At 43.8% G+C, this 60,948-nt stretch overlaps 8 protein-coding genes, 1 long non-coding RNA gene and 1 other non-coding gene across 11 annotated transcripts; 3 read left to right on the forward strand and 7 right to left on the reverse strand.

Annotated features, from left to right (window-relative positions):
• Positions 1-6,073: 6,073 nt before the first annotated feature.
• prokr1b (prokineticin receptor 1b) lies at positions 6,074-8,437 on the reverse strand. Its single transcript, XM_061285624.1, has 3 exons — positions 8,391-8,437; positions 7,824-8,330; positions 6,074-6,779 (listed from the first exon to the last, which is right to left on the reverse strand). The coding sequence occupies exons 1-3, from the start codon at positions 8,435-8,437 to the stop codon at positions 6,074-6,076; spliced, it is 1,260 nt and encodes a 419-aa protein (XP_061141608.1).
• Positions 8,438-12,389: 3,952 nt separating this feature from the next.
• Positions 12,390-18,692, forward strand: LOC133158283 (filensin). Its single transcript, XM_061285380.1, has 8 exons — positions 12,390-12,853; positions 14,254-14,314; positions 14,603-14,698; positions 15,194-15,286; positions 16,110-16,223; positions 16,946-17,166; positions 17,260-17,351; positions 17,422-18,692. Exons 1-8 carry the CDS (start codon positions 12,486-12,488, stop codon positions 18,387-18,389), a joined length of 2,013 nt encoding a protein of 670 aa, XP_061141364.1. The 5' UTR covers positions 12,390-12,485; the 3' UTR covers positions 18,390-18,692.
• Positions 18,693-19,091: 399 nt separating this feature from the next.
• pcsk2 (proprotein convertase subtilisin/kexin type 2) lies at positions 19,092-33,258 on the reverse strand. The gene is made up of 12 exons (XM_061286032.1): positions 32,983-33,258; positions 31,275-31,379; positions 29,020-29,133; positions 28,607-28,715; positions 28,170-28,207; positions 25,512-25,588; positions 24,771-24,859; positions 24,487-24,662; positions 23,593-23,808; positions 22,899-22,999; positions 21,504-21,731; positions 19,092-20,005 (listed from the first exon to the last, which is right to left on the reverse strand). The coding sequence occupies exons 1-12, from the start codon at positions 33,190-33,192 to the stop codon at positions 19,516-19,518; spliced, it is 1,953 nt and encodes a 650-aa protein (XP_061142016.1). The 5' UTR covers positions 33,193-33,258; the 3' UTR covers positions 19,092-19,515.
• Positions 33,259-39,930: 6,672 nt separating this feature from the next.
• On the reverse strand, positions 39,931-41,762 carry LOC133158186 (otoraplin-like). The gene is made up of 4 exons (XM_061285184.1): positions 41,532-41,762; positions 41,307-41,446; positions 41,102-41,212; positions 39,931-41,013 (listed from the first exon to the last, which is right to left on the reverse strand). The coding sequence occupies exons 1-4, from the start codon at positions 41,647-41,649 to the stop codon at positions 40,990-40,992; spliced, it is 393 nt and encodes a 130-aa protein (XP_061141168.1). The 5' UTR covers positions 41,650-41,762; the 3' UTR covers positions 39,931-40,989.
• Positions 41,763-43,112: 1,350 nt separating this feature from the next.
• gtpbp2a (GTP binding protein 2a) lies at positions 43,113-49,780 on the forward strand. The gene is made up of 12 exons (XM_061284625.1): positions 43,113-43,569; positions 44,534-44,560; positions 45,166-45,350; positions 45,435-45,543; positions 45,631-45,828; positions 45,911-46,085; positions 46,878-47,097; positions 47,596-47,731; positions 47,859-47,917; positions 47,982-48,153; positions 48,223-48,387; positions 48,569-49,780. Exons 1-12 carry the CDS (start codon positions 43,378-43,380, stop codon positions 48,758-48,760), a joined length of 1,830 nt encoding a protein of 609 aa, XP_061140609.1. The 5' UTR covers positions 43,113-43,377; the 3' UTR covers positions 48,761-49,780.
• LOC133157943 (uncharacterized) lies at positions 44,708-46,352 on the reverse strand. The gene is made up of 2 exons (XR_009715106.1): positions 46,218-46,352; positions 44,708-45,804 (listed from the first exon to the last, which is right to left on the reverse strand). It is a non-coding gene; the product is annotated as an uncharacterized LOC133157943 (long non-coding RNA).
• On the reverse strand, positions 46,698-46,780 carry trnal-cag (transfer RNA leucine (anticodon CAG)). The gene has a single exon. It is a non-coding gene; the product is annotated as a tRNA-Leu (tRNA).
• A 352-nt stretch (positions 49,781-50,132) lies between the features above and the next one.
• On the reverse strand, positions 50,133-53,429 carry polh (polymerase (DNA directed), eta). The gene is made up of 10 exons (XM_061284624.1): positions 53,182-53,429; positions 52,854-52,988; positions 52,546-52,781; positions 52,252-52,415; positions 52,066-52,169; positions 51,868-51,987; positions 51,673-51,796; positions 51,521-51,586; positions 51,286-51,458; positions 50,133-51,144 (listed from the first exon to the last, which is right to left on the reverse strand). Exons 1-10 carry the CDS (start codon positions 53,316-53,318, stop codon positions 50,520-50,522), a joined length of 1,884 nt encoding a protein of 627 aa, XP_061140608.1. The 5' UTR covers positions 53,319-53,429; the 3' UTR covers positions 50,133-50,519.
• Positions 53,430-53,685: 256 nt separating this feature from the next.
• LOC133157940 (voltage-dependent anion-selective channel protein 2) lies at positions 53,686-57,478 on the forward strand. 2 transcript variants are annotated; one of them, XM_061284626.1, is made up of 9 exons: positions 53,686-53,835; positions 55,027-55,098; positions 55,167-55,216; positions 55,386-55,538; positions 55,635-55,687; positions 55,884-56,111; positions 56,192-56,342; positions 56,417-56,474; positions 56,697-57,478. In XM_061284626.1, the coding sequence occupies exons 1-9, from the start codon at positions 53,736-53,738 to the stop codon at positions 56,786-56,788; spliced, it is 957 nt and encodes a 318-aa protein (XP_061140610.1). In that variant the 5' UTR covers positions 53,686-53,735; the 3' UTR covers positions 56,789-57,478. The 2 variants fall into 2 exon arrangements, with proteins under 2 accessions (XP_061140610.1, XP_061140611.1); XM_061284627.1 differs by lacking the exon at positions 53,686-53,835 and adding an exon at positions 54,047-54,208.
• Positions 57,479-57,522: 44 nt separating this feature from the next.
• Positions 57,523-59,022, reverse strand: comtd1 (catechol-O-methyltransferase domain containing 1). Its single transcript, XM_061284628.1, has 7 exons — positions 58,926-59,022; positions 58,740-58,858; positions 58,438-58,543; positions 58,224-58,342; positions 58,078-58,132; positions 57,878-58,011; positions 57,523-57,811 (listed from the first exon to the last, which is right to left on the reverse strand). Exons 1-7 carry the CDS (start codon positions 58,978-58,980, stop codon positions 57,659-57,661), a joined length of 741 nt encoding a protein of 246 aa, XP_061140612.1. The 5' UTR covers positions 58,981-59,022; the 3' UTR covers positions 57,523-57,658.
• Between the last annotated feature and the right edge of the window lie 1,926 nt (positions 59,023-60,948).

Consider the following 60,948-nt stretch of genomic DNA (forward strand, 5'->3'; position numbering starts at 1 on the left):
CCAGAAAAAGACGTCTAAAATAGGTTGATTTTTTAGATCTAAAATAGGTTGATATATAGACCTAAAATAGACGCCTAGATTAGGTTGATTTATAGACCCTTAGGTTGATTTATAGACCTAACGTAGACGTCTAAAATAGGTTGATTTTTAGATCTAAAATAGGTTGATTTATAGACCAGAAATAGACGTCTAAAATAGGTTGATTTTTAGATCTAAAATAGGTTGATATATAGACCTAAAACAGACGCCTAAATTAGGTTGATTTATAGACCCTTAGGTTGATTTATAGACCTAAAGTAGACGTTTAAAATAGGTTTATTTATAGATCTAAAATAGACCAGAAATAGACGTCTAAAATAGGTTGATATATAGACCTAAAATAGACGCCTAAATTAGGTTGATTTATAGACCCTTAGGTTGATTTATAGACCTAAAGTAGACGTTTAAAATAGATCTAAAATAGGTTGATTTATAGACCAGAAATAGACGTCTAAAATAGGTTGATTTTTAGATCTAAAATAGGTTGATATATAGACCTAAAATAGACGCCTAAATTAGGTGGATTTATAGACCCTTAGGTTGATTTATAGACCTAAAGTAGACGTTTAAAATAGGTTTATTTATAGATCTAAAATAGACCAGAAATAGACGTCTAAAATAGGTTGATTTTTATATCTAAAATAAGTTGATATATAGACCTAAAATAGACGCCTAAATTAGGTTGATTTATAGACCCTTAGGTTGATTTATAGACCTAAAGTAGACGTTTAAAATAGGTTTATTTATAGATCTAAAATAGACCAGAAATAGACGTCTAAAATAGGTTGATTTTTAGATCTAAAATAGGTTGATATATAGACCTAAAATAGACGCCTAAATTAGGTTAATTTATAGACCCTTAGGTTGATTTATAGACCTAAAGTTGACGTTTAAAATAGGTTTATTTATAGATCTAAAATAGGTTGATTTATAGACCAGAAATAGACGTCTAAAATAGGTTGATTTTTAGATCTAAAATAGGTTGATATATAGACCTAAATTAGACGCCTAAATTAGGTTAATTTATAGACCCTTAGGTTGATTTATAGACCTAAAGTAGACGTTTAAAATAGATCTAAAATAGGTTGATTTATAGACCAGAAATAGACGTCTAAAATAGGTTGATTTTTAGATCTAAAATCGGTTGATATATAGACCTAAAATAGACGCCTAAATTAGGTTTATTTATAGACCCTTAGGTTGATTTATAGACCTAAAGTAGACGTTTAAAATAGGTTTATTTATAGATCTAAAATAGGTTGATTTATAGACCTAAAATAGGTTGATTTATAGACCTAAAATAGTCAAAACTAAACTGTCGAGGTAGGGTCATTCAACAAAGTTTCCCAACCCTTATTAATTTGCAAAATCTTGATCTTGGCTCAATTTACTAGACGTCTAAATTAAAAACATTAAATATGATCATATTTTGGAATTTTGAAGTCTGAACAAGCCGTAAGTTGTATAAATAATGCACAGAAGTTGTATGGGTTTAACAAGCATATTGATCCGTACATGTGAATTGGTTATTCCTGTACCACTGATAAAGATAAAATTAAGTTGATTTTCAGACCAAAAATAGACGTTTAAAAAAGGTTGATTTTTAAACCAAAAATGGACTAAACAAGGTTGATTTTTAAACCAAAGTTTAAGTTGACGTTTAAAATAGGTTTATTTATAGATCTAAAATAGGTTGATTTATAGACCAGAAATAGACGTCTAAAATAGGTTGATTTTTAGATCTAAAATAGGTTGATATATAGACCTAAAATAGACGCCTAAATTAGGTTGATTTATAGACCCTTAGGTTGATTTATAGACCTAAAGTAGACGTTTAAAATAGGTTTATTTATAGGTCTAAAATAGACCAGAAATAGACGTCTAAAATAGGTTGATATATAGACCTAAAATAGACGCCTAAATTAGGTTGATTTATAGACCCTTAGGTTGATTTATAGACCTAAAGTAGACGTTTAAAATAGATCTAAAATAGGTTGATTTATAGACCAGAAATAGACGTCTAAAATAGGTTGATTTTTAGATCTAAAATAGGTTGATATATAGACCTAAAATAGACGCCTAAATTAGGTTGATTTATAGACCCTTAGGTTGATTTATAGACCTAAAGTAGACGTTTAAAATAGGTTTATTTATAGATCTAAAATAGACCAGAAATAGACGTCTAAAATAGGTTAATATATAGACCTAAAATAGACGCCTAAATTAGGTTGATTTATAGACCCTTAGGTTGATTTATAGACCTAAAGTAGACGTTTAAAATAGATCTAAAATAGGTTGATTTATAGACCAGAAATAGACGTCTAAAATAGGTTGAAAAGCATAAATAATTGCTTTTTTTTTCTACACAATTGAGAATTTTGCTGACAAGGGACAACCTTTAGAAAAGTGCAGAAAGATCATGCACTTATTTCTGCCCTTCAAGCCTTGTGCGTTTCCTCTTCTCAACACAGGTGGGCGCCACTGGTCCACCAAACAATATTGTCGGCAGTGGCATTATACTTTTCCATATCAAACTTATGTTAGGTGCTCCCACGGAACATATTTAAAACAGACAAACACGTACATGAACAAATACGTATATATATATATATATTAAAACAAAAATGCACCTACTTGGTGATCTATCTGGGCCCGTGTTGTACAAAGACTTACAAAGTACTGCACAGCAACTTGGCAAATACAGATTGATTCTGATAATAGCTCACAAATGGCATCATGAGTATAGATTCCAGCCTCAGTTGCGTAGTTCTTCAAGTCTACTACAAGCCTTGCAAAGCCCCATTAGCTCCCTAACCCAAAGGTGTCAGGAGCCATCAATAATACACAGCACAAAAGCAGGCAGTCCAGGGGTTGCCATGGCGATGAGAACAGTATTTTTCTTCAACCCAGCATGGCGTCCAAATAGATTGAAATATGATTTGATGTAGAATGCATACATTTACAATCTGGGTCAATTAAAAGGGGCGTTTGTCTTGTGGACGACATGCCGCTGAATGAATAATTGAGGAGCGGAGTCGAGGGACACGCAAAAATACATACGTGTTGCTTTTAGTGAGGGTCATTTTTCAGCCAAAGGCCATTGACCTTTGTATCGATCCAGCCAGCCCTGAGTATTGGATTGATGAAAACTAGCACGCTAATAGAAAATGTCAGGCAAGAAAGGGTCAAGTGTATCATTTCATCGAGAAGAATATAAAGGAGATCATATGCACTCAGTGTCCCATTATGCTCTTTGAAAACAAGAACGTCCAAGTAGAAAATAAATTCAATTTTAGTGACCATTGTTCGGAGTCTGGAAGCTTGCTGGGTATCAAAGAAAACCAAATGAATCCATTCAAGTCTTTCAATTTGGAGGCATGTTCAGATAATTCCCCTACTGTCATTTGAAAAAAAGGGCACGCCTAGAGCAATAGGGAAGGAAGGAAGGAAGGAAGGAAGGGAGGGAGGGAGGGAGGGAGGGAGGGAGGGAGGGAGGGGGGAAAGAAGGAAGGGAGGGAGGGAGGGAGGGAGGGAGGGAGGGAGGAAGGAAGGGAGAGGAGAAGCCGGTCAATGCAAACAGAAGGAAAGATGAATGAAGACTAACATTTGCCCAGAGGGGGAAAAAAAACCAAGCAAGAACCTCTAATATGAGATTTAGAAGAAATGAACTTCATCTTACCTCAGTCCCATCCTAACTCCTATCATACATTTTTGTCAAATGTTCCTTTTCCTCCCCACGTGGTTTTAAGTAATCCAATCAAGTGGCAAGTCACTGGCAAAAGGAGTGCATTACCCACAATGCAGTGCCGTCTTGAATAGAACCTTACAAATGGCGACTTCAATCATCTTGGAACAGATAAGCTTCAATAGGTTTCTTGTTTAAGTGGTGTGACAGGAAATGAACGAAAAACCGGCACCAACAACTGCAAAATAGTAGGAGTTGAAATCTACAGTCCATATAAAAAGTGTACACACCCCTATTTAAAGGTCACGTTTTTGTGAATTTAAAAAAGGGAAATACTTTCTCCACTCTTAACTTTTCTTTCCTTTCTATTTTCGGGTGTGACAGCAGAACAAATGTACATTTTGTAGTTGCACAAGTGTGCACACCCCCTTCTAACTGCAGATTTGTATCTATTTAAAAGTGAAAGACTCCTCCCGATATTGATCTGCATTAGTCTCGAGCATTGGTTGAGCAACACCTAAAAGATGAAAGCCAAAGCTTTCAGTACTTCTGCTGCTGTTGCTGGGCCAATTGAGTCAAACTAGCATCAACGGCAGGTGTTTACAAACAACATGTTAACATGCTAACACACTATTGTTGCTGACTATCACCATGACAGCACAAAATCCAAATATATTAGAAATTGAAGTTGACATGCTTGTTTCTGATCCTCCTCCTACATGAGGTCATGCACACAGGGACAGTTGACAAATGCTCAGTTGCTCATTCAACCTGTTAAAAGGCACATTGATTCATTGAGTCGAAAATGAGCACAAGGCCAGGCTGCAGTGGGCATCATTATTCATGAGCGCCCAATGATTTGCTGTCAAGCAGGCCATGGGCAATGCGAGCGTGAGGAGCGTGAGGGCGGCCCTCCAATCGTCTAATCACTTGCTGGTTGGACTTTAAAAGAGCGCATCTGATGATGTGAGCAGCAGAAGCACTTTGAATAAATGTAAAGGGAAACGAGAAATGCAACTTTGGCTAGCATTAGACATTGTCATCATTTCAAACTTTTGCTGACAAATGTTTTCACCATTTTAGGGAAAAGAATGGTAAGACGGGAGATACTAGCAGGAGGGGGGGGGGGGGAACATGATTCCTTGTTAATGTCAAAAGCGCTTTCCCTGGGTAAAATCACTCTGCAGTTTATGCACATCAAGTCTACAAGTAGAATGAAGAAATGCAAAGTTGAGACAATTTGGCTTTGCTTTAAATGGGATCATTTTTTAGCTTTGACAGCACACACACACACACACACACACACACACACACACAGCCTTCATTTATTTGCATCATTTCAAGTTATAGCTGGTGCCATTCGAGTAGTAATCACAACATAACATTTTGTAGGGGTACTTTGAAATTCATTCATATGATGGCTGATGAAGGGTGCCACAAAGTATTGCAGCATTTGTCCACAAATATGATTAGATGCAAACGTTTGGATTTAGAAGAAAGGAGCAGACAAATGGGCAATTTCACAGGGATCCTGTGTGAAATAAATTAACAAATCAAGTGCAGTGAAGTAGACCAAAATATCTGCACGAGCGTTGTGACATCGCCCCTCCCGTGTGTTGCGGCAGGACTTACCATCTCTCATAACGTAAGTAGCTTTACATCCAATTGAAGAAGGAAAGTTGCGGAGTTTCCAAACGTTCATTAAGGTCAAATACAATCAGATTGACAAAAAAAAGAAAAACACGCAAAATTGGGTTAGGGTGCAATTCGAATGGCTTACTGGGTGTCATGTGTTTGCCAGAGGAGAGAGACAGACACATCTCTGTTCCGGATCCAAGCAGGGAACATCATCAGGACGTTTGGACTCAAAATAGAATTATAGTCCAAGTAGGGACACGCTGCTCTTTCCTATTGTTTATTTGAGTCATTCGAACACTGTTGCGTTTAATGTCAACAAAAGGCTAAGCAATAAGAAAAAGACAGAATGTCTTTATTGGCTCACAATTTATGGCAAAGCAATTTAACAGCAAACACTCGACTAAATGGCACCACCAAATAATCATACAGAGAGTACAGAGAACAATATCGCATACGTCGTGTGGCTGGACCATAAAGCAATACAGGACGGATCAGCAGTTACATCCGAGTCATCCGGCTTCATTTCACAATGCAGTGTACACTTAAGACCGAGCGACCGACACGATGACATCACGACTATATTTCAAAAGGGTCACTTCTAAAATCAAAACACTGATACGTGCCACTTGTTTATGTTTTACCTGACCCTGATTGAATGATTTCCTCACTTGTGCTTTTGGTTGACAGTCAAACGAGGGCAAATGTTCATCTTTACCTCAGATGAATGCATTCAATTTCTTCTGTGACAGGCAAGGAGGAGGTCCTCAAGTCCAGTTCATCCACAGTCCGAGCCGGGGCGTACGTTGACCTCCATCTCACCAGCACAATCTTCTTCAGGTAGGTGACCGTGTTGTTTTTGACACTGACAAAGCAGAAAGTATTGATCATGCTGTTGCTCATTGCCAGGCATTCGATGATATAGAAGACCACCAGGGAATTCTTCTGGCGGGAGATTAGCGTCGGGTGGAAGTCCCGCAGAATGGCGAAGCCGTAGTACGGGGCCCAGCACAGGATGTAGGCCATCAAGATACCGATGAGGACCATCACGGTTTTGCGGCGGCAGCGCAGTCGCTTTCGGATCTGCTCCGTCTGGAAACCGGGCACGTTCTTGAACCAGAGCTCGCGGGAGATTTGGGTGTAACACAAGGCCATGATTATCACGGGTCCGACAAACTCCACGGCAAATACCAACAAAAAGTAGGAGCGGTAGTAGGCCTGTTGGTCCACGGGCCAGATCTGAGCGCAGAAGACTTTGGGAGCGGTCAACGCGGCGCCGCCCTGAGGGTACTTAGTTGCCGAAGCAAAGTAAGCTGACGGAAAGGAGATGACAATTGGAATCATCCAGACTCCGCTTATCAGGCAGTAGGCCGTTTCGTACTTCATTCGAGGCTTCAGAGGATGAACGATGGCCATGTACCTGAGAACAGAGACAATATCCGATTGATGAGACAGCAGAGAGTAGGACTTAAATGACCAACAATTCACATCATGCGCCCATTCAAAATGGCGCAAACATTTGCTTGGCAGTCTCGCACGGGCCATTGACTCAACACAGCTTCATCCTCAAAGTATGTATTATTTACAAGCGTCTGTTCAAAATTGACATCAGCGTAATCTCCTGTGCGACGGAGCGCAGAAAATGTGCCTCTGCTCATTTGAGATAAATCAGGAGCCCCCAATCCTATACGATCGTCGTTGCCTCGGTCGGAAGGAAAAACACTCTTCTTTCCGAATACCGTTTTTTCCCGTGTATAATGCGCAAAATTTAACTAATTTATTGTCCTAAAATCTGGGGTGCGCATTATACATGGGTACAATTTAATTTTTTTAAGAAAATCATGGTACAACAAGACCAACAACAGAACTGACCGACAAAGTCGTGGAACAAAAAGTCATTACCAAAGACAGGAACAGAAACCAAACAGACATCACGACAGTAACACATGCAATGATCCGACGGTGAGCGAGGGGCAGACAGGACTTAAATACAAAACATGTTACATTGATTGAGGTGATACAGGAAGAGAGGGGCGACAATTTAATTTAAAAAAAATAATAATAAATCGGGTGCGTATTATACATGGGTACAGGCTTTTTTCCAGCATCAACATGCCATTTTTAGGGTGCGTATTATACATGGGGGCGCATTATACACGGAAAAAAACGGTAAATAAAAGTTACAGTGCACTATTGAGTATTCCGCAGGAGCATTAGCTTTACTGAAACCACCAAATGACATGTCAAGTGTAAAAGAAATCATCCATCATCTTCCCTTACAAAGCGCCAAGAGCCATCACCGTATGTCCCAATTATGTTTTAATGGCGGAGCGTGTTTGTCATTAAAAGACAATTGTGCCAAAAGGCAATACAGCGTTTTAACTCCGTTTCAAGACATAAATCCTTGAAGTGTTGGACAATTATGCAGGAAGGGGCCACAAAAATACTCATTCCAAATCCTTACCTGTCCACCGCAATGGCGAGCAAGGCGTTAGTGGAGACGTAGAGCGAGACGGTGCGCAGATAATTGACCGAAGCGCACAACACCAAGCCGTGATCCCACGACAGTTGTTTGACCACATAGTAGTCGAGCAGAAAGGGACAACACACCACCGCCACCAAAAAGTCGGAAACGGCCAAATTGGCGATGAGCAAGTTGGTGAGGTTGCGGAGCTTCTTGTAACGCGTCAACGAAGCGATGAAAATGAAATTGCCCAAGCCGCAGACCAGCATGATGCAGGCCAGGACCACGCCGATGATGACGGTGGCTACGTAGAAGGCCAGACTCTGTGTGGTGTCGGGGATTTCGTCGGGCGGAATGCCGTAGTCCACCTCGTAGTTGTCCACGTAGGGATCCAAATTGCCGGCCGTCGACAGGTGGCTGATGTTCAACGCTGCCATTTTGTTTGGGACCGACGAGAACTGAGAAATTAGGGGTGAAACATAGCAGCGACTTCTTCCAAAGCCCTCGCTTTTTGAATACAAACACTATTTTGAAGAGGGAGAAGCATCTTTGAAGAACCCCCTTGACCTGAAAGAGAAAGTCGATGCATAATTCATCAGCCGGTCACGATTCATATCACCGGAAAAACAAATGAGTCCTTCAGCAGGTTATCAAGGATGGCAGGTGATGCCGTCCGCCCCTTTGAATATATCTGCAAACTTTAGCTGAGGCCACTCCAGCGAGAAACGGCCTTTGTGTCATTTATTGTAACCTTGTCGACTTTATCGCGAGGCTGTGTCGCTAAACTAAGCCTAGCGTGCTCACGAGGCATTTTAATTGATGCCACGACACAGCAAGAGGGAACACGAGGAGCCATGGAATAGAAGTGTTGCTATTTTGTTTTTGTTTTTTTCTCCCCAGATTTGATTCTGTTTTAGAGCAGTCTGTGTTAGTTTTTAATCCTTTTATATTAATATATGGAGTATTTCTCATTATTGTGATTCGGGGTCTGCAACTCACCACAGAAGACGATGAGATACGGTTTTTGATACGTCGGGTGTGAAACAATTCACGGACCTTTGGATTTGAAATTTGAACGCTTCAATTGGGTTGGACCCAGCGGGGTTATGAATCGATTCAATATGGTGCGGCTCAGTTGGGGAGACTACGATGCAATGACTTTTATTGTCGAGAACCACAACTGTCCAGTTGCAATCAATCCAATGCCCTTTATGGAAATGACTTGGATTAATAAGAGGGGCATGTAAACCTTTTAAATATTCATAGTGGCAAATTCTTACGTGCGGTTAACACCAAGGTGGAGCCTTGATTGTGAGAGAAAAGGAAACAATAGCCAATTAGGACGCAACCTGCTGAACAACTTCATGAGCTCACAATTATTCCTGACAGCAGCACAAATCAGGAATAAAAATATATATAATAACTGGATTATTTAGAAATGTAAAACATCTTACCTAAAAATGACGTAGACGTTCAAGCGAATGTTCAATTTAATTCATAAAGCAATTAAAGCGCCCTCTCTGATTGGCCAGCACTGAAGAAAAGCCCGCGAGCATCCATCATCACGTTACGCTCCTCCTCATTCGCCTCCTCGTAGGAGACAACAAAAAGTTGTTCCTCCGCCGCCTTAAATGAGCACCCTGATGATGACGCTGTGTGGAGAAGTAGGTGGGAGGGGGTGGGTCGGAGGGTGGGTGGGTGGAGGAGGAAGAGGGGGGGGCGTATGGAGGATGCGTGGGTGTGAGTGTGCCAAAAGGTTGGAGCAGCAAAGCCTTCAGTATCAGCCAGGGTGGTGATGTATGCACATTAAAAGCGCGCAGCGCCTTCAAATCACCTTCACAGGATAGTACATTTAATCAATATGCATTAGTTGTTTTAATTTACTTGTCGTTATTTTGTACAACAGTGCAAATGCCAGGGAAGCTTCATGATTGCTTTACGAGCCTCTTTGTGCATAATAATTACAAAGCCATAAAAAAAGTTCCAGCTGTCTTCCAAGATTGTTGGTGGTGTTGTTTTGGCACTGAGTTGTGCATCATCTTCTCCGGACAGCGTTTTTATCATGGTTTTGTCGTCAAATCACAAAATGGAGGGATGTGTAATGTATGCTGAATAATTATGAGATGAGATCTAATACAAGAAGCTATGTCAGAATTCTTTTATGATAATAAATGCTACTTTTCCTAATAATGTTCTTTATTGCAATGAATGTCATTCTACAAATTATGTTCACATTGAGTCCGGAGAGACTCGACATACATTTAGACTCTCATCTAGTATATATTTTTGTAAATCCTCATCATAGCCCAAAGTTACTCTGGCATAATTGTTGAAACAATTTTAGATTTCTTTTTTCCACTTCAGCCCTCTAGAGTTTGTTTGTTTGTTTGTTTGTTTGTTTGTTTGTTTTGTTTTGTTTTTTGCCGTTGAATCATATTCAAATATTCAAACGTGCATGATTATGTGCGAGGCCCAAGTCAACAGCCATTCGGTGTCTCTCGGGATGCATCTTAAGAGTTCTCCACACAGCTAGTAATCACTCAAACGGCGTCGCTTATACATATTGGCTAGCGCTGGCGGCGGCGGCATCATCAGATTCTGGAGTATCCAGCTATTTACACTTAATCAGGATTAAATGACCATGTCACTCCTGGCTGTTTTGTTCAGAATGCTCCAAAAGTCTCATCAAGCTGACTGTGAAAGGGAGAGAGAGGGGGAGTGTTGAGATCTTTGTGCTCATCCATCCCGAACGGCAGACAAACAGGGACAGACAACAGCTCTGATGACTTCTCCCAATCGATTATTTTTTTGATGGAAAGCCAGAAGCGCTCTTTTTTGCCGTTTGACAATCTTGTCTCAATTGCCTCCAGATCCCGGTTTACAGCACATGTCGGGCTGCGCTAGACGATGAATGTAAATTACACGAGTATCGCTGACTTTTCAAACTTCAAACCAGATACTTCGGGAGCGGAGGGACAGCAACGACACTTAAAAACAAATTGTACTTATATACTTTGCTATCACCTCATTTCTTTCTTCAATATTTCTCTTTTTTTAATCTTTTATAGTGTTGAAAAAAATTCAATTTTCATGACAAATAAACCTTGTAAATCTCCAAGGTAAAAGTCAAACTAATAAGGCAAAATAGAGTGAAAGTCCCGAAAAAATAAGTATGGAATAGAAGAGAAAGAGTATCAAAACAACCGAGATGCGACAACAGCCTCCACATGTTGCAATTAGATTTTATTAGCCGCTAAACATCAGGGGCTACTTGCTCAGTCTGGCTTTCTAGCCTCTGCCATGACCAGCCACCCGCCCGCCCGCCCGCCCGGAGGGCCTGAGCAACAGCCTACACAACAGGCTTTCATTTTCCTCCGTGCACAGGAGCACTTCACTAATCCAACTTGCACTGGAGATATACAGCGCCTCGTAAATGAACGATATAGATCGACTCAAAGGCGCAGTGGGATGTTATGGCAACTATGTACTGAGTGAATATTGAATGGGAGGGTGGAAGTGGCATTACGTAGAGGCGAGGACAGCGCATCAAAAGGGGATCAGTGAAATCAACAGCATCAAAAGGGGATTTGTCAAATATATATCTGGCTTTAAAGAGTAGCAAAGTTGTTTGGTATCGAGAGATAAGATACTCTTTTATCTGGCCCGCACGGAGAAATTCCGTTTCTGTTCTTCTTATTTTTTGGGTGCGGGGTTAAGGACAAGTGAAAAGTAATAAATATAAAAAGTAGTCAACCAAAACAGACTGGAAGTTGTCTTCTGTCATTCATTGCCATTTGATTGATCGTTAGGAGACTCGAAAGGTAATGTTCATTCTCTTGACAAAAAAAGAAATGGCTACTGATTTGATTGCTAGAAAACCGAGTCCGATTGTCTGGATGATCCTGCCATTCTCAATTCCAGGATAAAGTCTTTGACCTTTGAATGGATATTGACATTAGCCGATAATGTCACTGCACACTGCACTTGCGCCAATGTCATTTCACAGTGGATTGACGTCAAGATTTGATCCGGAATTGTTCACCGACTGCATGGAACGAGATGTTTGAGGTGTTGCCTCGAGTTGAATGGCAAACACCTGGAATGTCAACTCAAAAAGCGAACACGGTAACTAAACCTTTGAAGGAATTCCACGTCATTTATTCCACTCTCGATAGAAATATTATGAAAAGAAACATTCCATCCTAAAAAGTCATAGCAGCGTTGACTGTCAACGCACAAAATCGCCTCCAAACAAGCCGTCATGCCCGAAACGTCCCTTCTGTCCTGCATTTGGGCTGCAATCCAAAGTCCTGCTGCATCAAAGCAGCTGACTAAGAAGCCCGATGATTGTGTGCAACAACCCAGTGCTTTCGCACGTGCGTGTTCTTTTTTTGCTTCTGCTTTGTCATCACCAGCGTGGCTTTTCCAATCCCCGCAACAAAGACAACAATCAACTCTGGAAGGCCCCAGGCTCACAACAAGTTGCGCTCACCGTCAGAGGGGAGGTGCCCGGAGCTATTTCGTCTCCAAGCGCTGATGCGCGGCTTTTAGTCTAGCTTGAGACAGCCAAGGGTGAGCACCCCAGTTTTCACACATTAAAGAGCTGAAGAGCACAAGTCCTCTGAGGGATCCCACCTGAGCGAGTGAGAGAAGGTTAACAACATGTTCAAGACCAGCTACCTGCGCAAGGAGGTGCGCAAGGAAAAGTACGAGCAATCGGATGTCTCCCAGGAGGAACTGGATGACTCGGCGGGCATCTCGGCCATCCAGGGCTGGGAGAACCTCCAGGAGCTCAACGGCCGCTTTGCCCGCTACATCAACCGAGCTCGGGTCCTGGAGCAGCGCAACGCCGTGTTCCGCAAGCAGCTGGAGACTCTTCAGCGCATGGAGGAGGCCAGCGGCTTGGAGGAGACCTTCAAGGAGCAGATCCAAATCAACCAACAGCGAATCCGAGAGCTCACTTCTGACCGCGGCAAGCTGGAGCGAGAGCTGAGGGATGCCTGCCGCATGCTGGATGAGTTCACCAGCAAGTAAGAGAAGGGCCCGCGGCCAGGGTCTCTGCTAATATCCATCCCCTTTACAGATAAAGTCGACTGAAATGTGCTTAGAATTGAAAGGGACCGATAAAAAAATGCTAAGCCTCAAGGGAAAGGTGTTTGTATCCAATCATCCAACAGCAGCCAATTGAGTTTCCATTTCCACGAGTGATATCAGGGCAATTGAAAGAACACAGGCTTTTCCCAAGGCCATACAATCCACATTTGGATCCGCACTAAATTGTGCACTGCACTGTCATAAACAGCCACCTGACTCCATCATTGGCATCGGCATTATTGACTGACAAATGATCTTTTTATGCGGAGCATAAAAAGAACTGTCTGGCAGTGCAAAAAGAGTCCAGAAAATGGCCTGTTGACAAAATTCAAGATAAAAAAAGATCATTTTCAAAATTTGCCATACGGTATCATCTTTTGGAAAACAAACAAAATAAGTAAGGTCGTTTCTCTTGTGGAAGTAAAAACAGCAAAAAAGATGAGAAAAAAAAGGTGGAGCTTACAGGAATTTAGACAGCAGTGACTTTTGCGGTGTTCCAAAATGGCCGCAATTCATTGAGCAACAATGCGACGTTCCGCTCGGTTCCACAGAACATTATCGATGAATACATTGGTAAAGACGGATGGATTTCATCGCATCCACACCTGCTCATCAATGTTGTTCTTAACACACAGTTGTAAAGAAGGAGTATTCCCTTTTGCTTCAAGCCACAAATCATTAATGGAACCCCAAATTGACATTTTGAGATTCTTTTCATTCACCAGGAATTCATTTTGGACTTTGACAGCAAAATAGATATATACATATATAACACAAGGCGATTGGCTGTACACCAATGCAGCTGTTTGGGTCTGAGAATTCCATTGGGTCAGCTGACTTGGCATGTCAAACAACAAAATGCAAGCATGGAAATGCTATATCAACCCTTGCGTCCAGAAAAACAAAACCAGCTACAAAAGTCGTTGACTCATCACTCAATATTGTCACGACTCGTCCCCGCTCGTGTCCATATTGTCATCATTTTTGTTATTGTGCTCGCCCCTCCCTTCCCCTCCTGTGTCACACCTCACAATCAGTGTCGTGATCACCCTCACCTACCTCTCGTTTGCTGTGGTGTATTTAAGTCCTGTCTGCGTGACCCTTCTGTCGGGTTATTTCACGTCTGTCGTTGTTACTGCCGTTGTGTTGTTCCCTCGGTTGTTTTCTGTTTGCCATACCTGCCTGTCGCTCATGTTATGAATTTGCCTGTGCCTGTCTGTTTCCCTTCATGCTCCGTTCCAATTCCCTTTTACCTGGTTCAAGCTGCATTTGGCCGCCCTGCTCCATTCCGATCCTGACAAATGTACTTTATGTTTCTCTTTTCTTTTTTTCCCAGATACAGAAATGAATGTGACTATCAAGAGCAACTACGGTGCTCACTGGAACAGCTAAACAAGGTATTGTGCTAGTTGTCAACAAATTCTATACAATTGTATAAATGCTGATATACGCATGTGACAAATGGTCTGTATAATTTAAATATTGTCTATAATAATATTTCCATACACAGGCACATTTTGCTCAAACTCACTATTAATCAGAATACCATGCTCGGATAGAGCATGGGGTTTGTCAAGAAAATGATTCTCAGTCAATTTCCCCTTGAAAAGAACTGACTGTTCGGATGATGCTACTTACCCATGAGTTTTTATCTCAACTGTGCTCGCCTGTTAATTCCCCTGCAGGAGGCCGACAGTGCTCTGCTGAAAAATTTGGAGTATCAGATCCAGTCGCAGTTTCTACAGGATGACATCAACTCTACCAGAGAGAGACATAGGAAGGTCGGTAATACATGATAGAATATAAATATACAGTAAAGCCCAGAGTTATTCAGATAGGGTCCAAAGTGGCTGATAAAGCGTGCATGCATGCGTCGCCCTTTATGGTAATCACAAGCCAAAACACATCAGCGTTATGGCCTCATAAAATACAATGTTAAAGCGTAGAAGTGGTGATAAAAGTCAGAAAAACAGAATATACGTGCATCCAAATAGCATTTTCATGGACACATTTGAAGGGCCCATTCACCTGATGGGATGTGTGATGCGGATGTGAGATTAAATACGACCATTTCCGATGCGCACTTGAGTAAAGCGTAGAAAGTCAACTTAAATCACTATTTGGCTGTGAATGATTGGAACATATTTGCCAATTTATTATTGTAGACTTTGAATGCATTTGTATGAAGCAGAAATGGGCAATTGGCAAGAGTCATGCATTTGTAGAAACCGTGTTTTGTTCAACCCATTTGTCTTTGTGTGGTTTGCTCTTAACAGAACCTTGCAGAGATCCAGACCTTTGTCAACATTTTGCAGCAAATCAACCAGACTCTTCCGCTTGCTTCCACTGTGTCAGTGGGCATCTCCGAGGTGAGGTCGTGTGTGTGTGTGTGTGTGGCCCCCAGAGGGGACGTTACACCAAATGCTGATGAGGTTAGTGGCCTTTCAGTCCTTGTGTTGCCTATGTGTCCATAATCCTACATGTGAGCAAGGGGAGGTGTAAAGCACAAAGAGTTCAGTGCTTGTCTACCTGCAAATATTTAAAATTCCTAATATCTTAGAGTCCAACTCATCTCAAACCATAAACTGCCAGATAAGCCAACTAAAAGTTCAAATGAATACAATAATATAGCAATTGACCAGAAGGTTGACGTTAGCTTGTGATTTGTGTAACGTTGGAAGAACTAGTGCTTTTGGCAGTTTGATCCCAATTTCAAATTGCACAACATTCAGGGCATTGCAGGCAAATTGACAGCACAAGTCAAAGGTCACAACTTCAACAATAGTACCGTATTTTCCGGACTATAAGGCGCACCATTAATGCATCATGTCAGATTTCTAATCCAAATCAAATCATTCTCCATTTCATCTTTTTTATTTCAACTTCAGATGCAACAAATGACTTTATAATCATAAAATAATGATCCATAGTCTTTTTGAGTCATGATTCATAGTCTTCAGCAGGCCCCTTATGCTTGATTTCATGACACAATGCTTCGGGCCAGTTTGAATTTAGGAATTCAGTCCATATATAAGGCGCACTGGACTAAGGCGCACTGTCGGCTTTTGAGAAGATTTTAGGTTTTTAGGTGCGCGTTATAGTCCGGAAAATAGGGTATTTGTCAAGTTACTGCCTCATGAAAACAACAATGCAAAACATACATGAAAAGTGATTGTTTTTGTCGTGGTGAAGGAGCAAGAGAAGATGCTGGTGCAGAGCAGGTTGCCAGCCCTGCAGAGTCAGCTGGAGGAGTACAAGAGCGCCCTCTGCCAGCTGCACGCCCAAAAACAACGTCTTCAGGCCGAGGTGAGTGACACATGGTCACCATGGCAACTGCGTTTGAAATATTCTTTAAAAAAATTCGTTTGAGCTTATCATTTACGAGCCCATAAATATTTCAGCTGAAATGAGACTGATTCAAAGTCTTTACTTGGAATAACAAGATATTGACATTTTTATTAACGTTATACAAGTGAATAATCAAAATATATGTATTGCACTCTATATAATAATAATAATGTATTTTCAGTTCCATTATTCAAAGTTCAATGGTAAAAAAAAATGACGGAATAAGTACAAGTGCTGTGGTTTGTCATTGACACTGAGACACCACTAGATGCCAGCGTTAGTGCATTGAAATAAAAATATTGGCGTATGAACCTCTCAAGGGTTTAAAAATCGAAATAGTAGAGCCCTTATATTAAGCAACTGACTAAGTTGTGATTTTTTTTTTTTTTTTTTTGGTTAACAACTCATATAGCATTGAATAGGATAGGCTACTGTAGAAGCCAGCAAGAAAACAATAGATGCCACAAAATGTCTAAATATTTGATCATCTGTCATTATGTAGCTAAACTTGGTTTCCAGTTTCCACCATGGTCATATTTCGACTTAATTATGTGCTCAGATTCCTAATGAGCAACACAATATCAAGGACATTCACTGTTGAATCTCCTCAAGGGCATTTGTAGATCTGGCAAATCATTTCATCAGAGCGTCTTGATTAAAAAGGCGTCTGTGTCTCACAGGCGGCAATGTTGGAGCAAACCATCAGGAGCACCCAGGAGGGTTTCGACGACGAGATCCAGCTGTACAACGAGAAAATCGAATCGCTGCGCAAGGACATCGAGGAAGCCGAAAGGGCCCTGGAGAGGCTCACCGGCGAGTGTCGTCACTTGGCCATGTACCAAATTTCTCTGGAGAACGAGCTGGAGAGGTACAAGAGGATCATCGAGAATGAGGACAACAGGTGAGACCAGCGAGGCGCGAGTCCGGAAGTCTGGTTGACGTCTGAATGCTGGCTGACTCGGCCCTTCTTACCGCCCGCTGTATCCCATCACAGGTTAAACTCTGCAATAATCGGCACACCGGTCACCCTGTTCACGACCAATTACCAGTACACCCACACTCCACCTGCCTCAAATCGAGGCAGAGGTAAGTCCATTGTAACCTCGCCTCGACGCTCCCGAGACAACTCCATGACAAAAAAAAATGCCTGTCGCAGATATCACTCTTGCCATCCAAGATATCTCCAACATAAAACCTCGCCAGAAGATCATGGCCAAGAAAGTTCAGAAGAAGAAGGAGCTCACGCCTAAAGATGTGTTTGACACCGGTCCGGAGGATCGAAACGCAGGCGCTGCCGGAGGAGCGGCCCCAGACGGCGAAGCTGAGGTGACGGTAGAAGTTCCGGATGATAATGTGAGGAAGACCGAGGAGAGGCCCGTGTTCTCCGCAGTGTCTCCGCAAGACGTTCCTGACGGAGCTCAGATCAGCAAAGCCTTCGACACACTTTGCAACATTGTCCGAGATCGGATGAGGAAGTACAAGAGACCGGAGCCCATCGCCGACTTCTACACGAAGGGTCGTTACGTCCTCGTCACCGGCGAAGGAAGCTACCCAGATCCTTGCTTCCGCACCACCACACCAACCGCTGGACAAGTTGTAGTCATGATCAAAGATAAGCCTCTTGGACCGCCTCCTCAACCAACTCAACCCATACCTGGTTCCGGACCTGGAATTCCCGCACCTCCTTCCAATATGACTGGAGGAAAGGAAGACAAGGGTGGAAAAGGGAAGGACGACTGCAGTAAAGACAAGGTTAAGAAAGAAGAGCCTGAACCTCGACCCAAAGATCCGGTCCCAGTCCAGCCTTTCTCTGGTCCCAAAGACCCAACTCCGGTCGTGGATCCTGCCCATCCAAAGAAGAACAAGGATGACAATGGACCAAGCGGGACGACTCCTAAATCTCCCAAATCCATGCCCCGCGCCGCCAGCACCAGTTCCAGTTCTAGCAGCAGCACCAGTACCAGCTCCAGCTCCAGTTGCTTCACTCCAGAAGCCGTGAGCTACGAGAAGGTGGTGCTGGAGTCTGTTGAGAAGTTCTCCAACGGCCGCAAGCTTAAAGGTTACGAGGAGACTTCCATGGTGGTGGAAACCACCATTGAGAAATCCAGCAAGAAGAAACATTAGAAGAACGCGCACCAAACAGTCCTGCTCATCTTCCAGGCTCCTCCTTCGACTTGCGGTCTCAGGTTCTGCGTATCTTCCAGGCTCCTCCTTCGACTTGCGGTCTCAGGTTCTGCGTCGAGAGAGTCTTGCTCATGCTTTAGTTCTTTACTGTCTGAAAACTTGGGACAAAAAAAAAAACAAGCGCCGTGCCACCTTCAAGAAAATAAACAAATGAGAAGAAGTATTCCAAAAGTTGTGCTACCCATCGGTCTTCCATCTCCAATTTTCCCCTCTTGAGCTCATTTGTACAATTGGATGCCACTGCCTGCCCTCAGCACCATTTTGCTGTGTCAGAATTTGCTTTGATATCTTCAATAAAGAACCATCAATTATAATTATCTATATTGCTTGGGGATATACCCGATGGGTGGATGCATGACTTAATGACATAAGCAATGGAATGAGTTGTTCCAGTGTCGGATAACCAAGAGTGCGAGTGATATGATGCTAAAAATAAACCGTTAATGTAATGACGCCTCCTCCGAGCCGAGAGTGCTTCAGCTCGCCTGGCTCGTTCTTGCTGAGAGGCAACGTTTGTCTCCTCTTGTGCTTTTTGAGAAGCAACAAAGCAGGAGCAGTGTCCTCTCCATCTGATGCTGCAAGAAGAATAAAACCAACAACCAAGAATTTGGCGGCAGCTCAAGTCGTTTCTTGCTCTGCTTCAAATCACTCGAGGGCTTTAATAAACAGCTGGAGAGATTTATTATAGTGTACATCAAAGGTTATGAAACTCAAACGGAGGAGCACAGGCTTCAAATAAATCACACATTCCTCTCCTCGTTTGGACAAACGGAGCATGTCACAAACATGTCAACCGAAACTTGGAGTACAACCTGTACAACAGTTGGCAGGAGAGACGAGAGAATTAAAGAGTGGAGCCTTTTGGTTTATCTACAACGTGTAAAAGTAGTGATAGTTTCTCGGAGTAGATTACTGAAGGATGCACGGTACTTTTATTGTTAAACATTCATTGGAGGTCGGAACTGAAAGTACAAAAAGCAGAGTGGAAAGGGAGCAAGAACAAAATACACAAGACGGGATGCGATGAGAGAAACACATGCAGGCCGTGGAAGGGGGTGGGGATTTTTCAGTTGCTTTTCCTCAGCAAGCTCTTCAAACTTCTCTCCACGGCCTCGTCAAGCTCCTCCTCCAGCTCCTCCTTCTTGGACATGGCTAGCTTGGACTGGTAGTCGCGCACTTTCTGCTCTATATAAGGGGCACTTTGTGTTCCGTGCAGCATGAGCGTCCATTCCTTGAGGACGCCGCGCTGGAGCTCGTCGCCCTGGAAGCCCACCTCCAGGACCCAGGTCCCGCGCGGGTCCTCACCCCAGGTGTGCGTGGTCATGAAGGGCCACTTATCAAAGCCCACCTTGGAGTCGTTGTCGCGGGGCCGTCGGCTTAGCAGGATGGACTTGGTGCCCATGGGCGAGGTCATGTTGATGTTGAGGTCACCGCGGCGACTGGCGTTGACCGTGATCACCGCCTGGACGTGCTCCAGATAGCGGACAAAGTTGTCCTTGCCCTGGCAGGCTTCGGTGGAGATGGCCAGCACCAGCTTGTTGCCAGACTGGATTTTACTGGAGAAAAATGACAAATGGGTGGTTTCATCTACCTTAAGCGGATTAATATCACGAATGATATAGTTTGCTGACTTTGTCTGTCGGTAAAATTAAATAATCATTTGTCAGATAACGCGATGCAAGCCGAACAGGTTAAGGTGAATCCTGCCTTTGCGGTGCACAAGGAGATCCGTCCCCGCGCTCTCCCATTCCTAGAATGGGCTTGTTTTGAAATTTGTGGAGAACAGGTTGTTGTTCTTTTCCAAGAACAAGAAGAAGCCACTGTTCCCATCAAGGACACAGCGGGGAAGCAGCTTGCAGTGGAGACCTATTAACATTAGAAGCTCCGGCCCACAATGCGGGCAGCTTCAAACGGGAGCGCTCCAAAGACGTCTGAGCTCACCCAAGCGACCGCAGGAGCATCAGAATATACGCTTCTTGGACACTTCATTAGGTACCATTGCACATCGATGCGTCCTCAATTGTAGTCAAAATTTCCCAAAGCGGTCTTATGATTACCAGATGGCGCAAGAGTACAAATGACCTTTCTATCCTCTACTTGTTTGTGTCTGAAGAACACTTGGGCACTGGAGATTCAAAACAAAGTAGTCACAGCATGTCAGCACCTCTGATAATAAGAAGTTCTTTTCCAGCCAAGTAAGTCAGCCAGCGCCGCTATCTGATCAGCGTTCAGAGCGGCGGCGGCGGCGGCGGCGTAGCAAGCTTTGTTGATGTTTATTGCTTTCCCCCACCGAGACGCTCCCATCGGAGGTGGCCTTGTTGTAATTATTTCTCCAGCACAATAGGGGCGGCCGAGCGGCCCCCGTAGTTGAGATGGGGAAAAACGGGATGCATGACAGAGCCTCCATTTGCGCGGCCTAAAATTAGTATGCAAAAGACGGGACATTACCATTAGCGTCTGTTCCTTATGAAGACTCTTTCATGGCTTTTATGGCTTTTTTTCTTCATCTCTACAGCCACTTGTCTTCTATTTTTGTTTTGGAACCATTTCATTAGTGGAGGGTTCCTTAATGAGCAGAGTGTTGGCAGAAGCCCACAATGCTGTGACAAAGCAACCTTCATCGAGGTCTGCATGATTGACAGTTCTTCCAGGCCGGACCATTTAAGGGTCTCTAATGAAGCCAATTAAGAGGCAATAGGCCAGAGGAAAACATTCGCCAGCCCACATGAGGCTCCTCTGAGTCATACTGTCTAATAAAGCTGCGAAGAGGGGAGTCCATGAGAGCAGAGGGGGTGCTGGGGGGGGGGGGGGGCAAAAGGTTAATGCAAAACAGAGGAACAGAGGGAGGCTAGCAGGTAAATGAGATAGAACAAAGCTGCGCTAGCAACAGGTAGAACCAAAGAAACAGACGCATGATTTCAGGGGTGCGCTGCTGTCAAAATTCACGGTCAAAAATGCAATTGCCGTTTTAATAAAAGGGATAGCATTCATTTGAAATGTTTTGAGAGGAGGCCTCAGTCTGTACATTTCATTTTTGGAAGAAACGGGACTTACTGGTTTTCCTGGATGGATCCAGCGACGCAGTGGAAGCGCTCGGGCACAGTCTTCCACTCTTTGGCCATTTTCACCATGCCGCCGGCGTCTAGCACGCCGTAGCCAAACAGGTGGTTGAACTCCAGGCCCACGCCGTTCCTCCTCCACTGGTGGACCTCGTCGTGGAGCTGGTTCCTCTTAGAGGTCAGCACTGAGAGGTGCTGCATGTCTCTCCATGTCAAGTCGGGGCTGGGGGCAGAAAGGGAGAAGAAATGAATCATTACAGCAAAATGTATACGGAGATTGTCGCTTTCAGAAGAAAAAAATCATGGAAGATTATAACATTTACATTCAGAACTGAAATTGAACTTTAAACATCGATTTTTGTTGTTCATGCAGATCCTTTTCAATATTGTGCAGCCGTCATAGGTGCTGCTGTTTTGGTTAGCGTTGATGTCGTTCAAATGAGCACAGCAGTTCCATAGAAACAGTCGCCATAATGAACTGAGATCATTAGTTATAATCCGTTTTGCTTTTGTTTGGTTGAAGTACATGCGTCCAGCAACTTTTGCTTTCCGGCCATCCCATGATTCAAGAGTAAAAACGCTTTGACGGAGCGAGCGCATCCACTCGCTGCCGACAGCGACATCATCATCATGTGTGCCGAGCAAACAATGGTTTCTTTGCACAACTACGCCAAGCGGGTGTCTGTTAATGGCGGGCAGATTCTTGTCAGCGCTTTCACGTGATCAAGGAAGGAAAGACTCTTCGCGCAGAATCCCTTTTTCACTTTTGACATTTCAATGAATTGCGCCATGTTACCGCATACGTGTCATGTACCGACTGTCATTTGTGCGTGCGTAGAAATACTTGCCGTAAACTACACAAGCAAAGGAACAGTATTTCTGTGTATTTTCGATAACTATGAGTCCAAAACATCGTTTCCTGACATTGGCACAGGTACACACACAAACACTGTCTGGCTGTGGCACATTGACCCCCGACCTACCTTTTATTCAGCAGAGACGGACATGAAAAACAGAAAATACTTCCATTCAATCTCATCTGAACCCAAGGACAAGGATGAGACTACATCATATTCAATGAAACAGTTGAAGAGACAATGGAGGATACTTGGGTTCACTGCATCTGCCTGCGACAGATCCAATCATTTCTTTTTGAGCATTTTCTAATTTTCCCGAGAATTGTTTTCAACATTTCCACCTGTTCCCCAAAAAGGAACATGTAAAACTCGGAGCTCCGCCAGTGCTTGAACAATGACAATAAAAACCTTGATAGTCAAAATGGATGATGGAAATATAGAAAACAACTCAGAGCAACAAGAAGAAATAATCCACAACATGCCCTTCTACTAACAAGAAGGTAAAATGAGAAAAGAACAGAGACAGCACATACTTTGCCTCAAGAGCCAGAGCAAAAACTCCAGCTGCTTCTGGAGCTGCTGCTGATGTTCCGGAATGGCGCAGAGTGCAGTTTCCATACAGGTCGGTGGTGGCCTGCATGTAAAGCAAAATTGCTACTGTCTGTGTAGAAGAGCTGAAGAAATGACTCTTAAGAGATTAAAAAAAACAAAGATGGATGTGGAAGTCGTTCTCTGTTCCATTAACCTGCCACTACACAAGTTATGTTCATATTTATTGACTCAACCTTCATTTGCGGTGCTTAATTAGTTGGAATAACAGCCTGACTGCAATTAGAAAGAGAACCCCGGGGAGGACCCTGACTCTGTCAACAGCCCGTGGTCATTTGCATAATGGCAAATACAAACAGGGCTGCCTTTGTACTCCTTTTGTCTATTACGAACCAATTCACACAGTTGTGTTTTTGTAAAATTGTCCCTTTTTATTCATTTGGACTAATTCTTCCCGTATTGATTTGAATTCAGCCAGTTGGCATGTTAACATTTGCAAAAAAAACACTGACTGCAATCGGACGCTTTTAATAAGCATAAGCTTTTCAATAATAGTGTAAAATTCTTAGATTTTTTTTTTTTAAATATTACAATCAAAATGGGTGTCATTATTTGTACTACTGGGTGCATCTGAGCTCATCTTTGCAATGATGCGTCTACTTGAACATATACACTCACAACGCCAGCCTCGGGGTTCCTCTTGCGTCCGTTGCTGAAGGTGGACGCCAGCGTGGATGAGCAGCTCTCGTCGTACAGCGCCGTGCGTCCGTCGTTGATGGCCGAGTTGATGGAGATGGTCCACATGCTCGAGGCGTAACCATCGCAATTGCAGTCGTCATAGCTACCGCCGTCTCCCGATGCCCACACGTAGATGCTGCCTTTGCCTCCTCGACCCTGGATGGAGACGGGTGAATAGAAGAGTTCTGATTTTGATTGGGGAATGTCGTGGATGAGATGTATAATTGGAATTATTAATTACAGGATGCAAGAAGCTCAGGTTGATTTATGTATACGATAAAAATCTATGAGTCGGTTTGTCTCATGGGCAACAACTACGTAAAAGTCTTCATGTCAAATAGAAATAAAAAAAATGACGCAAAGCGCATTTCAGGATATCTTTATTTTTTAGGCCACATTTTGCACTATATCCACCTTCCTCACAAAATTGTAAAATCATTATTATGTGTTGATTCTTGACCTCTCGCTTAGTTGCTTGTACACAAACAGAGTACGCATCCAGCTTTGTCGCTCGGTCATTTTCGAGAAGCCTACACCTGCCTGAGCGCAGTCCACCAAGATGATTAATCAGTCTAGTAATAGGCAGTGGCACTGTTAGCATGGCAACAGTCTGTGCGCCCGTGTGTACGTCTTCCGCACAAGCGGGTGGGGGATCTTTGCCTGGCTACTGTCACGTGGATGGGATCTGCTTCTCATTCACCAGAAAAAAAACACACACCTTGGATAGCGTTGGTAAGGACAATGAAGGTACGGTCGACACAGAAATACCTCAATGGCAACTAAAAACGAAACTACGTCTTGGAAAGCAATGCACGCTTCAAGTTGACGCCTTACTTTGTTGACGCCGTCAGCCATCGCCTGAAGGGTTAACTCTCTGGGTCCATCCACGGTCTTGCCATCATCAGTGGGCCCCCAGCTGGCACTGTAGATGTCGATGACTTGAGGCATATGGCTGATGGACGAGGCCTCGATGATGTCCGTCATGAATGGCTGGTCCAACATTCTAATACCTGGCGTGTGAACAAGAAAGGAAATGAAAGCTGCGGGAGACGCGCGGAGCCATCACAAGTGCCGCTTGCACACATTACGGCGCTCAACCTCGGCATCATGACACATACCCGCCACCTTGGAGTTGTAGGCAACTCCCACGCCGCAGATGTTGTTGTTGGCTGCCGCTGATACTTCCCCGGCACATCGGGTACCGTGACTGGTGACAGGAAGGAGCATCACAAGGGATTAGGAAGAATTTCTAAATTCCAGCAAGGCTAGAAAAAAGGGATGGAGTACTGAATTCTTCAATTCAATGGTATTTTGAGGAAGCCCTGACCGGTTGTTAAGAATCATTTCTACTTTTGTCTGGGTCCAAATCAGTGTGTGCTTGTGTTGCGTCTCTCTCGCCTCCATCCCTCAGCTTCCCACAGGGACCTTGCAGAGAGTCGACCCCATTTCTCCCAGCATCCTTTGCCACTGACAGGAAGCTATTTATAACAGCCGGCTGATTAGCCAAGTTGCGCGCTCGCCGGTCTCAGAGCTGCCGCGCTGACAAACGCATTTCTACACCCCTGAATATATTTCTTCACAAGTCGCAGAGGGACAAGGCAAGCGGGATAAAGCGCTATCAGGGACAAGGTCGCCGAAGCGTGAACGTGGCTTCTTGATCCACCGTATCTTGGCAGCAAAAACAACTATGGTGCTTTCTAGGGTTCAGACAACAATAGCTCTGTTTATACCACACCGTTATGTCCTAATGGAACATAATCACTCGAGAGCTGCTGAACTCTAGGGAAAGCACACAAAAACATTGTGTGCGTGTGTGCGAGTGTATGCTTGGATAAACAGAGGGCGGCTGAGTGAGCTACCTGTTGAACCAGTCATCTGTGTAGCGTGGAAATGGGTAGGGGTCATTGCTGCTGAAGTCATAACTGGCATCTGCATTCTGAAAAGACCAAATTGACGTGTTCACAAAGAGAATACAGAAAGCATTTTGTTCAGCTCTTGGTCTATTTGGCCAAATGTGTGTTGAAGTTATGGTATTCTGTGTTTTTATGGTTAGGGGGGGAGGAGCCACTTTATGACCAACCTCCATGTGTCGAATCAATCTTCATTATAAGATAATAAGCTCTTGACTGTGGCACAACATTTATCATGCAGATAGAACAGTGATGCCAATCCTCTAATCATTACAAATCAACAGGAAGTACGGGGGTTGCACAAATTCGGATCAATCCCGGGCGGGGCCGAATTGCATGAGACCGAAATGTGATAGGAATCCAAAGAACTACAGAATAGAAAAAGAGGACAAATGTCTTTCTTGGAACATTGTGTCATTAAGGGCTGTGCTGCCTGCTGTGAACTCCCGTTTTATTCCTCATATGTGAGTACAGCCAAATGTTCATTAGCAGGGAAAGGCATCAGATCGATTAGCGGCCATGTTGACTGGATTGCACCTCTATCATTATCTCAGCCCAGGCTGTTATTATCTTTGCCCATGCAACTTTTGTTTTCTCAGAACCAGTTACGGTCTATGAAAGGTTAGTTTCAGATCTGCCGTTTTCGAGAAACACAGCTGATAACTGACCAAGGTGAACGGAGGTCTGGAACATATTATGTGCTGAGGGTTAACTTGGGAAGATGTCACTGATTCTAAACTCTACAGTCATTTTTATACTGTTTGTTTGTTTGTTTTATTTCCCAAAATGTATATAGGAACATAAATTGTCAATAATTGAGTTGTTACGAACAATTTTGCCATGACCTATTTTTCAGCAAGTCCTAACATTTCGCCCCAATAGGACATTGTTGCTTCCAAAAGAAGATGACAAATGAAATAAAAAGGTTTTCATTTTCGAGGGAAATGACAAGCAACAGGAGACAGCTCGACTGTAGTTGTAGCGCTCGCATCCATCCACTGCATTGAAGTCAACTCAAATGAATAGAATGCGGGCGGCATTGCTCATAAATCACCGTCTAATACGGGACAAACAAAAAGGTAGAGTTATCGCGACTGATAACATTTAATCATATTATTTTATTTACATAATGAGATAAGAAGCAAATGCTTATGAAACTGGTTGATAACTGCTTGCTTTTCCATTCTGACTTACAGAAAACGGATAGATGGAAGTTGCAATGTTGCCGCGGAATAAAGTTGGAATGTTACGAGAAATTTATAGTGATGTCAACAGACGCATTTTGTCATGAAGTTATAAAGTTGCTTTACTGTCCTTGGTGTACAGTTTCTGAGTCAAGACACCGTGAATAAAAATGAACTCGCTTCTTCAATCTTTTCAAACAGCACAACAATCACAGGCGTGATAACTTGTCGTCATGGCAACATCAGCATCCCCCCGACAACAATGTAAGTCTATTACAAGACTTTGAAAACAAAAGGGGGGGATCTATTTATCATCACTGTGTGGTGTAGACCTATTTTCCAAATGGATAAGTGTGGAAATACACTGAGTCATCCTAAATGATCAAAATGACTCCATTGTTCCGAAAGGCACAGTGTCATTTAGTCCTCGGCTAATACAAGTGTGTCGTTGTGTTGTGTACCATCAAGGTAGCGAGCGCCGCCTGCTCTTCTATCACCCCCGCTTAGGCCCACTGTCATTTTTGGGTCAAGGCCGGTCGCTGTTCACAGGCCAGAATTGAGGAGGGAGGCAAACACTGGAGTAAGGCTCACGGGAGGATGTAATAGGGGCTGGATGAAGCGGCTTGACTTTTATGGGCCAAGAGGGACTCCTTGCTTGGCTTTTTATCACTGCGAGCAGGCTGGCATCGGTGCGTTTGCAGGATTTCAGGTAACAGATGGCGGCACATTTACGCCGTCGCATTTTCCCATGCAAAATGGTGGAAAGCCAGTCGGAGTATTACAATGTTACTTCTTACTTCTGTAATGGCGGCTTCCGTAATATATCTGGACAAAAAATAATAAGAATTGTACCCATGTATAATGCGCACCCCAGATTTTAGGACAATAAAAGTTAAATTTTGCGCATTATACATGGAAAAAAACGGTAGTTGTTTTTATGTGTGTATGGTTCTATTAGTGCGGGTGTTACTTATTCTAAAAATAGTATCGAGCTTTTGTTGCCGCAGCGCCATCTGCCGGTTCAGCTAGGCACATGCCCCAAACACAAAACTGCAGTTTTGGCTGCAAACATTCTGGCCAAATAATATCTCATTTCCTTGTTATGTCATCCTCCCACTTGTCCTTTAAGCTTTTATCAGTATGCTGGAGGCAGAACATCACATTATGCACTACCCTGGCTGGCGTTATCTGCCCTGGTGACAGATCGGCCTTCCAACGTGCCTGCCATCGCCGACATTAACATTATACAGCTCGGTCGGCTGTCCTCCTGCGTCCTCTACCAAGCATGACAAGGAGACCCGGCAGGCATGACAGCGCCTGGGAAAGCACCTGCCATCGGCCAACTGGATCGCCCCCCCCCTCCCCGTTCTGCTCACTAACAGGAGCTTGGGAACTTTTGCAAAAGGAATAACGAGGTACTCACATAATTAGATGCCAGGTCTGGATGGAGATAGTCAATGCCTGAAATATAATTTTGACATGGATATTAGGAACAGCTAATCATGTGACACAGTGATTTAAGAGAGTAACGTCCTCTGTGTTTTGCATCATATATATCAAACAATCCTCATTTTCCTCACCCAGTGTAATAAGATTCAACACAAAGGCAATGAAAATCCTGCCATGACAAAGCTAATCATGCTTTGTTTTGATTGACATTGGCAATCACTGACATCTTCATCTACCAAGGGAACCCTCACAACCGTATGCTACCAATTTCTGTCTGTGTCTGTGTTTATTATATTGGTGTCAAATTGTATTCAAACAAGCTAAGATATCATTATAATACCGTGTGTATTTTATTTGCTATGTCAAGACACGTTAAGCTGTAGCTAATGTATAATGTGAAAAGGAACTTGCCATCATCCATGATTGCGATGGTGACTCCTTGGCCTGTGTAGCCCAGTTGCCAGGCCTCAGCCACATTAAGATCCAGCCCGGGGGTCCCGTCTGCTTGGCCAGTGTTGATCTAATCACGCCAAATAAGAATCCATGACTCATATAGCATTGAAGGTGGAGAGAGAAAAAACAAGATCAAGGAAGACAAATGTGGGTGGGATGCTTTGGTGAAGGTAACGTCTGAGATAACGGCGCATCTCGCAAAAGACGGCCTGGGCTGTGTTCCGCTGATGAAGGAAGAGCAGCGAGCTAGCTTGCAGCAGCCGTAAATGTCACACTTGTCACTCAGGCTTAAACGAGAGGGGCCGTGTATTGGCATGGCTAATTAAAGTGTGACTGGGAAAATGGATGCTTATAATGGTTGGGTGACTCACCAGGTACCACTGTTTGGTGAACAGCGGGTCACTTATGTTCACGTCCATGTCGTCTATACTTCGGTAGCCGCGCTTCTGACGGTCAAAGCCATCTTGGTCCAGAATGTTCTTCACCTGGGAAAAATTGAAATGACCAGAGATTTGTTTTTCGAAACAGCGTCCAGCAGCTGGCCAATTTTACATTATTCAGCCATGGAAACGCACTTGCAGTTCCTTATAAATGTTCTCTTGTGCAGTGGTTTTAAAAGGAATGAGATTTGCCACTTCCATTGGCTAAAAAAGCTAGCCTAAGCTGTGTTCATGCCCACAACGGCGCAAAAGCCCTTTTCTTGCTGCAGTAACTCCAAGTGAGCAAAAACACCAATCCAAAGCCAAGTCCACTCACAATTGGACCACGCTTTGCTCACCCGAGCATAAAAAAAAGTGTGATGTTGACCATTACTTGATCCAGACAGGGATTGTTTACATTTGGAAAAGACAAAAGATACGTTTTTTGTTGTCGCCTGTTCCTCAAGAACACAAAGACATCTAATTCTTGTCAGGGCTTTAAAATGTCCTCCGGCACATACATTCGGGTGACTCAATCCCGTCTGGTGTGAACGGGGAATAAAAACAGGCATTGTGGGTGTTTTTTACTGCCACTGATAGATAAGGCAGTATAGAGCAGCACTCTACATGGCCTTTGAAATCCTATTCATCTTTTTACAATCGGGAAGCGCCCAGCACACGCCGTCAATCAGACCATCCTTCCAATGACAGCGCCAAATACCTATTTGAAAGTACACATGGTGAATGCAATTTTAGTAACTCATTTCACATTGTTTGCCATAAATACAAAAGAATTCGCTCTTCAATTTTCACACAATGACTATAATTATATTCCTGAGCTAAAATAGCCTGCTGACTGCTTGCGTAACTGTTCCAGGAATGCAAGCTCTGGGCATTTTAGGACTCATACAGATGGAAGGTAAAGGTCATGAAAGAAGTGGGTCATTGTTCTCCACTATTTTATTCCTACCAAACCTCTCGGGGAAAGTAGAAAAATCAATATAACCGTCCCCTGCAGTACACTCGGTGCTTCTAGGAAGGCACAAAATACAACCGCGTAAGCCATGGTGACATTTTAAAGATAATGAAAATCTCCTCCGCTAATGGTTTGGTTACTGTCTTTTTTTAATGCACTTTGAAGGCGGTTAAACATTAGCGCTACAGGACTTGAGTATTACAGTGTTCTTGTAGAATGCATATTGTATTGAGTCGAGGAGGACGGCAGGGAAACACTCGACACCGTCATATGCAGGCCACATAAAATCAGTCACGCATCAGAGCCAGTAACTGTGGCCGTACACAAGATGAATATCACAACCCCATCAAAATGGCAGGTAGGCCTCGTGCCTAAAAATAACAATATGGTGACTCTTTATACTTTGAAAGATCTCCCCCCCCCCAGTTAGAGCAATTCATCAAATACCTTGAATCATTTTAATTGGAGAAAAGGTTGGAGGAAAATATCTTACTTGAAGCTTCCAAGTACAAATTTTATTTTCTGCGTATCATCCAAACATACTGCGAATTATTCTTTCTTTTTTACAACAAACGCATATTAGACAACTAACTGCCATTTACTCGGCATACACAGCGTCATCGCTGCACCTACGGTTAACTAAGTAGCACTTATCACATAAAGCTACACGGGAAGGCGTTTGAAAGCAAGAATTTCAAAGGGAACGAAACACATAAACACAACCTTTGCAGAAATCGCTTCTTAAAAGGCACCGAGCTCATAAAAAGATAGTGGATGATAGTAGTTTGTGAGTGACTAAGTGGCATTCAACAGAGGAAAAACAGTTTAGATGAGTCACATAGCAGCAGCAGCTCAGAGGTTTTGACGCTAAAATGATCATAACTTCAATAAATCAAGCTCACGGATTACGAGCGGCAAACATAAATTGTATCTGGATTCATGGAAACTAATTCAATTCATGAATATTTGATTTCTATTTTTGTTCCTATAGTAACATTTAGGAGAGTGATTATTCCAGGCCAATGTTATTGATTTCAATGAGTCTTAGAGTACGTTAATAATGAAAGCCACTTCTTGCATCATTGTGGTTCATTGTTTCTCGTATTGGGGCAATGCAATGCTATGCAATGGAAAGCAATGTGTTTGGATTATCAGCCTTTCCAATTCATTGTTTCTCTTCCTCCATTTTGGTGCAATTATTGAATGTCATGTCATGTCTTCACGTCGTTACCCTGCTGTCTTCCTGGAGCCGCTGTCTGCCTCCAATGCTGCGTTTGCTCCGCCTCTTGGAAGAATCCTGAGGGTAGAAGTGGTAGAGCCCCTTTCCAAAGGCCACCTGAGTAAAAAAGGGGCACAAAGGCGATGAATGAGAGAGGCTTGAAAGCACGGCCCAATCGACATGTAATGACCGCACAGCAATAGGGCGGAATGGAGAAAGGTTGAAGAAAGGAAAGGGCGCTGATTTCCAGGTTTTCATGAAAGAGGGACGGACGGGAGTCTATTTTGAGGCATGGGTGTTCGAATAAAATGAGAGCAAGGGAATGAGATGCATGACTCTTTTTTCCCCCCCTCAGGCACAGTGCCCAGATTAAAGACCCCCTTATGCTAGAAGACGGTCGTCTAAATTGGGGCAGGTCAATCTTTGATTTAAACGCTCTCGGATGAGCCTGCTGCATTGCCTGTGACCATGACGTTGATGATCATTGTTATTTTGCACAAAAATAAAAATGACAGGACCTGCACACAAGTCCATTTGCCCTTATCTTGTTAATTAAGTAACGTTTAAAGAAAGCAGTTATTGTTTAATGGCGCATATCCCATCCAGACAAATATAGCTGCCGATTACATAACCTGTGAAGGGAGGAGGGAGGCAAGATGGGCAGGGGCTTGCTCCATTGTCCAAGAAAATGAGCTAGCAATCACACAAATACCACTCAGCAAATGTTACAATGATGATGTACAGATTGACACATTTTTAATACACAAGATTCAGAGTCAGAGGAGGAAATTTTGTGCTGTACGCATCGCTGGCTGCAACATTCCCCCCATGAGCAATTTCACACACATCCATTTTGACAGGCCCACACACTGTTAAAGGCAGAAGTGTGTGTGTGTCATTTCTTCTGCTCCATCATGGAGGCCTTGTTAGTGTTTTGTTCATATACAGGGCACGTTATCCAGACATTCCATGTCATGTCTTCAGGGTGAGTAAAATGTCACATATAGGGATTGACGCGTGTCTATGTGTGTATGTGTGTCTCATGACTTTTCAAAATGTGTGTAAAGCGGAGGTGGGGAATGTGTAAGGCCGGATCTGTGTTGGTAAAATACTGATTTTATATTATTACTATTATCATTATTATTAACAGGAGACGGGTACTTTGATATTATATTTAACTATGTTTTGCATTTTTTTTATTAAGAGAAAATAGTAAAATAACTAAACTGTGTCAATCACAAAATATTTAGTTTTATAAGTTATTTAAAATCATTTAACGTCCATTTACCTTTATTTTCATGTTTGTATTACTCTAAAAAAAAAATTAAATATAGGCTTGGTTTCATGATCTTTATTTAGATTTATTTTCACACAAAATCATATTTTTATGTATTTTATATGAAGCACAATTTATCCTTCATTGGATGTATTTTCCTTTATCAAATCAATTGGATTTTTGTTATTTATTTCATAACCATCGTTGATTAGTTCATTGTCTGTTTCTTTTTTGATCTTTTTTCACATCGAAAAATGCAATAGAATTGCTTTGAGTCCCATTTATGTCCATCCAGTAGGCACGCTACCTATAACCCAGTCTGCCTTGTAGTGGGATGTGACGTCACCACATTTCACAGAAGTGCATTGGAAAACAAAACAAAATGCTTCGAAGAAAATCATATTTTTAAAAAATCAATGATTCTATGTGAGGCTTTTTTTGTACCTTGCGAGCACTCTGGTAGCCGTGTTGTGCTGCAAGTTGGTGCGCCTCTTCCTCCGGCGCCTCCTCGTGCAACTGGACCACAACATGCTCCGTGGAGTGTCTCTCCGCAGCCTGCGTCGCCGTCGCCAGCAGCAGCAGGACCAGCAGCAGCGCGTTCAGCAGCACCATAAATCCCACGCGTGTCCCCGCACGGTGGGGAGATCCGTGCATCGTGACCGCCTTGTGTCAATACCGTCTGTGCGTGCGTGTTTGTGTGCACGCGCCTTCTTGCCTGGGCTGCCCGTCGGCTTGTGTTTGGATGTTAAGGGGGAAGGATGCTCCTGGTGAGAGAGGAGGGAGGAGAGGGGAGGGGAGGGGAGGAGGAGGAGGTGGAATCAGAGGTTTTGCGCGCGCATCTCCTTCGCAAATTGGTGTTTCCTCTCCTGCTGCCCGGGGGTGGGGGGGCTCGTGTGTGCTGCGTGGGGCAAACGTGCATCCTCAGCTTTGTGTCCCTCCGCCTCCTCCTGTTGGGCTTTCACTTTCAGCACCCTGGAGAGCTCCTACGCTCTCATTAAAAACCACGAGGATTTTGAGCCTTAATAAATAGGATTCCGCTCTATTCGCTTTCTCATGATCCAGATCTTGAGCCCACCAGGGCAGTATTAGGTACACGTGCAGAATGTAATGTGCTGGTCATAAATCAAGGTGCCACTGTACCCATGGGGACAAAAACAAAACAGTTATATACCTTAGCTTTAGCCCAATTAAAATATACCAGTGCTTTTGTAACGTACGGGGATCACGTCTTCGCTATGAGCTCACGACTGGTCTTATAAGGTTTCACAGATCGCAGACATCCGTTCTAAGCAGTTTGACCTTCTCGGTCGGAATGGAGAAAACAGCTGGAATGGCGTATAATTGGATGTGAGCAGCAGGTTGTTGAAAAGAAACAGGAAGAAAAAAAAGAAGCCTTCTCATTAAAATGCTGCTGCTGCTGCTGCTGCTACTAGCTAGACACACTATGGAACTCGACATGGTAGTAGATTCTTTTAGAAATGGAGGAATAGCCCCTTTCTGTGAGGTACATGCAGTTAAGAGAACACCAACCACTTTAACAACTGATGTCATGTTAAATAACATCCCCAAAGTTGTTTGAAACAGTGTAGGCTGTCTACTAATCACCGTTTGCCGCCTCCCCGGAGGTTTCCTCCCACACGACTGCCACTCTGCAACCGAGAGATTATTTGCTTAGCTCGGACAAACGAGCCAGCGTCTCCGTTATGCATTCTATAAGGAGACACCGCACAGGCTCGTATGGAAGAGATGCATCACAAATAATTGATGTTGCGAGAGCAGCGAGTCTGCACGGGATCGGAAAGGCACTCTCAAAGATGATTATGTGTCCGCTCCATGCGCTGAAGGTTGTGAAGTCAGCATGACACAGTGGGAAGGAATAATGATTATCACTGATGGGAAAAAAAAGTGATTTTGCAGGTGAGGTATAACAACACCATCTCATTGATATCAAATGAGAACATCTCTAGATTTTGGTGCAGCTTTATAAATCCTTTTCTGATGAGCTGCCCAGCAACAAGCATAACCCAATGATGAACCAAAGAGCAATCGGAATAAACAGCAGTACTGGCCACTGGAAAGAAAGCTATTTTCATTTTTCCTACATGCTGCAAGAGAGTGCTTTTAATTGCTTCAGCTATCGGCTTCAGTGAGAACACCGAAAAAAAAGATGACACAGCAGCTATGTACATAGACACTGATATTCGATTAAGAATCAATCTTGGTCATGGCTTCAGGGCGCACCCCATCGTTCGGCCCAAAGTCAGCTCGAGTGAGACAGGACCGACTGCTTAGAGATTCTGATTTGGGGGCATTTTGACCCAGAAATGAGACACCTGATAACGGTGATAAGTGATGAGGGAAAAAACGGCTTAACACCGCACGTCCATTTAGAGGAGGTTCAATTCGATACAGTTCCATTAAGTCGCAAGCTCGGAGTGAGAGAGGCATTATGGCTACTTTGCACACTGGACTTGACACGATGGATCAGGCAGGTCGATTCTCTCTCTCTCTCTGTGTACTGAGCTTCTTCAGGTGTCTGCCACTGTGAGATAAGATGGCAGATATGAAAAAATAATAATAAGCACAGAACAGACTTCATTTCGGGGGTGGTGTCATTTCCCTGTCACCGCGTATCTAGCATTCGATCTTTCAAATTTTAGAGTGTGCTCATTTCAAATGGTTCAGTATTGAAGGGAAGGTTCTTCCTTTAGATGACATCACATGGCGATCTAAAATGGTGGCAAACATCGATATACCCATTCTATTGAAGTGAAGTACTATGTATGGCAGTGGTGGTGCTGTTTACATTCTGTGAGCCCACACGGGCCAGAAACTCTCCTGTCATCAACAAAACTGGTCATTTCGGTGAGCACAGCCCATGGCTTTTATTTTCTCAAGTCCACTGCTGTCTAAAGAAGACTGTTGAGTGTATTTTCATTGTCTGCAAGTTTATTTTTCGTGTTTGTGTTCTCATGGATGTGACCTGGATATTTTGGCTAATTCCAGTCATGTATTTGCAGTTGAATATTCACTCATTGAATTCACCTATTTGTTCATGTGCTTCTGGATTGTGCAGGGTTTTGTTGTAGATAAATAGACTTAGAGTAGAAAATTCCGCAATTGTCCATAGGGCGGCCATATTGGCAGTGACCATGTTCCTATCGAGGCTAACAAAATACATTCACTTATCAACGCAGTAAGCACCGCTGTCATTTGTTACTGTATTGGGTGTTTATAGCACACACACACACAGAAAGACATAAAATAATGTTGTTCGTTTGAAATTTTCAACTGATACAGTTTCAAACAAACCTTTTCCAACATTGTCACTGCCACGAATGTATTTGTATGAACAAAATAGATTAGGGCTAGTATGACTAATACAACTAATAGTCTACGCTGAAGCTCAGCAGGTGAAACAAAAACACGATTCCTTTGAAGCATTTGTGTCAGAGCAAGCCACTCACTCACCTGCGCTGAGAGCCGCCCGCCCGCCAAAGCTGCTGCCACCTGCTTTGTTATTCAAAGCCTACTCCACAAGCAAATCCACTTTAATTGGAAGAGAAAAACAAGCGCGCACGATTCCGATTATGCATAATCAAGATGATTAATTCCCTTTGCGTGTTGCTTATTTTCAAGGTGAGCATTCAGCGCTGCCTAATGGATGCGCTACACAGAGGGCGATTAAAAGACACAGCTGAGCTGCACAGTTTGCAGCAGGAGAAAGAAGGTACTTTCAAGCACCATGCTGTCATCATTTGATTTCTCTCTGTGTATTACCTGCAAATTGCTACTTTGCTAAATTTGTTTTGACCTTGTTTGGAAGGAATGAACACATCACAGCGAGTGGGAGCCGCCGGGTTCGTCAGAACGGTAATCAGCCGCACCAGCAGGCAAAGTTGACGTCTTGATGTGATGACTGCAGTGGTCTAATTGTCGCGGGCCACATTGACACACCTGCAAAATCCTCCATTGGAACATTACTTTGTCAAAGTGGTCCAGCAGAGATAATCTACCCCACTTTGTGTTCAAGAGTCCATGAAATTGTACTCAGTGTTACCCACCTTATAATAATATGACTTCATTCACACGATCAAATGAAAAAAACTCAGAGTAGGCCATAAAACCAACACATCCAAAACACCCGTATAATTTGGTTTGTTCAGTTCAAGGGGTGTGTTAGTTTTCCGAATCAAGCCTCCTACGAGACACACTCATCCTTCACCTCAACTGGAGCTGGGGGTAATTACCCGGCTGAAAGTTTGGCGTCGCCTTTCCTGCGAGGAGTCTGACGACAACGCGACCTTTGACGCACGGCGGCCAGTCATCAGCATGAAAATGGGCATCTGCGGTCTGGCCGGCGCGGAAGATCTTGACGAGATGTGATGACGCTCTGTCTGTTGAGGACACAAAAGAGCAGCAGCAGCCTCCTCCCATGTTCTTTCCATGAGGACATTAGCGCTAATGGTAATGCAACCTTGGACGTTACCAAGCTGCTCTCCAGTGCTGGCCCGTACTGTTGTCCATTAAGAAGGGCAACAATAGCCATTTTTGAGTGAGTTGAGCCAGGGCGACCAAATGCAGCTTGTATTGAAGGGAAATGGCACGACTCGTCCCCAGTTGCTGTTACCATGGTTTCTGTTGGCGTCGCCCCTCCCCTTCTGTGTTACCTCAATCAATGTCATCAGTCACCTGCCTCTTGTTACCTGTCTTGTATTTAAGTCCTGTCTGCCCCTCACTCCACTTCCTGTCGGATCCTTGATGTCGTTCTTGTTTCTTTTGGTTCCTGTCTTTGCCAGTTCTGTTTTGGTTAGCCAGTCTGTCGGTCGGTCGGTCCGTTAGGTTATGTCACTTCTGTTAGTTTGTTCCCCTTATTCTCTTTTCCCTTCAATAAACCAAGCTGGTCAAAGCTGCATTTGGTCGCCCTGCTCAATTCCGATCCTGACAGGAAAGGGAGTTGGAAGGGAGGCAGGTGGGTGGGTGGGGAACCCAAGACACAGACGGGCGGGATAGACACTCACGGCCAGCAAACAGACAGACCGACAGACAGAAGTCCACTTGGACAGGGATACAATTCTGACAGGAACACCGGGCGCGGACAGGAACCCAACAGGGGACACCGAAGAGGAGGAACACACGGGCAGGGTTGAAATACACAAGGTAACAAGAGGGAGCAACGGCTTATTAGTCAGAAGCTCTGTGCGTTTAGATCAGAAGATGCTTTAAAATTCAAACTTCATTTTTGTAAGGTAAGAAGATTTTACTCTTCAGTGATCTTGAAATCCAGACAATGCCTTTATTTATTTATTGATGAAATTCAGAAAATGTCATTATTTATTTATTCATTTGTTTTTTTATTGATTTAAAATGAAGTCTGCGTTGATGTAGTGTGATGCATTTCCATCAGAGTCTTAGCATAGTTGTGAGAACGTCACCCGATCCAACCTGGTGCTATTTGGAAAAGGTCACAGTCTCTTCAGGGCTCAAGAGCTACAGTACCTTGACTGGACAGCAGATGAGTGCTAAGCCTGCCATTCTATTCATTTAAAGCTCATGACTATAACGTAGGAAAGTTCATTTGCATCTGCGTCCAATCCGCCGCAAGCTTCTATCGCTCCGTTAGAACCATTCAAGCGAGAATTGAAAAACAGACAATAGTCGCACCATTACAAAGCCATCCCTGCGTTGTAAAAACAAGCTGCGGGCAAAGCGAGTAAATAAAAGCCTGCACGCTCTATTCCCGAAGGGTCAATAAAAAGGAGCTGGAAAGCATTTAGAGGTCCTCATTGGAGGATCTCATTCCTCATTTGGCCCTGGCGGTTTGTGTGGATATCCCGGCCAATCAATACAAGCACCATTAAGCTTAACAAAGCTGCTTTGTCTATAAAACGGGCCAACGATGAAATGAAGCACTCGGGGACATCGGAGCTGCTTTCACGCAACCTGGTACACGTATAGTACATGTGGTCACGGTCACGCAAAATGATGACAACGACAAAGCCTCTGATATATGAATTTGTATGACATGGGAGAAGGGCAAGCTGCATGCTGCATCACCAACCCTAATAAAAAGGGCATTCAAATGACCAACTATGGAAATAAAAAGAGAAAGAAATGAACTGGTTCGAAATTCATACACATTTGTACCTAGTATTACGGATTTGTTTACACAACAGTAACCTGGTGAAAAGTTGCACGGTTATTCCTTTGAATGAATCTCAGGTCTAATTTGCATGTATATTATTGATTTCCTTTCTTCTCTAACCCAGTAAACAGCTCCAATGTAAATGTATGAAAGAGCTATACAGAAACAAATAACAACAATTACAACACGTTTGGATGCAAAGAGAAAAATACAGTGACGCCACTTAATGGCTGTACTTAGCCCGACTGCTTTTGCAATGGCTACTTGGTTGTCATGACAAACAATTGTGGGTCTATTCAGAGGCTGTCACTAAACCCTTCTCCTTAAAAATAAAACAAGACAAGATGTAGGAGGGCTTGTGATGGACGCTTGTCTTGAAGAGCAGTCGCAAGACAAAGGAAGCGATAACTTGTTGCCAACTATCAGAATTGAATCAATTCTTAACTATTTGCATGTTAGCATTCGTACTCAATGCAGATTTATTGATACCTTGCACATTGCATTTGTCAATTTCACGTTTGGTCGGCTTCAACGTCACAAAAGCTTTCATTATTTTGTATAAAGTGCAGCCGCGGCTTTAATTTGACCTATCTGGCGCTCTCTCTTTTCTTCTCTGAAGCGTATTTGTATGTACGTGTGCATGTGTGCGTGCGTCATGTCATTGTGCAGGCTAGTGTATTTCCAGTCCATCTATTTTTTGTGTGGCACAAAGAAGCATTGATTTATTCGTGCTCAACTTCCTCCACTAATATCTGTATTGAAATCTTCACACTATGTTCTGGAATAGGGGGAAAAAAATTTGAATCAGAGACTCGCTTTTTATCTCTACGCCCTTAAATCTGCCGGCTTAAAAATTGGACTGACCCAGGAAGTTGGGTCGATTGGGTCAGTCCAATTTTAAACCCTAAATTGGGTTGTTTTGAACAGTGTACCTTTTACTTTGCTTGCTTGTTACTATGGTTACTGAAATAGGTTTTTTTTAATCCTTGTTAATGCGCAACTTATTGTAATCAGCAGAATTTTGATTGGATTTTGAAGAGGCATCGTCAAACAACATCTTGAATAACCAGGTGCAGCATTAGAATTTTAATTCTGGTTCCTGGTCACTATATGACTCATAGGATGATGAAATAATTGATAAGGAAGTGATTAAATTTCCTACCTGTTTAATGCTGCTAACAAATAAGTACCAGTGATTATGCTGTAAGCAGCCTTTATATAGCTGTTCAATTATCCAGACAATTACAAAAAGTCTCAGAATGTCTTTTTATGACTTTGAATGGTGGTGGACCAAAACACAAACAGTAGTTCTTCTTTAAATTCATTTGATTGTGCTTACAAGCAACCAATAAATCAGCCGCTGAACGATAATTTCCCTCTTCTAAATTGTCAATCTCAGATGCTCCGAGGTGTTTGCTGATTTCCAACACTGCAGGGTGCCAAGGGGCTTCCTGTCTGCAAGAGTGTGGGCTGTGACAAGGCAATGGAAAAAGTAGATGAAATAGAAAAAAAATAGCTTGTGTACTCCGCTCTGTGCGTATGTCTGCTTTTGGCAGCTGCTCCTTGAAGCATCCCCCCCCCCCAAAAAAAAAAACTAATTTTATCCCGTCACCATGGAAACTCTTTAAAGTAACAATTGTATGACTGTACGTACTGCTGTTTGTTTTTAATCACTTGGCTGCTTTTCTGAAGGCTGATCCGGGTTTTTTTTTTTGTTTGTGTGGTAAATGTCAACATGTTTAGCAAATTTGTATTGACTGGAACTAATGCGTGCTAATTCAAAGTGATAAATGAAATAACTGAATTAAAAGTTTGTGTTGTCGCTTCAAATCAATCTGTCAGATAGCAGCTCTGAAGTTAAACCAATCAGTCTTTCTATAGCTTTCCATTCTGCACTGGCAGACATCTGTTTAGTTCCCACGTGGAAAGGATGTGCAATGATCTTAATGACAGCCATCAAAGCAGATCATCCATCCAGCCTTAATAGCTCCAATCACGTAGTCTAGTCACTGTGTGTGAGGGAGATATGGAATATTCAACAATCTCATAAAATGCTGGTGTGCATGTTTGCTACTACTCTGGAAGCAAACATAATTCTATGTGTTGCATGAAGATCAATTCATATGCTAAGAATTTTGACACTACCATGACAGTTGAAGATCATGGACAGTTGGAAATGACAGGCTGCAATTATCCGTCTCCAGAGTCTGTTGAAAGAAGCCGAGTTGTTTTTGAGATCGACACGGGGAAACGGTTTATTGAGCAGAGTGATAAATGAGAAGCAACATCGAGTACACACGCTACGTTTATGTGCAGATGAAATCCGTGTTCTGCAATGAGAAAAGAAAAAAGTGAATGTAGACTAACTTAAATAACATACAAAAATACATACAGTATGCCTATGTTAATTCTACACACTGTTGTAGGCATCTGGACCGTGTCCTCTCTAAATGTGTGCGTCTCCTTCACCACAGGGGCCGGAAAGTATCCGATGATGCCCATCTGGTCCACATAGCGGTCACTGTACACCTAACGGTGAATACATGGGCAGAGCCTCACTAAAAACTTCCACCTTTGGATCTATGTGCTTTTTCATCCACAGTGGCATTTGGTTTGTACTTACACTTCCAGACCAGAAGACTCCACTGCCCTCCTCTGGCACCAGTTTAGAATACACGTAAACCTTCTGACCCTTCTTGAGGTTGATGAATCTGCAGTCCGGAGCTATGAAGTCATCCAAGGCCGAGGCCATGGAGAGAACATCTAGAAAAAGAATAATCACAAGAAGAAGAGATATAAGAGTGAGTTCAAAGTGGGATAGGGAGTTCCATGAAACACATTTACTTACATGAACACTCTGCGTCACCACAAATCTTGTTGTCTGCTAGCTTGTCCATGAGTACGGCATCTGAGGTTTGGTGCAGCACGCCCACACAAAGAACAACAAGAAGAAGCAGATGTCGCATTTTAACAATAATCTTGGCTGTATGAATGTACAGATGGATATTTGAAGGAAACCGAGAGGAAACGTCTCGAAAGTCAGGGGGGGAAATGGGCTGTGGCCCGACATCACACGCTGCCTGACCAATCAGGGTGGACTCTTGGAAATGTCACACTCTGGAACCAGTTACATATCGAGTGGGAGTTGACTATTTCCACTCACTGTTCATAATAATGGGAAAATGCCACTTTGATGCACACAGACCATATACTCAATCTGGGGCGTGCAATTCCCAACTATTCAAAGACTTCATAACAACCTACAAATGATCATGTTTTCTAAAAAATATATATTTGCTGCATCTCCATTTTTTTAATCTACTGTAAATTTACTATTGGCACTCAGTTGCCTCTAAATGAACAAATAATGAAAGGTGATTAACTACATAAATGATTCTATTCAACTGTCCATTTTCAATACTTCATGATGGTCATTGTAAGCTGGAGCCTGTCCCAGTAAACCTTCAGCATCATGCTGGGGACAAACACAGAACAGGCATTCAGACTCGCCGCATTCACACCTCAGTACAATTGGGAGTGTTCAATGAACCTAACTTGCATGTTTTTGGAATGAAGAGGAAGCCAGACCCCAGATATGAACCCCCAACAACCATGCATGGGACAGTTTTGGCACCCTTCTACATCAATGGGGAATGCTTGGAGAGATGGTCCACACTTTGACTTGGGTACCGTGATCCCTATTGAACTCTGCTGGTCAATAAATAAATAAATAAATAAATAAATAAATAAATAAATAAATAAATAAATAAATAAATAAATAAATATTTGCTCAGAAAGTTCGAGTTTATAAGTATTAAAAATCCTACTTAATTACTTAAATACATATATTGTCCTAAAACTAGTTTTTTCCCCAAACACAAGATGGCGCCATTGTAATGTTTTCAAGACACGCAGATGAATACATAGCATTTTAGAATTATAACGTTAAAGTTAAGAACCATACTAACCTATTGTCTGGATGATCCATTCACCTGGTTCTCAAGGTTCTCATTTTTTAAAAGGAATAATAATAAGACATTTATGGTGAGTGTCATACTGAATAAGACTAAAAAAACAATATACATATGTGGTTTTTAAAAGAATTGTCAAAATTTTCGTGCATTATCAGCCAATTTCCTCCCTCCCCTCGGAAATGAACACAGTATTTCCATTTGAATAAAGTTTAAAATCCAAATGCACAAGTGTTTTCTGTAACTTTTAAAATTCTGGGTGTGATTTCATACTTAAATGCAAACTTTCGTCAGTCTTGGTGTCAAACAGGACTTCCTTGTCGTCTGACGCAAAGCTCTGCAAAGCACCGTGCGCTGTAAAGTGTACGCACGCTTTAGAATTTGGGTAGCTCACACGGGCGGTGCTTAAAATGTTCTACGTATGATTTGGGAGCTTTCCGCCTGCTCGCGCTGAGCCTGCAGCAACACCATTCGCTTTGCTTGACGTTTCACGGTATGACGTGTATCCTCGGAAAACTCAAAACCACCATCTCTTCTCGGTTGTTATTATTGTTTAGAAGGACTTCGAGCGGTCCTCTTATTTGGGGTGGGGGGGCCTAAGCTACCACTTGACCGAAAACAAACCCCCCTTTCTGGTAGGAAGCGTCCCATTCGAACTTCTATTGTGCTCCCCCCGGTGTTTTGAGAGCGCCCTCCCGGTCCGCCGTCTTTGCCAAGCAGCTTATGGAGGAGCGGGTTTCCGAGTTGTTTGCCTCAGAAAATGGACACGACGGCTCTCGGACTGAAGTGAACCTGGGCAATGGTTGCGGACGTACCTCCGCCACCAAAAGGGCTTCTGCCAAGAAGAAGAGAGCGAATGGGCGACACTTTCGCAGCTTCAAACCGAGCAACAGCACCCCTTATCTACCACCTGAGGTAGGCTTGCCTCCTAGATAAGTAACGCTGGCTAACAGCGTCTCTATTGTGTTCATTACGAAAACAACAATGCAGTTTACTTTCACTTTACGCTTAAAGCTACACTCCGTGTTAGCCCATTTTTTGACGTCCCATGATACGCTACTTAGCTAATTGGTCGCAATAGTTTATAACCATGTAATGTCTTTAAAATCACCAGATTTCAACTAGCGAAAGTGTAGTTAGCATGCTATTGTAGCATCAGCTGTGTTTGTAAATAGTTAACCTTGGGGGGGGGGGGGGGCTGTGTGTGTGGGTGTGTGCGTGTGTGTGTGTGTGGGTGTGTGTGTGTTGGGGTCGTCGACGTGTCCTCAGTCGTGCTAATATTACTTCCAAGAGATAATAGTTTCTTGGCCGGCATTCTGTCCATTGGCTTTTGGTTGTGTGTCGTAAAGTTACATCATGCTCGCATTCAGCAGAAGTTAAGCCTATTTCTTATCAGTAGTTTGCAAATGTAGAAAAGTCATCGTAGTAAGTGATTTATTTCCAAGGTAAACTTGAATGGAATTTGACACACATTTGCTCACATTAAGCTGTTCAGTATTGAGCACCGTTTTAAATAGGTCATGTTCAATGCTACATCAGGAAATTGCCTTTTTAGTATTTTACAAATCAATGACATGCTTGTATTTTCATTCAGGTCTTTTCTTTCTCATGGCATTGATTCGATCACGATTGGGCTGCTCTGTTTTTCTCGTTTTTCGTCGCCTCTCGTCCGAGAAGGCTTTGTCAGTGAGTTGAGTTCATGCAACAAGGCTTGGTTAGGACACACAGCCCAAGTTGGTCTGGAAAAACCTGATGATGCTTTCTCTTATGAGAGGTCAAACGTCTTCTCAGATAGAGCAGCCCAATTGCAAATGATTCAATGCCCTGAAATAGAAAATTGTGATTGTCCGCGTCTAACACTTTGTACCTTATCTCCTAGGTAGAAGAAGGGAATATCGAGTACAAGGTAAGAACTTTCCCACAAAGCAATACCGTAATAGGATACAGTACATGCCGTCAAAGTGGCTTGACCGGGTTATATGAGACACATCAACTAAGCAGACACTTTGCTAGACACACATTGACTCTCCATCCCTCAAAAAGCACACAGTGACACTGTCAGAATGGTTTATTTAATCAATATTCTTAGGTAATTAGCTTTTATAGCATTGCATGGTGCGTTAGGTGTGGTCTTATTTTATCGCGTAAGGTTTGTTGAGCTTTACAGCCACATTCAATGAAATGAATAGGTATTGCAATGTGTTCCTGTTTCACCCTGCCCCTAAAGATGACTCCACTATTTGTTCCTAAATTAGATTTAATGGCTAGGCTAGCGATTACCATATGTGGCTCACAGTCAAGAAGAGTTTGAATATTCGTTGCAATCCCATTTGAGTTCAACCGTAAAAGAGAATCTCACAACATCATCGGCCAAAAGAACATTTGTAGGTCAACCAGTCCTTTCCATCCGTCTCGTATGTAGAAATCTGACACCGGCGTGGATTATCACTGGCGGTGTTAGCGTCAGGATATCATCGGTTGATTTCTGTGATCTTTTCACCCGCTGCATAGCTAAAGCTCGTGGACCCTACGCCGAGTCGATTCGAGCACCTGGTGACGCAAATGAAATGGCGGCTCCAGGAGGGTCGCGGAGAAGCTGTCTACCAGATCGGGGTGGAGGATAACGGCATGTTGGTGGGCCTGTCGGAGGACGAAATGAAGGCGTCCCTCACCACCCTTCATAAGATGGCTGAGAAGTGAGCTTCACAGTGAACCCGGCCACACGTGCAAAGCACTTGATACATGTTGATTTGACACCCAAAATGATTTTTGGCTGACAGAGTTGGGGCTGACATCACCATCCTCCGACACGCAGAGGTGGACTACGACACCGATCGGCCTCTCACCATCGCCGAAGCGCTGATACGAAAGGTGCCAGATGACCAGCAGGTTAGCACGGCAACCATTAAGACACAAGAACTCGCGTCGATTGTCTTTTTTTAAAAATGTTGCATTTCTTTGCGTTTCTTCTTGCAGTTCCTGGACCTGCGAGTCGCCGTCATCGGTAACGTGGACTCGGGCAAATCGACTCTGCTGGGCGTTTTGACGCAGGGCGAGCTGGATAATGGACGGGGGAGAGCCAGACTCAACCTCTTCAGGCATCTCCATGAAATCCAGACTGGGCGAACATCTAGCATCAGCTTTGAGATCCTGGGTTTTAACAGTAAAGGAGAAGTGAGCAAAACAATCTTCGTTAGACAAAAACGAAAGCACTGGATCCGTTGAAATCATGCGCCATTTTTTTTACATCTTCTAGGTTGTGAACTACAGCGAGTCTCGAACGGCAGAGGAGATTTGTGAGAGTGCCTCTAAAATGATCACGTTCATCGATCTGGCGGGTCACCATAAATACTTGAAGACAACCATCTTTGGCCTCACCAGCTACTACCCCGATTTCGCCATGCTTGTCGTCAGTGCAAATACCGGCATTGGTGAGGGACCGTTTGTTGATGTAATGCAGGCACTAATGTGACTATTAACAGCAAGCAGTGGTGTAAGTTCAAGCCCGACTAAATGGAACTGCACCATTCTTGATCAGCAGCTCTTGGCGTACGGCCGAATACCTTTTTCTGTCCTTGCCCCGACTTGTTCGGTCAACCAGCTGCGGCGAAAGAGCGCTACAAACATGAAATCTGACCTTATGTAACAAACCAGACACTATTGCCGGGAATGACCCGCTCTAAAAATATCATCTTCGGACGCTGGTATTATTGGCATCCGCAGATGGGTCAGCTGATAATATGGGGGGGGGGGGGGGGGGCACTTAGCAGTCAGCCTTGCACTGCCAAACTTACCTAACAACTCATCAGAACATAAAACCGATTGTTGTTGGCTTTCGTTGCAGGGGAGTTTTTGTGGTTGGTGTCAAAAAAAGGGTCACAAATGAGCAGGCAATCCATACCTCAATGGAATGTTGGATATATTGTATTACTTTCACGTCTGCCTACTTTTATGACGCAGCAAGTATTTAATTACGTTTTCAGCCTGGATTTATCTGTTAGCTAGCAATACAGTCAGGGAAAGAAATACCACAAAAAGAGTCATGTCAGAAGTGGGATTCGAACCCACGCCTCCAGGGGAGACTGCGACCTGAACGCAGCGCCTTAGACCGCTCGGCCATCCTGACACATTTGTGCCATCATCATATGTTTGCGGCATTCCCCCGAAGTCGTTAAACTGGAAAGCAGTAAATCACATTTTATTCTACCTCTCCTTTTTTTTAGCTGGCACGACACGGGAACACCTGGGCTTGGCCATGGCCCTGAAGGTGCCCATCTTCATCGTCATCAGCAAAGTGGACCTGTGCACGCGGGCCGCCGTGGAGCGGACTGTACGGCAGCTGGAGCGAGTACTCAAGCAGCCGGGCTGCAACAAGGTGCCCATGGTTGTGGCCAGCACGGACGATGCCGTTGCCGCCGCTCAGCAGTTTGCCCAGTCGCCCAAGTGTGTACCAAGCTCTGAAGTTGAACACAAGTATAAAATGAAATGTAATATATATGTATTTAGGAGGATTCGGATTTTGCATATGTCCATTCAAATGAAGTTTCAATGCAAGTTTGGTTCATCCTGAGATTTCAGCCGAAACTCGAATATCCTCAACTGTGAGAAGTGTATCACACTTTTGATCCAAGTGGCAAGGCACGTGACACTAACGTAGCTAACGTAGGAGTCGACATCTTCACTCAAGTGCTCTTCGTAAAACAGATGGACTCAAAAGTGCGAGTCGCAGAAGGTCCGAATCAAAGTCCTACGTCCGCAAAAAGTTGGTAAATACCAAAGGGGGGAAGAAAAACGACGGAAAGCGGCGACCGGCCAAAATAAACCAGGAGGCGCGCTAAACATGGCTTAACAGAAGCAAGACTTATTTCAACTGAGCACTAGCATGACACTGAAACACTTGCTTCGGTATTTTTTGATCTTGTGACTTCTCCCCCTTGCCAGCATTACACCCGTCTTCACCGTGTCCAGCGTGTCCGGAGAGAATCTGGACCTGCTCAAGGTCTTTTTCAACATCATCCCCCCGCTGAGCAACAGCAAGGAGCAGGAGGAGCTGATGCAGCAGCTCACTGAGTTTCAGGTAAAGCCGGCCACTCAGCAACCTCGCTCTTCCGGAACGAGCTTCCCTTCGTTACCCGCCAGATTCGACGAGTTTGCAATAGCACAGAGTAAGAAGACGTGACTGACTCATGGCTGTTGTTCTTTAGGTGGATGAAATCTACACGGTGCCAGAAGTGGGCACTGTGGTGGGCGGGACTTTGTGCAGGTTGGTTTGTCTGCAACAAGCACTCAAAAGCTCTTCAAACTGAGTTTGGTGTTTTTGATTGTAGTGGTATTTGCCGCGAGGGAGATGATCTGGTGGTCGGGCCCACAGACTCGGGGCTGTTCCACAAATTGACCGTCGGGAGCATCCAGAGGAACCGCTCGGCTTGCCGGGTGCTTCGCGCCGGACAGGCTGCCACGCTGGCGCTCGGAAACTTCAACCGCACCTTGCTGCGAAAGGTCAGCCTTTGCAGCGTTTCCGTTCAGGCGTCAGGCAATGCGGAGCCATCGGATGTTTTCCTCCCACAGGGAATGGTGATGGTGAGTCCAGAGATGGACCCGACCATCTGCTGGATATTTGAGGCTGAGATTGTACTGCTCTTCCACTCCAAGACCTTCCACAAGGGCTTCCAGGTGACCGTGCACATTGGCAACGTGAGGCAGACCGCCACCGTGGAGGCCGTCTATGGCAAGGTGAGAGGGATGGGCGAAAATTTGTGACTTTTCAGAGTTGTCATTCATCGCCCAAGTAGTACTAGAAAAGACTAAACCGGATGCAAAAACGCTTGGAACATGAAATGTTTGATTTTTTTTATATATATTTTTGGAAGTGATAGAACCATGTTTAAATCAACCACTTTTCTACATCTGTCAGGAGGAGCTGAGGACGGGGGAGAAGGCGGGCGTCCAGTTTAAATTCCTCAAGCATCCCGAGTACCTGAAGATGGGGGCCAAGGTGCTCTTCAGGGAGGGCGTCACCAAGGGCATCGGCCACGTCACCAAGTTGCATCCCATTGCGCAGTATCGCCACGTCCCGGAGAGCGACGAAGATGAAGATGACGACTAGAGCCTAAGAGAAACACACAAGTGCTGTTTGGTTTGCTTTTTATAACGGACAAGCTTCCCACAAATGTCCGCACACGTTGCCGCTCTCATCCGTAGAAGGTAAACAAGTTGGCATTTTGAAGAGCACCTTGCCTTTTATACCTTCAAGATACTTCCAAAGCCAGGAATGTAGCCTCACACACTGTCCGTCACGAAGGGAAAGTCAGCAATTGGTAAACAAGTTGGCATTTTTAAGAGCACCTTGCCTTTTAAACCTTCAAGATACTTCCAAAGCCAGGAATGTAGCCTCACACACTGTCTGTCACGAAAGCAATTGGTTTGTAAGAATATGGGCTTGAGCAGGAAAAAAAAAAAAATGATCAGAGCGCAACATAGAAACTGATGACAGCAGAAGAAATACGGCAACTCCTCTGGTACAAAATACTCAGCTACCAAAAGAGCACACGATTTTAAAATTGGAGTTTGTTTTGGTCAAATATTTTGTGACTGATCCTTGTCCGAACGGCCAGAAGGGGCCCTTGTGGACAACAGAATTGTTGGATTCAAAAGCCAGTATGTTTCAAAGGTATTTGCTGCCAATTCTTGTTAATGATGTCTCTCACTCGCACTCAGACACAAGCGTGAACAGTGCCTAATGGAAGTGCCTTCCGTCACAAGAATTAAAAAAAAACAACTGGTGCTACTAGTTCAAAACACACAAATATTTGTACCAAAATTTTGACTGTTAAGTACTGCTCCAAAGCAAGACTGTGGGCCTTATATTAACAGTCTTAGTCCACAGTCACTCCACTTGCGTTGTGCATATTTCAACCATTGTATTATAGATCTGCTTTTACATTTTGTTTTTGTACACCTCAGGTATATTTCTAGTAGTTTGTACATTTTACAGTTCTATATTTTTTAATCCCCTTTTATTGATGGGACCGTGTATAATCACGTCTGATCCATTGTATGTACAGATGCAATATTATGTGTGGTGTTGATAAGAAAGCCGTTTATCCAATTAAATGTTGACTTCTGACTTTTATTTCGAACTGGATTCATTTCATACCCTAGGAATGATGGGATTAAAAATCCATCAAATGAACACTTTCCCCTCCTTGTATTTTTACACAGGCCGGCCGCATGATGCAAGACTGCAGCACTAAACAACAGGAGCCACATCAACAGGAGTCACTTGCGAGGTCACTAGCACAATACAGAAGGTAAAAAGGCCTCTTTTGCTTCATATGGAGCTCGAGTACAACCTGCTGGCGTGTTGTGGTATAATCGGCCTGACTGAAGGATGATCGCAATTGTGCAATGTAACTCATATGAGCACGTCTGGTAATTGAAAGTCTTGGGCAAATCGTGTAAAGGAACATGCAATCAAATCATTTTGGGTGCCATATTGCTGATTTTATTTTTGTAAACAGCCCAGTTTCTGGACATTCCCCAGCTAATCAGAGGCCACCAAGACAAACCACCACTTAGACTCATTAACACTTTCAGAGCTCAATCGAAACTTCTTAACTTTAATAAGAGTTCATTTAATTTTGTTACCATACTTGTGACTAACATGACTTGTATCACTACCCCATTGAAATGAGTTCAAATTGCATTAATCGGCTCCAACACTCAGAAAGAAAAAACACTCATGGAGTTTTTTTAGTAATTGTTTCTTGACACAAGCAAAAGTACAGAAATAAACCAACAGGCAGCTTGAAATTTTGTGCACCTATGAGGATACCACAGTATTTTTGATTGTGACTTATTCCCCATCAGTATCTTTGGAAAAAAGAATCCAAAGTGCCCGCCCCTCCTCCATCTTGTGAGCGAGGTCTTTTGGGGTGAGGGCCTCCTGACGCTCTACTTTTGGTTTTGCCTAGAGAGGAGGACAGCGCTGGCCCTACAGGAGGCCCTCTCCTGACGAAGGAGGAAGAAGCAGAGGAGGAGAACGATTTCTGCAGTTCCAAGGCAAAGTGATAGTCATTATGTTCGGGCATCTCCCAGGCCGCCACGTTCTGGCCGCAGCGTTGACACTTGAGCACGTCTTCCGCGTTGTCCACCCCATTCTCTTGTTTTTCATCTTCATGTGTTGGCTTTAAAACGGTTTCTGTGTTTCTCTTATGGAGGAAGGAGAAAATGCCGGCGCGAGGGTCTACTGGAGCATCTTTACAAGGAGTCCGAGAAAAAGCGGAACAAGACGGGGGGGCCTTGGTTTGCTGCTTGTCAAAGAAAGACCGAATGGTGGTGGGCGTTTTGCGCGGGGCAGGGCTGGAGGAGACAAAGAGTTGAGCGGAAGGCACGTCCGCACTCAGGAAGCCTGCGATGCCCCCCGCCGATGCTGACGGGGCATCTGAGAATTTGCTGGCGGAGAGGTGCAGTAGCGTGAGAGGCGGAGACCTGTGTGGGAAGCAAACGCCCGTGGTCAAGATTTACAACAAAGCCTACTGGAACATCTGAACTTGGTTCATCACAGGTACACTAAGTCTCAAATCGTTAATATTAATTGACATGGGGGATTTGTGGTTACACTGAACCTACCACGCCGCCTGCTGGTTTCCTGCCGTGTTGAGGCTTTTGAGGATGGCAAAGCTGTCGCTGGACAATTTGGTGGCGTCGTAGCGCACTAAGGCGCAACAGCGGGAGAAACCGCTCGGACGCTTGTCGCCCAGCTGACGGACGCCGACCGTTAACTGTTTTGCCACGCGGCCGTTCTGCAAGAAAAAACAGGTGTGAGAAAGTGACCCTACGTTGGCACTGGAAGCCATCTTCTTACCACTTCTCTGTCTTTGGTCAGCCTCTCCTCCAGCTCCAAAGCCAGCTGATGAAGCCAGTGCTGTACCTTCACCCAACAGAAACCGAAATAAGCAAGTGGCCTTTAAAATAAGATCCGTTAGTGTTATAAAAAGACACCTCGGTGCTGAATACCTGCTCTTTTGTAGCTAGAGATGTTTTCCCAGGGAAGTTCTTACTGCAGCCAATAGATTTTGGCAGCTGTCTGGGTTTCACCGCTTCAAAATCGATGCCCCGACACAAATCGTGGAGCCACTGGCTGCAAAATGTATACGTATTTAATCCGATGCAATCAAGACGAGATTAGAAGTTTCTCTTCATCAGATTTACCCAGTCTTCTCTCCAAAGTGCTTCCCCAGTTGGGCCTGAGAGAAGCGAGTCAGGTCCCCCATGTGCTCCACTTGCAGAATCTCTGTGATGGAGACCCCCAGTTTACCTCCCAGGTTGCGTCTGCGCAAATAGAAAGGAGCTGCGTTCATAAGTGGAAGGCTCGCACTTGGTGACATACATCTTCACCGAAACGCTCACATCTTGCTAATGGGCAGCGTGCTGAAAAGTTCCGTCACCGAGTCCAGCGGCAGAACAGTTTGCCGGTTTGGTTTGTTCAGACCGCATGCCAGTTTTGCCAGCACCTACAAGAGCACAAAATATGGCCTGTGAAGCAACAAAAACAATGTGTCCTTCATTTGACAAAATAGTTGGAATTCAACTTACTTTGTTGTGCGAGATACCGGCTGAGCATTGGAAGCTCGTGTGCTGCTCGACGGCTGCCCTCATTTCCTCTACAATGAGGGCGCCCACCGTGAGCTGAAGTTCGGCGGAGTTGTGCGTCGGCATGGACGCCAGCCATTGCTGGACACCCGCCGACCTCTGCTTCTCTGTTGGACAGACAGCACAGAAATATTAATGTAATATATTTCAAAGTGCATGTGCGTATGTTTTCAATATTCTCCTCATATCTACAATATTTGAGTTATTCTATGAAGCACAAATAACAGCTCTGCCTACCTTTCTCCAAAATGGCATCCTCGGCAGCTTCTTCCTCTCCGTCAGATGAACTGTGAGGGTAACCTTGGATGCAGGTGCTCCGGAGCAGGTGAGGCTGTATTTGTTTGTCCGCCATGTCCTTCATCCGCTGCTGGACGGCCGCAGTCAAGTCCATGTACGCCTCGTCGATGCTGGCCCGCTCGACCACCGCAAAGCGAGACATGACTTGGATCACTTCCACGCTGGCCTCCCTGTAACTACATAACGGTGGCGGGTTTAAATTGCCCTTCAGTGACAGTGACCTACTGTGACGACGCGAGCTCACTCACGGACTCAGGTCCGCCTTGCCGTGAGACTCCCGCACGCGTGCCACCTGGAGATCCGGGCACAGCTTCTTGGCATCGTCCACCCACATGTTCTTGGTCACGCCGTGGTGCCTGGCCTCGTAGCTCACTGCAATGATCCTAACAGGACGGGGTGAGTAAAGGTGACATTTAAAAATGGAATGGATTAGTTCAATAGCTATTTAGGGAAGGAGTTGTAAGGTTAAGGATTTCAAGCAACACCGGGCACCAAGGGACAGTGAAATGGTCCAGATGACATTTGTCAGCTACATTGATCGTTGCAAAACTACATCTGTGTGTGTCAGAACCTCACCCGCCTCCTTTCCAGGTCTTGTACTGGGCTACCACACAGGGCGTTTTCTTCAGGGCAGGATTCAGCCTCTGCTCCACTTGCACGTAGAAACAGTCCATGTCCACTAATGCCACCACTCTTTCCTTTCCGTACTCCATGACTGTTTCTATCAGCTATACAAACAACGAACAGTATGTCTGTCCGTGAACAACACGGTCGGTACTTTTTGGTTTCCCGCGATTATGTGTGTTACATAACTGCGTCATCAAAAGTGGACAGACAACTGTTTTGGTCCTTGGCTGACGTCATTTTATCGACCAATCAGCAAGAGTACCCACGAAAAATATTCAACGCAGATATATGGTACACTGTACAAAAGAATTTGATAACATTTTAAAAATGAATTGAAAATGCATAAAATAAAAAAATCGCACGCGCAATGTTTTGTGTTGATTGTTTTTTATTTAAATACATTATGACATACAAATCACGTTTGTATGTCGTACGTTTGATGTGTGTGCGATGAGGGGGTCGCACTTGGAATGAAGGGAAACGTGTAGTTATTTCTTGTTCACATGGAGACAAAACGGTCAAAACCACCCGGTGCGAAATTTCGAAAGAAAATGAAAGAAGAGGAAGATAAACGAGCAAAGGATGTCGTTTCGCCCTGCCACAGTGAGTAGTCTTTGTAGGGTTACAATATCAATTCAATCCATTCCTCTTTTCCTTTGAGGTGCAAGATTGATATAACCTTTATCAGATTTTATTAAACAAAAAAACATGCGTCTCTTCCATACATAGAGAACATACGTTCCGTGCATTAAATGGAAAAACGTTTACATATATCTAGGCTCGTGGGGTATCTTTTTTTACTCAGGCAGTTGCGAGCCAGCCCGGGTCCTACGGCAGGATGTGATAGGTTCGGTTTCATATGAGCGCAGTCTCCTTCAGCTCGTCCTCCAACTGGTCAAGTCTGACTCGCCCGTGCGGTTCGGGTAACATCTTTCCAAAAGTCACTTAAGGCCACCTTTAGACATCCCTCCGAACGGTAAGGATTACGTATGAATTGAGGTCTCTAGAAACGTCTCCATCTTTTTTTTTTGTTTCCAAAAAGGGGCTGTCGAACTTGCTTTTGCCACTCGCCGGCAACTCTGCTAGCTTTAGCAATTAGCTTCGCTAGCTGAGGCACGTCGTGTCTGACTTGTGTAAGATTAAACCTATTCAACTCTTTTAAGGAGTTAATTGCTTTTTTTTTTTGCGTGTGTATCTTACACTGTTGCAGTGACAGCTCGGGCGATTTGTACTAATGTCTCTGGGTTAGGCTAATAATGCATTTCCCCTCTTTTGGCCTTTTCCGAGTGACAGCCCTCGTCAACGCACATCCCTTTGACGTGCTGCTAATTAGCGCCAACGTGCACTCACCCCGCCTAACTTTTTAAACTTAACACGATAAGAAACAGGCGCCGGGCTGGAGCAGGGCGTTCACATGGCAATCCGACCCACAGTAACCTTGCTCATGGGCTGTCAGGCCACAAGGAGTGGATTGGTACGTCGCGGTTGCATGCTAAGTAGCCACGACCAATTCAATCTAATAACGCGCTGAGTGACTATTTGCAATATGGTTTCGTAAAACATGCGTGTTCGCTTGACGAACGTATACTTATGCTTTCCATTTGAGATTACTAGCTCCTTTGCAACTCGGAAGGTCAGCGATGACACTTTGGAGAACGTTCAACGTGTGGTGTGGCATTGCATTTTCTATCCCAACAATTTTCAGGAACAATGGACCTAGCATGCATCATTACCTCCCCTTACATTAAAAAATACATAATGATGCGTGCTAACAAAATATTCCCTTTTCGGTAGAAACAATGGCTGTTCCTCCCTCGTATGCCGATCTGGGCAAGTCTGCCAAGGACATCTTCAACAAGGGCTATGGTAGGAACTCGCGTGTTGAAATCTTAAGTTATTTCACCCCAGAATTTAATCAAAACGACTCTCTTCAGGATTTGGCCTGGTGAAGCTTGACGTCAAGACAAAGTCAGCCAGTGGCGTGGTAATTATAGTATTTATGTACTCGGGCATCGGAAGCACACTGTTGAAACTCATTGAAGACGAGTTTAATCTGTGCAAAATGCATTTTAAATCTGGTTGGCATTCTTATCTCATTTGATGTATTGAATAACCGTGCTGCAAGTTATTTTATTTGAATTTTTTGAACAAAGGAATTCAAAACATCTGGATCCTCCAACACCGACACCAGCAAAGTTGTAGGCAGCCTTGAAACCAAATACAAGAGGGCAGAGTATGGCTTGACCTTCACGGAGAAGTGGAACACCGACAACACCCTGGGAACAGAAATCACGATTGAAGATCAGGTAAGGGCAACGAATCAAGTGAAATCTAAAATACAATTTATAATGACAGCAAAGCACAATGAATATCAATTTATCCAATCAATTATTTTGTCACAGATCGCCAAGGGACTGAAGCTGACTTTTGACACCACCTTCTCGCCAAACACTGGGTATGATTATTTGACTTGAGACGTTCAATGAAAGCGTCAAGCTGAATTTGCCTGCTACCTCACTATATAATCTTGGCAACACGATCTACTTGTCATGCCTTGATGTCACTTAGCTGACCCCCTCCGGTCCAAATGTGTCTGCCACGGTTAACGATACTGTATATATTTGTGAATGTCATTGCTCATACCTCGACAGCAAGAAGAGCGGCAAAGTCAAGACCGCCTACAAGCGCGAGTACGTGAACTTGGGCTGCGACGTGGACTTCGACTTTGCCGGCCCCACCATCCACGGGGCGGCGGTCGTTGGCTACGAGGGCTGGCTCGCCGGCTACCAGATGACCTTCGACACCGCCAAGTCCAAGATGACTCAAAACAACTTTGCCATCGGCTACAAGACGGGAGACTTCCAGTTGCACACAAATGTGTAAGTAACTCGCGCCGTTACGCTAACGCTCTTAATCCCATTTCAATTGGCAAGTCTAATCCATTCATGTTTGTTTAAAGCAACGACGGAGCAGAGTTTGGAGGCTCCATCTACCAGAAGGTGAGCGACAAGCTGGAGACTGCCGTCAACCTGGCGTGGACCGCAGGCAGCAATAGCACGCGCTTCGGCATCGCCGCCAAATACCAACTGGACAAGGATGCCTTCGTCAGTGTAAGTAGACCAGCGAGAGGGTGCTGAAACAAAAGCAAAATTGTACAAATACTTCAAGTTCTGTTTTTTTGCAGGCTAAAGTAAACAACAACAGCCTTGTTGGCGTTGGCTACACCCAGACCCTTAGACCAGGTGAGCTGCCTCCATTCGCCGCTAGAACTTTGAGCAAAACGTTTAGAAACCTCCCATCGCATTGGTGGAAAGACATTTTTATTTAGCATATTCCAAAATGAAGGGTGGGGAAGAAATCAACAGGGATTATTTTATTTTCTAACTGCACCTGAGCTGTAACAAGCTGATTGACATCGGTGTATACAATTGGACCCACTAATACTCTTTGCCATTTCTGCCCAGGTGTGAAGCTCACCCTGGCCGGCCTGGTGGACGGCAAGAACATCAACGCCGGAGGCCACAAGCTGGGTTTGGGCTTGGAACTAGAGGCTTAAGATTCATCTACACCGTGGAACTCCGGAATATCAGAAGGAATTTGGCCTTACACATTACCCAACCAGCAAAAGTAGGGACATCTTGAAAGGGAGAGCAAGAGAGAGAGAGATCGGGTTCACAAAGGCTGCAACGACAAACTCTTGAGTGAGCGCCGCCATCATGCCGGTGCTTTTTTGTTGCTTTCTACTTTTGAGAGTCTGGCGGCATATTATTTATAGAACCGGAATGTCACGGTTCTTGTCCGGCACTGCCATCAATCCACTACAATCCCAGTTGTGCATCACTGTGCCTGTGTGGCTTTGTCATGTTAGCAGACACTCCGTCTTTGTGTGGTGAGTGCTGTGCTCCCCGCTGAGATTTCTGTTTAAAACACCACCGTCTGATATTCCTCAGTTTTAAAGTACACTATGCTTTTTTTTTTCCCCGTTACTATTTAAACACAGTTGCAAGCCTCCTTCACGCGCACACAACGGCGTCACGTCGGTCATCACAAACCAGTCCACTCGGCCAACCACCACAAAAAAAGAAAAAAAAAAAAAACACTTTGGGAGGCTCGAGACTGCTAGAAAGCGATGCCAAACTTAGCAAATGAAATGTTCTAGAGGAGTTAACTGTAAGTCTCCTCTCACATACAAGGAGAACTTGGAGCTCCTTTTGTCTGTTACCTTTTCAATAAAGTCTCCAACCTACTACTGGCTCATGGGGTGTTGCTGCAAAACACAACTGATTTCCATTTGTTATCCGTGAGGACAGGTTTACTCTTTATTTCATTTACGCAAGGATTGCATTAGTTATATATCAATTAACATTGCCTACGTGTTTCACAAAACATGCCATTCATGAAGATTTAAAGACATTGAACGCAATTTTTAGCGTTTAATAGCAATGCTCAGCCCGTCCCCTACAGTGAGCATGCTCAGATCGATCCTCTGGTCTTTGTGGAGCTTCTTGTTGAGAGCATCCAAAGTCCTGGAAGTGATGTCATCGGGGGCAGGATCCACAACCTTTCCGCTCCACAGCACCTTCACACACATTGAACATCTGTTTCACGTCCTGTCCAGTACACCGCGTACAAACTGCAGACCTACATTGTCGATGGCAATGATGCCCCCTTTCCGAATGAGCTCCAGGGACTTTTCATAGTATCCGTCGTAGCCGGATTTGTCAGCGTCGATGAACACAAAGTCAAAGGTTCCTGTTTCACCAGCCGCTATCAGTTCATCTGCAGGAAAAAGATAGAAATGTCAACAATTCAAGTGAAAGTCAACTTGCATCACAAATCCCTTACCAAGTGTTTGCATTGCCGTCTGTAGTCTGATGTCGATTTTATTCTCCACTCCGGCCTGCAGCAAGAAAATATTGACTACCATAAACTACTGTTCAGAAATGCATTACTTCATTAGTGCTCTAAAGGAACTTGGTAGATGATGTTACCTCTTTAAAAAAGGGCTTGGCTATCTCTACATAGGTGTTGTTTATTTCACAGGCTACAACATGTCCATTCTCTGGCATGGCCAAAGCCATACTGAGTGCGTTGTACCCTGTGTACATTCCTGTTTGGGTACAAAAAAAAAAAAGAATCATAAAATACAACCATTAAGAAGGATTAAGAATCCCTTGAGGATTGCTGGACTGGGTGTAAGCTCACCAATTTCAATAGCTTTGGTTGCGTTGATCAATTTCATCAGATTGGCCATCAACTGGGCTTGTTCGATGGAAACCATCATGGCGCTCCATTGGTCATCCAGAGTTCTCTGATATAAAAGTGCAAATCATAGACCTCAAAAGTTACACATGTCAAGAAATTAATTGAAAAGTTAATAGGACAACAATGTAAACATGGAAACATATTGTGTCTGTTTGGCATACTGCCATCTGGTGGCTAATAGGTGAACTGCTTAAAAGCACTAAGGGGATCTTTTCGCTGTGTTCTTTAATTCTATTGCTTACCAATTTGAGTTTGGTGAGGACTGGGTGTTCCCTTAGCGAGTTGTTGACCACATACTGCAGCACCGGGTCGGCCTTTCCTCCGCTGTGACTCTTCCCAACAAACGCGGACTTTCCCAAGCCTTCAAGACGTCACTGTCACTTTGAGTCACCATTCCACGGAATAATAATAATAATAAAAACATTTACCTGTGAGGAGCACAGAGAGTCCGAGACAGACTAGAAAGTGTCTGCCTGCAGCCATGTTCTCTCGCCAAATAAAGCATTGATCCGTTTTTTGTTTGACTCCAAGGTTTGCGTTTGTTTTGACATTCGGTGCATTGACTTTTCACTTTTACTGTATGCACTTCATTTGAATATTTCAAGCTATATCTATCAGATAATTTTTATAGCGCAATCAACCACGTTGAGCGCCAAACTTTAAATTGCGGAACTATAAGTGATCATATTCTCTTTGTTTATTTGAGAAGATAAGATAGACATTTTGATTCGGGACCTTTGAGACGTCCATTTTATTTTTCTTCCTGAAAAACGGTTGTAGGAGATCAGATGTGGCCCGAAGCCAGCGTTATACTAAATAAATACGCATCATTGGATACATCCAAAATGAACAAAACAAAATATAATCAAGAAATCAAACTAGTAATGACTTTAATAATACAAAAACAACAACAACGATGATTTGATTGAATGATTTGAGAGAGTAAGCCAATCGGGATCAACAATTACACCTGGTGCTTTCTGCAAGTGACTGGCGTCTGTGTCTTGACAAATGTTGGAGAGCCGGCCCCACAAACAAGACGATTCAAAGGACTTCTCATTCTAAATAGGGGGAAGGAAAAAACAATACATCGAACAGCTTTCAGGTAGGCAAAGGTTTGCTCCGTCATAATGAATGTTTGACGTTGGAAATGCGGCGATAACTTGACGAGTAACACGACGTCTTCCGCCTTCGGGTTTGAATCATTTCTACATTTCTTTTCAAACAAACTAGCCCGTGTAGTCATTAAACTGCTTCGCTTGTAGCATGTTGACTAACGATATGTAAATAAACTTAACATACAATCGTTAACACAAGTTCCAACAGAAAAAAACACAAGTTCACAACACCGGCCGGTAACTCGGTACTGGGTCTCGAGCTGGGTGAGCAAAACACTTGCACTAAGCGTCCACAGGAGGGCGCTCTAAACTAGTAAATAGAAATTGATGACGTTTGAATACAAAACATGCAGAGGGCATAATACTGCGGGCCCAGGGTCTGTTGAGCCCATTTAAGGTCATTTCCAGTATTTCTTCTTGAAATGTACAGTCTTGTAATGCTGCAATCATGAAAGTACCACACTTGCATGTCTTTTTTTTTTGTTTTGTTTCTCAAAGTTGTCCCCCCTGAGCAGTTCCCTTGCATGATCTGTACCAAATTTATATGTTTTTCTTTTAACAGATCTTCAAAGTGGGTAAAATATAATGAGCAGTTGTTGAACGCAAAGATTGTTTGGATGAGCCGTGTTTGCGCTGCAGCTTCAAACCTGCAGACAGGCTCAGGGGAAAGTGGTGGATGTGGGATGTGGTGGGTGGAATGGGAGCTTTCTCCAAGGACACGACGCTTCCTCTAGCTGCACTTTCATTAGAAATGCACAAACAAGAACACATCAGTGACATGAATTGTCTGAGCAAAAAAAAAAAAAGATATATCTATTGGAATTTGACGAGTAGGAAAGGAAGGGAATTTCTCATTGCTTTGCTAAAAGTCCTCTCGGTGAAAGTGCTGTGTTTTGCCGCCATCTTTGTCTCTAACCCCCCTACTGCTTGGGGCCTCAGTTTCCATGACGCTAATTGTTTCTGCTACTTGTGCCAAGTACCAACTCATCCTTGCCACGTTCTTGCAGACAACCCCCGGTCCCTGGGCTGCTTTTTGTGTCGGTTTAAGCCATGAAAAAGCGAAGGAATGCGCCGCCGCCGCCGCCGCCGCCGCCATCTGCACGCCAGCGTTCCTCCTCGCGGCCGTGACTGTCAAGAACGCCACGGCGGCACACATCCTCCCTCGCCTGCTCTCAGAGGTAGCAAAATCAACACCAGAAAACAAAAGTGACAACTTCTGCTGCTAATATGAAACAAAATAATTCAAGAGGTCTCTGTTTTGACGAAGCAGAGTGGGAGCACACTTTATATTTTAAAAAGGCGCCCTAGCAAAGAAGAATGTCGCTCTTTAATA

Source organism: Syngnathus typhle, linkage group LG8, assembly GCF_033458585.1.
Source record: "Syngnathus typhle isolate RoL2023-S1 ecotype Sweden linkage group LG8, RoL_Styp_1.0, whole genome shotgun sequence".
NCBI classification, from domain to species: Eukaryota; Metazoa; Chordata; class Actinopteri; order Syngnathiformes; family Syngnathidae; genus Syngnathus; species Syngnathus typhle.

Coding starts and splice junctions, on each gene's coding strand:
- prokr1b (XM_061285624.1), bottom strand. CDS start 8,437: ATGAATCGTGACCGGCTGATGAATTATGCATCGACTTTCTCTTTCAG. Junction 8,331..8,390: donor GCATCGACTTTCTCTTTCAG/GTCAAGGGGGTT, acceptor GTATTCAAAAAG/CGAGGGCTTTGGAAGAAGTC. Junction 6,780..7,823: donor CTCGCCATTGCGGTGGACAG/GTAAGGATTTGG, acceptor CTCTGTTCTCAG/GTACATGGCCATCGTTCATC.
- LOC133158283 (XM_061285380.1), top strand. CDS start 12,486: ATGTTCAAGACCAGCTACCTGCGCAAGGAGGTGCGCAAGGAAAAGTAC. Junction 16,224..16,945: donor AACAACGTCTTCAGGCCGAG/GTGAGTGACACA, acceptor TGTGTCTCACAG/GCGGCAATGTTGGAGCAAAC. Junction 17,167..17,259: donor ATCGAGAATGAGGACAACAG/GTGAGACCAGCG, acceptor ATCCCATCACAG/GTTAAACTCTGCAATAATCG.
- pcsk2 (XM_061286032.1), bottom strand. CDS start 33,192: ATGCACGGATCTCCCCACCGTGCGGGGACACGCGTGGGATTTATGGTG. Junction 24,663..24,770: donor CTACAACTCCAAGGTGGCGG/GTATGTGTCATG, acceptor TTCACACGCCAG/GTATTAGAATGTTGGACCAG. Junction 21,732..22,898: donor GCTCTGGCTCTTGAGGCAAA/GTATGTGCTGTC, acceptor TTCTGCCCCCAG/CCCCGACTTGACATGGAGAG.
- LOC133158186 (XM_061285184.1), bottom strand. CDS start 41,649: ATGCGACATCTGCTTCTTCTTGTTGTTCTTTGTGTGGGCGTGCTGCAC. Junction 41,447..41,531: donor TGGTGACGCAGAGTGTTCAT/GTAAGTAAATGT, acceptor TTCTTTTTCTAG/ATGTTCTCTCCATGGCCTCG. Junction 41,014..41,101: donor CGGTCCAGATGCCTACAACA/GTGTGTAGAATT, acceptor TTCTCATTGCAG/AACACGGATTTCATCTGCAC.
- gtpbp2a (XM_061284625.1), top strand. CDS start 43,378: ATGGAGGAGCGGGTTTCCGAGTTGTTTGCCTCAGAAAATGGACACGAC. Junction 45,351..45,434: donor CTTCATAAGATGGCTGAGAA/GTGAGCTTCACA, acceptor TTTGGCTGACAG/AGTTGGGGCTGACATCACCA. Junction 45,544..45,630: donor AGGTGCCAGATGACCAGCAG/GTTAGCACGGCA, acceptor TTCTTCTTGCAG/TTCCTGGACCTGCGAGTCGC.
- polh (XM_061284624.1), bottom strand. CDS start 53,318: ATGGAGTACGGAAAGGAAAGAGTGGTGGCATTAGTGGACATGGACTGT. Junction 52,170..52,251: donor CCGGTATCTCGCACAACAAA/GTAAGTTGAATT, acceptor GTGCTCTTGTAG/GTGCTGGCAAAACTGGCATG. Junction 51,587..51,672: donor CTCTAGCTACAAAAGAGCAG/GTATTCAGCACC, acceptor TGTTGGGTGAAG/GTACAGCACTGGCTTCATCA.
- LOC133157940 (XM_061284626.1), top strand. CDS start 53,736: ATGGAGACAAAACGGTCAAAACCACCCGGTGCGAAATTTCGAAAGAAA. Junction 55,099..55,166: donor CATCTTCAACAAGGGCTATG/GTAGGAACTCGC, acceptor GACTCTCTTCAG/GATTTGGCCTGGTGAAGCTT. Junction 55,688..55,883: donor ACCTTCTCGCCAAACACTGG/GTATGATTATTT, acceptor ATACCTCGACAG/CAAGAAGAGCGGCAAAGTCA.
- comtd1 (XM_061284628.1), bottom strand. CDS start 58,980: ATGGCTGCAGGCAGACACTTTCTAGTCTGTCTCGGACTCTCTGTGCTC. Junction 58,544..58,739: donor TCCTCACCAAACTCAAATTG/GTAAGCAATAGA, acceptor CTTTTATATCAG/AGAACTCTGGATGACCAATG. Junction 58,012..58,077: donor GACGGCAATGCAAACACTTG/GTAAGGGATTTG, acceptor TTTTTCCTGCAG/ATGAACTGATAGCGGCTGGT.